Here is a 72,089-nt window from a genome sequence, read left to right as displayed (position 1 = left end):
AATCTTAGAAATGTGGGAACATTGGGCTGTGGGAACATAGGGCCTAATTTTAAGAAAAATCTTAGAAATGTGGGAACATAGGGCTGTGGGACCATTGGGCTGTGGGAACATAGGGTTGGACCCCCTTTAAATTCATGTAACAGAGGAAAGATGATTTGTTTCTCTGTTTTTAGTCGGATGTCGTCCATCAGAGCGTGTTTGAGTTGATCCACACAGACGACCGAGCTCTCTTCAGACGGCAGCTCCACTTCTCTCTCAACCCAAACACCGTCCACAAAGATGGCACCGCAGTGAGTCCCAGTAAGTCTGCTCCTCACGTACACCGCAACATATGAGTGTGTGCTACACCGGAGCAACACACTTAATCTCTTAGGTGTAAAGGCGGAGACGATGCGGAGCAACTCATCCTCCGGAAAAATGCTGTAAATACGCAACATGACTGCAGCTTTTTAGTGTTTTAGTAGAACACAAAGACTGAAAAATAAAAACAAAGAATGAAATAAGTTTACACCCAAACACGCACACACGCACTGCATCTGACATACTGACTGACGTGGAAGACAAACAAATTTTGTAGTCTGATCCTGGCATAAAAACACGCTAGGAGCTAAAACTGGGGGTGACATGCTCTCTCCATCTTGTTCTAGTTCAAATGCATCTGCAACAAGCCAGAAAGTATGACCGCAGCACAGATTATCAACATGAGATGAGACTACTGGTGGATGGTGAATGTTTTGATTATTGCTCCTGCAGGTGAGCAGAGCTCGGCGGAGATCAGCAGCAACGTGATGACCTACGACCCGCAGGCCATGCCGCCAGAGAACTCCTCCTTCCTGGAGAGAAACTTCAGCTGCCGCTTCCGCTGCCTGCTCGACAACTCCTCCGGCTTCCTGGTAAAATACTACACATCTTTAACCCTCGTGTGGTCTTCCCGTCGACCACGCAACTTTTTGTTTTTGTAAACTCAGATGGATTTTGATTGGCTGTCAGTGTCTCTCTCTCCGTCGCGTCATGTTGTGAACTCAGATAGATTTTGATTGGCTGTCAGTAGCTATGTTTCCATCCACACGTTTTTATCCGAATTAAGTGATATCGAATGAAAAATGCCTTATGGAAACAGTAAAATTCGATTGAATTTCATGAATATCGACTCAAATGAAATACGTTCCGTCTCATCGGATTTTATCTTGATCGATATATTTGGCTTATGCGATAAACGCTGATGGAAACGTTATTTGCCGAATAAATAATGAATTGCGATTAAGTTTTAGGTCATTTTATGGTTGCAACCCGCCACAAAACAAAGAAGAAGAAGTTTTAGTTCATTTCCGCCCAGTATTTCTGCTCTGTTTGCACACATGGCGGGTGTCAACAAAGACAGATGGAAGTGGACGAACAAGGAGACGCACTACCGGGAGTGCCGACACAAATGTCCCTTATGATGCAATGATCGTCTACCACAGCCTGTAGTATGATTGATGGCCAGCCCTTTCTATTGACTAAATCCCTGCAGCCTTCAGCAGGGGTCTAATCGGGACGTGAGTCCCGTCTATTGCGCAATACACCTGTGGCACAAGGTGCGCTCTGGAGTTACGCAGCGAGATATCATGCGCCTCATCCACTCCAGGTAGGTAGATATACCTTCGCATCATCCTCGTTCGTATGGCATTGCACACGGTGTAAACACACCGGTGCACGGTGGTTTTGCTGACTCCAAACGTTTCGCCTACCACTCTGTACTCTGCGCATGGAGCCAGTTTGTAAAGCGCAATGGCGATACGCTTCTCGGTTGGAACCGGAGGGCGATAGCTTGCGACATCTGGGGAAAAGGACGGGCCAAACAAATTACACAACAGGTCAAATGTTGTCTTGGTCATCCGAAAATGCTTCAACCAAAGGGTTTCCGTGAAGTGTCTCTGAACCACGATCTCCCAGAACTGTTTGGAGCGCTGTCGTTCCCACACCACAGTCCGCCTCCGTTGTCGTCGGGCATTTACGTGCATCTGCATCATCATAGCAATGTGTTGATAGCGTCGTTGTTTTCTTATTATAGCTTGATATGTCGCTATCAGCTGGCACATAAGCACTATTACAACTTGTGCAATATTGATCATTTGTTGGTAGATGGCATGATCCATTTTGTCTGGCAAAACTTTGTTCGCAAAAGTTAGCTTGAATGTTGTGCGATTCAGTGTTAAAATGAATGGAAACACCTTAAGATGTCTAAAATCAATTCGATATACCAATTTGATCGCAAAACAGCATGTGACGTCATTATGCACAGGTTTTTATTCGCTTTAAAGCCGTTGGATGGAAACACACTTTCACCAGCTTTATTCGGATGAGTTTTTTTACCGAACTTCAGATAATTCGATTGACAAGTGGATGGAAACTTAGCTAGTGTCTCTCTCTCCGCTGTGCCATGTTGTCAGATTGATTGCGATTGGCTGTCAGGGTTTCAACGTTTTTCGCACTTTTATCAACGTTTTTGTCTCTTTTTTCAGGGTTTTTTCCCCCGAGATTTTTGTCGTATTTTCCAAATAATTTTCTACAATTTTTTTCCGATATTTTTCTCGCTTTTCTCAATACATACAGACATGTCCTGGGACCTCCCTAGATAGTTGGAGATCTCAACCCCGCCCCCCAATGTTGAATCCAAAGTTACACCCTTGGTAATCGTTCCCAGTGTGGATTGGCCCTTTATCCTGCAGCTGATCATTAGAAAGTATGAGTAAAACTTAGCCGGACCAAAATGTTTCGACTGTGAGTTGTGCGTTTTTCTCTGCAGGCCCTGAACTTCCACGGCTGCCTGAAGTTCGTCCACGGTCAGCACCGCGTGTCCGAGGACGGGACGTTGATTCCCCCGCAGCTCGCCCTGTTCTCCATCGCCACGCCAATGCAGCCGCCATCCATCCTGGAGATCCGCACCAAGACGCTCCTCTTCCAGACCAAACACAAGCTGGACTTCACGCCCTTGGGCATAGACACCAGGTAGACGCACACGCACTCCGGTTGTCCACTACTCAGATCTGTGAAACTAAATCAGCTAGGCAATAATTCATTTATTTAGCCTGACAAGCCAGCCCCACATCAAGATGTTGGGTCTGTGAACTCACCATTGGCAGGGCTCAATCCGAGGGGCGGGATAAACGGTTGTCTTTCAAATTCCCTCTGCACGCAATAGGATAGCGCTACAACCAACCAGAGCAACGCAAAATGTCAACACCTAGTTTGGTATCAATATAATGTTCTGACAAGCAGACAAAAACAGAACTAAATACACATGTATATTGGTATTGGCCATCAAAAGAAAGAAGAATTATAAGTCGAACAAAACAGATTTATTTAGTATTTTATATGTCTATAACTTTAAAACACTAAGAATTCATTTATTAAACCTATTGTTATGTAATCAAGTATTCAGACAACCAGCATACGAAAAAGGCCAGACAACTAACAAAATACTTTGAAATCTTTAAAACAATTCCCATTTTTTTGCATTTGCTAAATTATATTTGAATAACCTCTTTCCTCAAAAACAAAATGACCCTAAACCCACCAAAAATCGACAAGAGTGCAGCGTCTGGAAACAGATCCCCGTGATCTTTAATTGAAATATTTTTTTTATTTGAATTTAATTTAACATTTTCTTTCTGCAGAGGGAAGGTGGTTCTGGGTTACAGCGAAGTGGAGCTGTGTATGAAAGGTTCAGGCTACCACTTCATCCACGCCGCAGACATGATGCACTGCGCCGAAAACCACGTAAGAAGTAAGTCGCCTCTTAAGTTTGATTTAAAGTCACTGACTTAGTAAACAGCAGGGGCGGAGCCAGACGTTGAAAACAGCAGGGGCTCAGCCCAAATCTAGAGAGGGAGGTGCGGGGGTCATGTTCCATTCACAGCAGCTATATACTTTAAGCCGTTTAATAACAGAATGTGTAACAATCTGATCATCATTTGGAGAAACATGAGAGTTAGATAGGAACATCCTGTTTTCTTTGTTTTTGACAGGGTTTTTTGGCAGTTTTTCAGACATTTTTGGCACTCTTTCCAACATTTTCTTCTCTCACATTTTTATATCCTGTTTTGTATCTTGTTGCTCTCCATCATGCTGAAACAAGAACGCAAGAAATGTTGAGGATGACTTATTTTCCCTCCTGCCACCTCAAGAGAGGTAGAAACTGTCCGATGTTTCTATTTTTAAGTTCCATAACATAGGTAGGGTTTAGGGATGCACCGAATCCAGATTTTTGGGGTTCGGCCGAATACCGAATCCACTGGTTAAGATTCTGCCCAATCCGGAACCGAATACCGGATCCTCCTCCCAGTTTTTAGCTGTGACTGTCCTTCCTTTGCCATACCTGAAGTTGCTGCATTTTGCCTGCTGTCTGTAGATTCCTTCATGCCCAACTCGTATTCTTTCGGATGTTTCATACCAGATGTTGTAACAGCGGTGATGTTGTGTATAGTTTAGGGTCCTCGCCACCACGAGACAAATCGGCATTGCAAATTGAACATGTAGCTGGACTTGAATGGCCTTCTTTTGACTGAAAGTACTGCCAAACTACACTTTTTCTGCTCACGAGTTCCATTTACACTTTCTCACACCTTCCCGTAATCAACGGCACCGTCATTACGTCGACCAGCGTAGCGCATAGTGCAAGTGTAGGGTTCGGTTTGGTGGAAAAATATTCTAAGGTTCAGCAGAAATCCAACCCCGTCAAAAAGCCCAATATTCGGCCGAGCTGAATCCTGGATTCGGTGCATCCCTGGTAGGGTTTCTCCATTGATTTGCCGGTCCAGTCAGAGAGACGGAGGGGAAATGACAAAAAAATGTTATAGACTGATCTTATATGCGAAGATGGATGACCTTAAAATGGTCTCTTCCACTTCCACTCTTCTAGGTCTATTACTGTATATGTTGATGTATGTTTGGATATATATATTGATAGATATATCTGACTCTTTCTGTGTTGTATCCAGTGATGAAAACCGGAGATAGCGGCTTCACCGTCTTCCGGCTTCTGAGCAAATCGAGGAAGTGGGTCTGGGTCCAGGCCAGCGCCAGGTTGGTCTTTAAAGAGGGGAAACCAGACTTTATCATGGTCCGGCAGAAAGTTTTGACGTAAGTCTCTCTGAGAACTTGGAGTATGTCTTTGTAATGTTTTACATTAGGAGCAGCAACCCACTCTTGTTTTTTCGCCACAGAAATGAAGATGGGGAAGAGCAGCTACGCCTCCGTCGGCTGCAGTTGCCGTTCAACTTTGCCACTGGAGAAGCGTTGCTTTACGACATGGCTCCCACCGTCGACATCCCCGACCCCTGCTCCGCCCCCAAGCAGAGGAAGTTAGACAACTGCACCGTCAGCCCCGACTCCATCCTCGGCTGCATGCTGAGTCAGGACCAATCCATCTACTGTGAGCACAACGACACCCTCAACTCCCTCAACGACGCCGCTTTCAAGGACACCCACGCCACAGTCAGCGTTCATGGAGATGTCTGGCAGCTCACGACACCCAAACCTGCCTCGGGAAGCCTGGTGAAGTCCGAGGACACCGTTCAGGACATGATGGAGACCCTGCAGCAGATCCTCTTGGACAACGACCTCTGCGACACCGTGGATGTGGGGCCTGAAGAGCTCAAGAGCTGGGAGAGCACCCTGTTGAAGATAAGCAACAACAGCTGCGAGATGAACGAAGACCTGGACCACATTCTCAGCAACGACATCCTGTCGTACGTAGAGGAGCAGCTCCAGAGGGAGGGCGGATTCAAGCTGCCAGATCAGCTGGATGAAATACCAGCCTGCCTTTCCACATTGGACCTCCAGAACCAGATTCCTGACCAGGCTGTGGGGCAGAACTTCGGCTGGCCTCTGGATCCCCAGAGCCAGCTGATACCAAATGGAGGGCAGTTGGTAGCCGGACAACCGACTCCAGTCGTGGGGATGATGAAACTGACTCACATGGATTTTCCTCAGTTGAGTTCTGGTTTAAACAGTCCAACCCTTCAGCAGATCGCTTCACAACAAACGCTCCCCACTTCTGTTGGTCTTCAACTGGGAACCACAGGCAACACTGGCGCTCCAGTTACCTTCAACCCCTCGGTGGCGGCTACAACACAGAACCAACTGAGAAAAAGACAGTTAAATCCCATGTTCAGCTTCCAGGGAGACCAGTGGAACTCCTCTGTCCCCAACTCAAACCAAGCCGACAGCTTTGTAGCAACCTACGCCCAAAATATTTCAAATGAGCCAGGTTTTGCTGCCGATCCTTCCTTGTCAAGCTGCCTACAGGGCCACTTTGCACTTCAGACACAAAACAATGACAACCAGAGACAGTCTTGGCTGCTGGATCAGCAGCTGATCTCAAGCGGACACCAACAAATGGGCGCCTGCCTCAGCCAAACGTCAGGATTTCAAAGGAATCCTCTTCCCGGGGTCGCCGTGGCCCAGAACGCCGCCAACAGCAGACCAATGTTCAGAACGCCAGAGACTTCAAATGTACCGTTTCCCATTCAGCAGGCCATGGAGCCGCTGCCGCCTCTTGCGCCTTCAAGCAGTTGTATGTTCAGAAATGCCCCCGCCTCCGTGCCTGTAAACAGAGTGAACCTCAGTCAGACGCCCTCCTGCCAGAGACTGAACCACGCCAGCAACCAGATTCCTTCCAAGCCCGCCTGCTTCTATCAGGGTCTCCCCGGAGGTGGATCCGTGCCGGGGGGGACGGCCGTCCCTGATCCTGATGAGGCAGCGCTGTCCTGCCAAATGACGGCTGGTCTCGACCCGAACGGCCTGCTGTTCAGTGAACAGACGCAGGTAAATCTTTCAAGTTTGAAGACCCCTCATTTTTTAAGATGAAGTGCCGATTAAATTGTTTTCGTTGTTGTAGCACATTCCCTGTAAATCCTACAATTTTCCAGGCTGTTCTCGTGAACCATTGGTACAAAACGTTAAGTAAAGTAATGCTCCGTAATTCGTAAGCACTCAACGTATTTTTTAGCTGTGTGCACCACAATCACGGCCGTTGTATAAGAACTCTGTGGGCCGCGTAGGGAGGAGGTAGGGGTGGTTAGTCGCGTCATAGTCGGGGCTTTAAATTCACTTTTTTGATCACTAGCCAACATGGCGTCTTTATAAAAATAGGTAAAGCTAACGATTGTGTCATGACAACGCGACTTGCTGTCTCATAGTAGAGGAATTACCGTATAGTACAGGAGAAGCTCGCAGGCAGTTTGGACTTCCATTAGCTGTTTAAGTTGAATTACTAATGTTAACTATCATTTTAGTGATCAATAATTAGCCTGTGTCTATGTTATCTCCTTACATATACCTACGCTCTCCGTCTCTGCTAGATTGGGAATGATTGAGATTTCTCTTGGCACAGCTACCAGAAGACTTCCAACTTTCAGACAGGTTGCTCACGTCACATCTATGTCGTCAAGCTCAGTTTGAGGCTGCGCAGTAACGCTCGCCACACGGCACACGCTACGTAGTAGCTGACGGTGCGACACGTCACGACACGGTGTTCATGGGAAATGTAGGATAAGTAAAATAAGGCAGCGTTGCTAGATAAAGATTATGTTTTGCAAGCCAAACACGCACAAAACCGCCCAAATTCATAGTCATAGCTAGTCATAGTCCATATTGACTAGCTCTAATTCTAAACTCTGGTCGATTCGAAGCTAGAACGGACAAATTACATTTATCTTAAAGTCAAATTCTCATCACACACTCGACAGCCATTTTGTTTCCAGAGCTCGCCTCCCTACGTACACACGTTCCACCAAATCAAGTTCCTTCCCAAGGCTATTTTGCAGAGGCACCGTCGCAGCGCTGTGGAGGAAGGTCTGGCAGTGCGAGACTAGCATTTCTTTTACATATTATCCGAAAGTTTTGACTCAAATTCAACTTAATTGGTTGATTGATTGGTCTCCAAATTCCCCCGGGTATTTGCGATTATAAAAAATTGGGTTTATTAACTCCAAACTCCAAACTTCAAACAACATTTATAATTCATTCTTTATGTCGTTTCATAGATCAACAGCTGTCCAGTCGACGGGAACGGCAGTTTCCCCTTCTCCTCGCTCCCCAATGGAACCGCATACTACTCAGAGAGCAAATAGGAACCAGCCGCTGCGGGATCCCCTACTGGGACTGAAACGACAGTTTAAAGGAAGCAAAAGGACTCCTGTCTCTAAACACAAAAGTGGATCAGACTGACGAACAGACATTTTCCCGAGGAAAGGACGAGGAGACTCAACAGGACGCCGCTCTCCTGTTTCTCTTTTTTTCCCTCTTATTCGGAAACAACGATGGAAGCTTGAAGTGTATGGTTCAGGAACGGCCGGTCTGTGAGGAAGAGAAGAAAAGGAAAACGTATGTTCCCATATGAAATCCCTCTTTGGAGCTGGTTGGATTGTACCAAAAAAAAAAAATTTGTTACGAGCAATCAAGATGGAGTTGGAGACATTTTTTTAACCGGTGGTAAAAGTCAGTTTTCTTCCACCACGTTGATAGATGAAAGTTTGGCTGCAGTCATCACTCATCGTCAGCCAATCAAGCGCTGCGCTGCTCTGCTCTGTTCTGTATCTTTAGCCCCAGGGTTCAACATTAAGGGTTGCCCGATGGTCTGGGGCAAGCAAAACGCCATATCGGGCAAGTAACTATAACAACCCATTTGCCCGTTCGGGCGTCATCGTATCATAAATGACGTTATCATTCTCTTTCCCCCGTTTTTTGTTTAAAAAGAAAACAAAAAAAAGAAAGGGGAGAGAGAGGGGGAATGACAGCAGGTCGGAATCGAACCTGCGGCTGCTGTGTCGAGGACCCATATATATATATATATATATATATATATATATATATATGGGCGCACGCTCTACCACTATTCCCACCCAGGCACCCTCGGAGAATGCTTGCTGAATGCGCCGTTGGCCGATCAAGAATTGAGTTGGCGCCTTGGAAGTTTTTTTGCAAACATTTTATTTTTTATTTAAATTTAATTTTTTTTTTTTTACAATTTCTTCGACATTTGGCTCTACTTTCAATGTGTGTGTGTTTTTTTTTTCCCATACTTTTTTTTCGACACTTTTCACGTTTCTATTTTTAAAACCAAGGCAAGTCGGGCAAGTCGAATTTTTTTTCACTTGCCGAGCAGACAAGTGAAAAAAACAAACAAAAAAACAACCTTAACGTTGAACCCTGCAGTCCTCATTGTTGAAGCCTTATCTCTTGTAAAACACATACTGTACAAAAAAACACTTCAGACAACGCCTAAAACTGCAACTACAGCGCTCACCAACCGTAGTTTTTAATTCATGCAGAGTTATGCGTTAAAGGAGATGTTTAGGTAAGGGCGTAACTTTTTTTTAAGCGACAAAAACCTCGGAAAAAACCCTTCGAAAAAAGCGGCAAAAGGTGACAAATGTTGGAAAAAGCGGCCAAAACTTTGGGGGAAAAAATCATAAAAAGGCGACCAAAAATTGTCTAAAAAAAAAAAAAACTTGAAAAAAGGCGACAAGATACTTGAAAAAATTGTCCCAAAAATTAGAAAAAAGGCAGCAGGGGATGTAATCATTTTGTTGTGTTACTAGCTAGATGTTAGCTAGCTTACTAACGTTAGCGGTAGCCCCGGTAGTTTGTGAACAGAGACGCTTCACAGCGTACAGCGCTCGGATGTATCACAGATAATACACATGATGAACTGCAGCCGTTATATCCATTTTTTTTTTACAGCTACGGGAACTCAGGAGAACCGCCATATTAGCGGGCAGGGCAGGGCGACACGGGCGCGGATCTGCTCGCGTTCATTATGTGTGTTCATCATGCCTGGTTAAATCATCCTGGATTCGGCTATAAGTGCATGTTAAAATGTTTAAAGCATAACGGTTTAAAGACGGACCATTTAAGCGTTTGGTAAGTTGATGTACCCCCCCAAAAAAAATGATCCGCTGGAAGATGTTTCGGTCACACTTTACTTGAAGGTATCTACATAAGAGTGACATGACACTGTCACGAACGTGTCATAAACATTATAAACAAGTCATAAACGTTTATGACATAACGCTTCTTTTAGTAATTTGGTTTTTGTCATGACAAGTTATGGTTAGGGTTAGGGTTCATGTGTCATGACTGTGTCATGATAGTGTCATGTGTTCATGACAGTATCATGTCACTCTTATGTAGATACCTTCAAGTAAAGTGTTACCGAAGTTTCTTTCGCCATGCAAAGTCTATGGGAAAATATTTTTCTGGGCCAGAAGGTTGTCAGATGTTGCAGTTCCATCGTTGGCTACTTTGTGATGCGAGTAAGTGCGTGAGTGCGTTCGACAGAAAGTGTTTCGCTCCCAGGCCCCCTCTCTCTGCCAAAGCCCCAAAAACCAGGTGAACAGGTGAAGCAAACAAATATACCCCACTGAACACGCCCACCACCTAGAGTATCAGTGTGATTAATACAAATGAGACCATAAACATGAGCATACAGGAGAAACGTGTGGCTCCAACAGATGAAGGTTAGTCTGCGTGCATGCAGAAGTTATTCGGTCTCGAAACATGAATAGCGTGAGTTGGATTTAACGAGCCTGGAGGACAGCGCATGCTTGCCGTTGCTACGGCAAAAAAAACAAAAAACGTAGGGATTCTCTCCCACGGACTGGAACGGAATCGGCGGGTATGCGGCGTATACCTGCGTATCACGTAGGCTACGCCACTGTCTCCCACACGGCGGAGGAGACCTGAATGTTTGACCCCCTGAATGAAAGTTTAAAAAAAAAAAGAAAGACCTAACTTCCCGTCAACGCTCCGCTGTCTGCAACGCACAAAAAAACCCACAATATTCTATTCTATTTTAGGCGCTTGGAAGGATAAAATATATATCTACTTGTTTTTGCTGTTTTTGTCCTTTTGAAAATTGCATCTCGCTGGCGTTCATTTTTGAACTCTTTTGCTGTCCCAGTGAGGGAGATTTGCTTTTGCAGACTGTGTACGTATATATAAAAAGAAAAAGAAAAGGAAAACGCACAACGAAATCACAGCATCGTCCCCCTAACAGGCGGCTTTTTAAGATTTAAAGATGATGCCATGAAAACAGCTGCTTGTTAGTGCCTCTTGTATGTATCTTTTTTAAAGCATTCAGTCAGAGATTCTTTTTTAAATCACTGAGCCAGTTCTATATTTGTCTTTTCTTTAATATTTCCGTCTTGTTGTTTTCCTGTTGTAGGGTGAAAGAAAGAAAGAAATATAGACCTTGGTGCCTTAAACTGACAGAAGGCTCAGTCTGTTTATACCTTAAAACATTTCCACTGGGAATATTTTCTGAAAAAAAAAAGAAATGTGCGGTGGAAATTTGATATTTGATATAAACCAAACGTGCCCTTTCCTCAACTTCTTCAGAGCCAATTTGTGAGATCATGTTTGCACTATTTCTTGAAAGTGTTTGCCAAAGCATAGTGAAGAGAAAAGAATTTTGTTACAAAAAAAGAGTTTTGATAGCAAAATTAGGATGGTTTTAGCACTCTGTATATTCTAGATTTGTCCAGTTATTGGATCATAAGCTCGCTACCGTGTCTTATTTAGATGAATTTAATAATAATCTTAGATTTTTAATAAGATTTTGCTTTTTAATAGGCCTAGACTGAGAGTCAAAGCTGAGCAGACTCACTCTCTGCCTCAACATTTTGTTTTTATTTTTTTTAGATCTGAACATGAAACTAATGCTGCGTTCCAGGCAACCCGTAACTCGTGTTTTCACAACCTTCTACCCGTGAAAGTGCCCTGGAACGGCAGTCAAACCTGTAACCTACTACTCGTGAACTGGTACCAGATCGTTGTACTCCCAGTTACAGTTTTTGATGTCACACACACACATAAACAACAACGGTGATCCCTGTTGATGCTGTACAGACGCCGGTGGTTAACGGTGAGAAATAGAAATAAATAGGCAACGTAAAATAATTCCGCACATTGTAATCCAAACAATACACATACGATTGTGTACTACTACAGGTTATGTTTATTAAATGAAGCCCAAAATATGTCGCCGACTAGAAATCGCTAGTATCAGCTAGCGTTAGCTAACGTCAATGTTAGGTAGCCGCTAGCTAACGCTAGCTTGAAGGGTTTGTGGTGACTTTTCCTGGAACGCTACCAAGTCGTGAGTCATGACTTGAAGTCGTAACTTACGGGCTAAAAATTGTGTCTGGAACGCAGCATAAAGCTGGCGATTGAAGACCAGGAATGTTAATCAGACTCGCGGTAAGATACTGAGATGCAAGAGTGGAGCCTTAAGTCACATTTCCGTCCTCTTCCTCTTTTCCTGCTTCTGTCTTTGCGGTTTCATTATTTAATCGGCATTCTTGCGCCGCACGAATCGTCCCGGCAGTGGAAAAAAACACAGAAGTAAAAAAAAAAAAAAAAAAAATTATAGGCAGCTATTGTGTATTTAAAACGAGGAAGAAAAAATGGGGGAAAGATTTCACAAGTACCTTTTAATGGACCTGTTTTTGATTGTCTGTTTATTTAAAAAAAAAAAAAAAAAAAGTAAAAAATAAAGATGATTTAGCACTTAGAGTGAAAAAAAATGACAACGCCTCAAAACTGTGCGTCGCTTCATCTATGAAATCTGATTTGGTTTTGTGTCGCCAGTTATCAGTTTTATTCAAACTAACAATTCTCCTAGTATAAGTAGGTTTCAGCTGATTTTAGAAGCTGCAAAAGTAGCAACAGACTTGACGATTTCAAGCAAAATACCAAAAAAAGATAGTCAGCTCGTAGCGTATGTTTCCATCCACTTATCTGAAGTTTCCTAAAAACGTTCTTGCCGGTGAAAGTGTGTTTCCATCCAACGGGCTTTTAAAGCGACTAAAAACCTGTGAATAACGGCGTCACGTGCTGTTTTGCGATCATGTTGGTGTATCGGATAGGTGTGAGACATTTGAAGGTGTTTCGATTCATTTTCGCACTGAACCGCACGACATTCAAGCTAACATTTTGCAAAGAAAGTCTGCTTGCCAAAATGGATCGCGCCGTCTACCCTACAAATGAGTTGTAATAGTGCTCATGTGCTAGCTGATGGCGACATATCAAACTATGATAAGACAACAACGACGGTATCAGAACCTCGCCATGGTGATGCAGACGCACGTGAATGCCAGACGACAACGGCGGTGGCCCGTGGTTTGGGAACGACAGCGTTCCAAAACAGTGAACGTGAATTAAATTTAAAAGGTCCCCTCGTTCGTCCACTTGTATCTGTCTGCGTCGACACGACACTGCATCAAAACGTGTGGCTGGAAACACGGCTAGTGAAGCAACCAAAGGGAAAAAGACAGAAACGTTCTACTTTCTGTGGAACGCTTTTTTCAAAGATTTTTGCACATAAGACGAGCAGAAAAACAGACCACAACGATTGGAGTCGTAGTTTGGTATTCACAAACGCTGCGTTCGCGTCTCAGTTCGCCAGACAAACGACCCAACGGAGCGGCCAGAGGTCTCGTTTCCCCACATTTTTTGTTAAACGTTAGCTACCTGATTGCGTCTCCAGGTAAGAGACAGCTAACGTTAACCGTTAGCTTATCTTAGGTGATTGTATCTGACTGTGTTATCAGTAACGTTATCCCAGGGTTATCAAACAGTCTGCTGTTATCCCTCTTTATTTAAAGCTATATTAAAGACTAGTATGTCTATGCATGTTAAAGAGTAACTCTCGCCAAAATGCAACCTAGGGTCTTTTTGTGAATGTACCCGAGTCAAACTTTCGTTTAAAAGCATATTCAGGACGGAATCGCCACTTTTTAAGATGTACCGTATTTTCGTTTTTGGGTCAAATGGCCTTTTGAATGGGAGTGCTAGGGGCACTTTTATGCTAGCCTCAAAATCGCTATTTTTAAAACACTAAGAAGGCTCGACACAACATGAGACTTTGCTCCAAGTCTCACCAGGGGCTCTACACATGAACGAAAGCGTTGACAACATTGTTTGTGTACCCAGAGTTTACTAAAAAGAAAGGTTTTGAGCAACTCACGTTAGCAGTCGTTGTTTACGCTATCCGCAATTTTCCTAGTCCAAAATAGGCGATCTCAGAATGCGAATAAACGGACTCCATAGGAGGAAATGTCATTCTTATATGAGGCTCCTTTTTCAACTACAAGGTCAATATTGTGTTTCACTAACGACAAAACAACGAATTATCCGTGCATTTATATGGAACTAAGCTTTTGGAGCTTTCCATCTTTACTCTCCTCCCTCGACTATTTCTGACTGGCTTGATAGACGGCGACCGGAAGAACAACAGCTACAGTGAGTCGCTCAAAACCTTTCTTTTTAGTAAACTGTGTACACAAACTATGTTCTCAACGCTTTCGTTAAGGTGTAGAGCCCCTGGTGATACTTGGAGCAAAGTCTCATGTTTTGTCGAGCCTTCTTAGTGTTTTAAAAATAGCTATTTTGAGGCTAGCATAAAAGTGCCCCTAGCACTCCCATTCAAAAGGCCATTTGACCGAAGTGACGCTTCCGTCCTAAATATGCTTTTAAACGAAAGTTTGACTCGGGTACATTCACAAAAAGACCCTAGGTTGCATTTTGGCGAGAGTTACTCTTTAAATGAATAAATTCCGTGTAACTGTCACAGTTTGGACTGTAGCAGCGACGTTAGTGGTATTAACGTTAGCCTATATTCGGCCATTGCGAGACAACAGCGGCTCCCTCTGTCTATTCGGCAGTGTTTGAAACTTAAGATCAGGGATGTTTTAACTTCTTAGAGGTGCAGAACGCCACACGGCAACTTTTCGGCATTGTACCAACCAAAAACAAAAAACAAAAAAAAACAAAAAAAAACCGGAAAAACGAGTCGAGATCAACCGCTAACAAAGTCTACGCTTTAGTAATGCCGACCAAGTCTTATTGATCAATTGAATGAATTGTTTTTTCTGGTCTTAATTATGACTTTGAAGCTTTGGCTTACTTTGGCTCAATTTTTCACAACGTGATGTGCTAAAACTCTTCATTTTAGACGCAAAATGTCATCGTAAAAACATCTACCGTGCGTCGAATTGAATCACAAAGTTTGTCTCGACGGATGTGTAAGAAGCATACGAGAGACAAAAATGGAACATCTACGCAGAAGGGAGTACTTTAGCGCAACCCCCCCCCCCCCCTTTAAAAACGTGTAGCTTGCAAGTTAACAATTGCAGTAAATCTACACTTTTGTCTGATTTAGGGACATCATTTCGTTTTTGAAGATTAGGACTCAAGTTATTCATTCTGGATCATTTGCATATTAGACGTTTGAAAATTGAGCCAAAAGCAATTATAAGAAGAAAAATCTTAAATGGTGAGAAAACATCCCTAAATCCCCAAGTTTCTCCCCATGTTGATCACTCACTGTTGATGATTCTGTGAACATAAGACTCAGCACAAAATAAATCGCTTGTTTCGAAGGTGTGTGACCTTAAAGGGTAATTTCGTCTTTTTCAACCTGGACCCTATTGACCTATGTTTTTGGGTGTATCTGACTGGAACAACAACCTCTGACATTGGTCCGGTATTTAGCGTGAACGCTGTAACCGGCAGTCACAGACCGGGCTGCAATGTAACCCTACGGGGGAAATGTGCATCGTCAATTCCGTCCACTAAAAGTGCTCGTTTTGCCGCTGACAGGCTCAGATTATTATTCTAAGTGTCTGTCAACATTATGGAAAGGATCCCTACAGAGATAGACCTTTTTAAAACCTCTTTGAGACCTTTCTGTTTAACCAGAAACAGCTCCATGGTCGCTAGCGCTAAACCTACCAGACTCCATTTAAAAAAACAATACTTAGCGTCTATAGAGCCAACATTTTTGCACATGTAAATCTGTAAACTATGTGTTTATTTGAACCAAAACTAGACTTGTGATGGTTGGAAAAGTGGAAAGACGACCCAAAGCGTCTTTTCATAGTTTTATTTTGTTTCTGTCGACTTTGAATGAAGTGTGTTTTACGATGCTAAAAATACTGTTTATTTACATGGAGTTTGGTGGGTTTAGCGAATGCAATTTTGCGGATGTTATGTTTAAAAAAAAGGATCTTACTCTTTAACAGAGAGGTCTATTTTTGTAGAATTCCTTTCCATAATGTTGTCAGACACTTAGAATATTAATCTGAGCCTGTCAGCGGCAAAACCAGCAATTTTGTGAAGGTAAATACAAGCTGGACAATTGCCCTATTAACTTACATTGTAGCTTGTTTCGCCGCTGCTGACTGCAGCGATCTCGCTTAAAACTGGACCAATGTCAAAGATTGTTGTTTTTGTGTCACACAAAAACATAGAAAAATAGGGTCCAGGTTGAAAAAAAAAAAAATGGAAGTTACCCTTTAATGCCTCTTTAAATTTGAGCGCTTTCAATCCAGTCACAAAGTATTCATATAGAAATCAACAAACAACCCTTTGTACTTATTATACTTTGCAAACACCAGGAGGCCAAGGCTCCACATTGCAGTATCTTTGTGTACCTGTATATAAATACATAAATGTTCTGTTTAAAATATGTATATGTCCTATATTGTGTATTTTAATGCCGTATTGCCTTAACCCTGACCCACGCCTTCATCATTTATTGTACATATTGCACAGCATATACAAAAAAAGTATGTTAACTTCCTGTTATGTTTTTTTTTTTGTGTGTAACTTTTCAACACGTATCTCGTTCATTTGCCTTCCAAATCTTGCCTCTAACAGTGTATCGAGTGTTAATCTTTCCATGCTTGTAACAGCGCGTTATGTAATAAAACGTCAAAATGTAATACATTTTATACTTCATTATGAAAATCTACTGAACACAAAGTATCTTTTTTTAAACTAAATTTTGAGTCACCATGTTTAAAATAGACATGACAATGTTAAAAAGATGAATAAAGACATCCATTTTGGTTAGTTATTGCATAATGCACCACACTACATTTTGGTTAAAATAAAGTGCAACCCTTCACATTTTGTAAGAACCGCCGCATTATGTAATAATTCATTACAAAGTGCAGGGAAATCTGGAGGCGGCCTTTAGCTCACTCGGTAGAGCGCGCGCCCCATTGGACTCGGTCCTTGCCAGCGTATTACACATTGGGTTTGGGGTTTTATTACATAATGTAGTGAACATGTATAACATTTTGAAATTGTATTACATAATGCGTTGTGACAATGCTCACCATATTAAAGGTGATCTGATCACACATTGCAGTGTTTTTTAATGCCTGTCTGGTCTGTCCTCTGGGCTCTAAATACATGGGTTTTATTGAAAAATTTGACAAAAACCAAGATTGGGAAATGTGAAAAAAATATATGAAGTTAAAGGTGCCGTAGGTAGGATTGTGAAGATCCAGGACTTAGCCAAAGAATTTGAACATCGACAAGTTCTCAGTCCCTCCCCCACTTTCTGCTAAAGCCCAAAATGGTCTCCTAAGCCCCTCCCCCAAAAAGGGAGAATGAATGCGTGTGCATGAGCAGTGATTGACACCCAATTAGACACCCCCCCCCCCTGGCCCTGATTGGTGCATCTGAACAGGGAGCGGTGGATTTTTGCAAATCGCACTACAGGCTGTAGGTGGTACCAGATTTTTTTCTAAATGACCTGCTTCATGTAGTTCTACTGGAACATAGGATCAGTTTCAGCAGATATGACAGAAAGTTAGTTTTAGAAGTCTTATACTGCACCTCTAAACGGTGATAAGGAAAAAGTGAGTGTTTATCTCTTTCGGGGGGAATTTCTTACTCTCTTAATGAGACTTAAGTGAAAAAATACAGGTATAAAAAATCGGGAAGCTTGACTCTAATTGGAGATCATGAGAAAACTGCACATATTTTTTGTACGTTTCATAGCCGTTATTCTGTCTATTTGAGTCAGAAATAAAGAAAATCTCATTTTGATGTTGGGGAAAACGCAATGAAAATTGACATGTTTTAAAGCAGGGGTTCTCAAACGTTTCCCCCTCTGAGTTCTGTTTTTAAGCCAAAAGCCAGTTTGGGTAGAAAACCAAAAATGTTTGTATAAAGAGGAAGAATACTGCGATGTCAGCGATAGATTTATTAAACAAGTCTTGTAACTGAAAAACATTTAAATGCTGATGAGAAAAAGGTGACAAAAACTTAAAAAAAAAACCTTCTAAAGACTGTAGAAAGAAGGAAGGAAGTAAGGCAACACTATGTCGACAAAAGTGACAAAAAGATTTTAAAAAGCGGACAAAAAACTTTGCAAAAAAGCAACAAACATGTTAAAAAAAAAGACAGTAGAAGGAAGGAAGGAAGGCAAGAATAGGCCCAAAGAAGGCAACAAAAACGTCACATTTTTGGTAGAAAAAAAAGTCTATCTAAAGAGGTACAACGGTCTGGTCCAACAGCCTTGGAACTGAAAAACATTTTGCAAAAAAACATACAAAGTACCCCTAAGGGGACACGTACCCCCCCCATTTGAGAAACTGTTTAACCCTCATGTTGTCCTCGGGTCACATTGGACCGGTTTTCAACGTTTTTATATCAGAAATATGGATTTCTTTGAACCAAAATGCCCAAAAATAACATGGACGCATGGTTGTACGTTGTATGGAACCCATACAACGATCTTTGCACGTAAAATGAATGATTACTTTTATTGAATTTTGGGTGTTTTATTCAATTTTATAAACATGTTTAAATGGTGTCAAAACAGTATCGTGACTAAACTTTGACATAAACCAGCCTGTGATCCACTCAACATCGTTTGATGTTAACTGTTAGTCAAAATAATTCATCATTTCTGCTGTTTTAACTCAAAAAGTAGGTATAATATCATCTACATTAGGCTTATTGACCCTGAATTTCAAAATACAAAAACTTTTGACCTGGATGAGCAACAACTTCATGGTCTGACGGGAAGACAACACAAGGGTTAAACCATTCAAATGGAGTTCTTTGTTCATGCATATATATTATTTATTTATTCATTCATTCATTATCATTGTAGTGTTGTTGAACGTGATGGTCTCCAGTGTCCACTAGATGGCGGTGTAACTACATGTTTTGTAACTGAAAGCATCTGTTGCCTGTTTTTGACAATCTGCTCCAAGTTAAGCCCTAAAACCATAGACTGCAATAATATATCCATGTATAAAAATATACAGTATGTTTAGGATTATTGTAACTGTATACATGTTTTAGTTGGTCAACATGGAGCCAATTTTTACTACTTTGCTGGTTAGTCTTGTCCATAAAAATTGAACAAAATAATTTTTTGTGATCAAGAAAATGTGTCTAAAGTGTCTAAAAAAATGTGTTATTTGTGTCTAAAGGGTAAACTATTTGCGTTTATTTTGCTCTGAACTGCTGTATACAAAGTTACACCAAATCTAGATGTTTATTAAAATATGAAAACAACATTAGTGATGTTTATAAAAAAAGGCCCTAATGTACTGTTGTAGTTTGTGAAAGGTATCCACCGAGAATAATGGAGAATATTTAATAATAATTATAATAATGCATTTTATTTACATAGCGCTTTTTAGAACACTTATAGATACTTTAGAGAGTTTTGGAAATTTTGAATAAATACTTTTATTACACTTTTATTAAAAAAAAATAATTAAAAAAAAATAAAAAATAAAAAAAGCTATCAAAAAATACAACATTAAAATCTTTAACCGTTGTTTTTCCTTGACGTGATGACGTGACATTTGACCCGCTGCACGCTCCCGACGTCAAATCAGTGACCGGCCGCGGGAAGCGCGCGCTAGTCCGGGGTCCGCGAGACGAGAGAGAGCAGCAGAGAGAGGTGTAGGGAGGAGAGAGAGGAGAAGAGGACGAGGAGGGACGACATTTCACTTTCTGACGGTTTAATTTCAACGTTTTTGGGGCTGAATTTCGTCCCCCAGGATGTGGAGATTAAACGGAGTTTAAGTTTTTTTTTTCTTCGGGATTTGAGCGCCATGGACGGGATAACCGGAGCAAGAGGAACGTTAGTTAGTCCGTTGGTGGTCAGCCGGTAATACTTCGACAGGCAGCTTTTAGCTAGTGACAGAGTGTATCTTTAGTTATGGCGTCTGCTGTATTTCTTCTCATATGAATTACCGCTGGTTTCTTCCGTCTGGAGTTTGTATATTACAAGTTATAAACAGAGACAATAAAGCAACAACAACATGTATGCTGGACGGAAAAGAAGAAAACCTGCGCAGAAGGGGTAATATTTTTGTTGTAGCTTTTTAGACCTTTTCAATGGAATTCTTCCATTGCTAGGCAACAGCCTGGCCCCTTGTTAACCTCCTGTCAATTTTAGCTAATGTCATTCACATAAACTGCAACAGGAAATCAACTTATGTAATGTAGAATGTTTATGTTTACTAATGCAGACACTGCATTTTGAGAAAACAGCCTTTTATAGATATGGATTATGAAATATCAGGCATTTTTGCAAGACATTTAAGGTGAAGAGGGGTACAACATTTAAACGAACAGATATCAACGTGACACTGCTACCAGCTGGTGACTTACATTAAGACATATATTTATGTTTAAATATGCAAACGAGGCATTATCTAATGCTGGCTTTTGGTGTCTTTAGGAGACATTTACAGGCGTAACATAGACAAAGTGTAGTAAAATAATAATAATCTACTGTAAATGTGTATTTTGGATAGTTTTCTTCCCAACAGACTGAAAGAAGACATGGTATAGAAGCAAAATGCCCCAAAAAGTCAAAATTGAAAAATGATGTTTAAGTGTGAGTGTGTGTGTGTGTGTGTGTGTGTGTGTGTGTGTGTGTGTGTGTGTGAGTGTGTGTGTGTGTGTGTGTCTGTGTGTGTGTGTGTGTGTGAGTGTGGTTGCCGATTCTGGTCATTCAAGACGGGTTTTATTGTTTCTACTCATAAGCAATTTACTACAGTTATTGAAGACATATCTATTAACAAACATTCATAACATATCTATATTTAAATATTGGGAAGAAAATAGCCTAATATTAACACTAAAGCTGGGCTGGGGGGGGGGTTTCAGATCTCCACTTGTCTAGCAAGAATATTTGTTTCAACATTTCCTGTATTCTGCTGGGTTTTTCTGCAACAAATTGTGCCTTTTTTTTGCATGCGGATATCTTTATTCATGTAAATATTATTATAATTAATGAATTAATCTGCTGTACTGCAGATTCAAAACATTACACATGTTTCGGGATGTTTTTTTTTTCTCCAGTTTTTTGTTCTTTTTCCCACTTTTTAAAATCAAATTCAGTGAAAGTAGTGAACTGATCATTTATTTTACGGAACCATCCGCCTTATTTTTAATTTTTTTATTTAATTTTATTTATTTTTTGACAATTTGGTTGAAAGAAACCCAAATTTTCTGATCTAGAAACTTTTTGAAAATGGGTCAAATTTGACCCCGAGGACAACAGGAGGGTTAAACTCTTTGACTTCGTCACCCCCGGCCAGTTTTTGCTTGATAATATTCTGGATGTTAAGAGCATATTTTTATTGACATCTCTCCCCCACTTTTAGCAATTCTACTTCTCAGTGATTGGAGTACTGTAAATGAAGTACACAGAGAAAATGCAAATATACAATAAGTTCACCAAACACTACACCAGACCAATGCTGCAGGCTGAGGAAAATATAATGTATTTCTCTCCATATACCCAAATCAGTCAACATGTCAACATGGAGAATCACAACAACAACATGTCCCAGTGCTCATGCCACTACAGTAGTGTGCATAACACTGTTAGCTCAGCAAACAACAGAAAAAACATTACACACTGTATCCAGTACAGGTTACAATTACAGTAAAATACAGTACAGAAAATACTAGACTTACCTGCTGCATTTTTATAGTGCTTAAAGGAACACGCCGACTTATTGGAACTTTGTCTTATTCACCGTATCCCCCAGAGTTAGATAAGTCCATACATACATACATTCTCCGTGCGTGTCATAATTCTGTCTGACGCCCCCACCGCTAGCCTAGCTTAGCACAGATCCTGGAGGTAACCGGCTCCATCTAGCCTACTGCTCCCAATAAGTGACAAAATAACACCAACATTTTCCTATTTACATGCTGTGATTTGTATAGTCACAGCGTGTACAAATAACAAGGTCACATGACACACAGCCATCTGCTAACCGTATACATACTGGGAACTATATTCTCAGAAAGGCAAAGTACTGCTACTTGGGCGGAGTGATTTGCTCGCAGCACCTGAGAAGCCCCGTGGTGAGGAGCAGAGAGTTCGCCTGGAGTTCGCTCAGAGTTGGAGTAATATCACTCCGCCCAAGTAGCAGAAGTAGCAGTGCTTCGCCTTCTGAGAATATAGTTCCCAGTATGTATACGGTTAGCAGATGGCTGTGTGTCATGTGACCTTGTTATTTGTACACGCTGTGACTCTACAAATCACAACATGGAAATAGGAACATGGAACATGTTGGCGTTATTTTGTCACTTATTGGGAGCAGTAGGCTAGATGGAGCCGGTTACCTCCAGGATCTGTGCTAAGCTAGGCTAGCAGTGGGTGCGTCAGACAGAGTTACGACACGCACGGAGATGATCAGGGTATGTATGGACTTATCTAACTCTGGGGGATACGGGGAATAAGACAAAGTCCCAATAAGTCGGCGTGTTCCTTTAAACCTGATTTGTGCGTCTACAATTAAGCAATGATGTGTTTGCGCACCTGATGGCTCTGGTTCACAGATCGGCTCATAGGTGCGGTCATTTGACAGTCAGTGCTTTGGAATTGCAAGGAAGTGACATCGTGATATACTTCTGTGTCTAATGTACATAAGTGTGTTTAGTGTTTTGCAAATCACTGTGTGTATTGTTTTGCAAAAAGTGTGAGGCTGACATTGTGCTTTTGGTCATATGTCAGTGTAACCTTATTTGTGACACTGCTGTGTCCCTTCATGTCCAGAGTCAAACCGACCCCGGCTGAAAGCGCCAAGTCCAACCCGTCCAAACGCCACCGCGACCGCCTGAACTCGGAGCTGGACCGGCTCGCCAGCCTGCTGCCCTTCCCCGAAGACGTCATCTCCAGCCTGGACAAGCTGTCCATCCTGAGGCTCAGCGTCAGCTTCCTCCGCACCAAGAACTTCTTCTCCGGTAAGGAAAACACCAGATCATAATGAGATATAAGGGAGCTGCAGAGCTCGCATACCTCAGCTTAAACAACGTGTGTTGGTCTACGAAACGGTGTGTTCTTTGGTTTTTGAAAGACTTTTGCGCGCGGTTTTGACGAAAATTTACAATAACAGAAACACCTCACAGACTGGGACACAATAACAGAAACAGTGATTCACAGACTGGGACACAATAACAGAAACAGTGATTCACAGACTGGGACACAATAACAGAAACACTGAGACACAGACTGGGACACAATAACAGAAACACTGAGACACAGACTGGGACACAATAACAGAAACACCTCACAGACTGGGACACAATAACAGAAACACTGAGACACAGACTGGGACACAATAACAGAAACACCTCACACACTGGGACACAATAACAGAAACATTGAGACACACTGGGACACAATAACAGAAACATTGAGACACACTGGGACACAATAACCGAAACACCTCACAGACTGGGACACAATAACAGAAACACTGAGATACACACTGGGACACAATAACAGAAACGCTGAGACACAGACTGGGACACAATAACAGAAACACTGGGAAACACTGGGACACAATAACAGAAACACCTCACAGACTGGGACACAATAACAGAAACACCTCACAGACTGGGACACAATAACAGAAACGCTGAGACACAGACTGGGACACAATAACAGAAACACTGAGATACACACTGGGACACAATAACAGAAACACCTCACAGACTGGGACACAATAACAGAAACATTGAGACACACTGGGACACAATAACAGAAACGCTGAGACACAGACTGGGACACAATGACAGAAACACCTCACAGACTGGGACACAATAACAGAAACACTGGGACACAATAACAGAAACACTGGGACACACTGGGACACAATAACAGAAACACCTCACAGACTGGGACACAATAACAGAAACACCTCACAGACTGGGACACAATAACAGAAACACCTCACAGACTGGGACACAATAGCAGAAACATTGAGACACACACTGGGACACAATAACAGAAACACCTCACACACTGGGACACAATAACAGAAACACCTCACAGATTGGGACACAATAACAGAAACACTGAGACACACACTGGGACACAATAACAGAAACACTGAGACACACACTGGGACTGGGAAAATGTTACGTTTTTAAACAATAAACATGTCCCCATACATTTTGTGTGTCTTTGTGGGATTTAGATGCCACCCGCTACCGCATGACACAGTGCCAATGTAGTCTCTTTGTGGGTTTCTGCGTCTCTTTGTAGTCGTGTTGTGTGTCACTCTTTGGTCATTGGTGTTTCACCTGGGGTTGTTTTGCGTCTCTGTTATTTGGCGTCTCTTTGTAATCAGTTTGTGTCTCTTTGTGGTAGTTTTGCGTCTCTTTTTTTTTTTTACATCATTTTGGACCTTTTATTATCTCCATACCTGTGTCTGGAAATGCCGGAAAAGCTAGAGCAGATAATAAACCACTAACAATCAAAAAGCTTGAAGACAAAACTTGCTAAAGAAGTCCAACTGCAGTCATCAGATCTGAGAAAAGTCTTCCAGTCACATTCGTTCGGCTTACAGTAGGTGCTACACCTAAACCTTATCAGGGCAGGGAAAACCCTGCAAAAAGTAGTAATATGACAAAAAGCTCCCAGGAAGCCGCATATTTGGGGTTCTAAACTGCTTTTGGCGGCGGTGGTTTTAAAGTGGTGACCATGATGACTTTTGAAGTTGAGACAGATAGGGAAAGAAAGCGACGCCGGTAAATGTCAGTCTCTAGTCAGTGAAAACAGATGCTTTGCCCTTTTCCTTTCCCCGCCTACTGAAATAGCTTTTCACACCTCGCACACAGGACCTGCGGACACAGAGGCAGAAAAACATGCAGAAACAGACGGCGGAGGACAATTTCAAGTAAAAAGTCAGAAGGTCAGGGAGAGTTTCTGGAAGCCATGTTGGAGCCCGTGGTGAGTAGGGCTGGATACCGAATTCCATACTTTTTAAGCACCGACTGAATTGCATCTAAAGTATCGTATGGGAAAAATGCCTCATCATTCAATACCTAGGGAGTAAATCTCATCAGCGTCAGGGAGCCAATCAGCATGCAGCATTCTTCTACCAAGCTCTAATGATGTCTGTGACATAATAGCAATGTACCAAGGTCCAAACGCGCCTGGCTTTTAAAGGGAATGGGAGATGATCTCTGATTGGTTTATTGCATGTTACTCCCAAAACACACCTCTGATTAATGAAGACACTAAGTACAACCCTTTTGAACAATGCGCCCGGCGCACGGACCCTTTGTTCCGCTGTCAAACTAGCAAAAGTGGATTCATACACGCCCCTTAACGCACCTGCGCCAAGCGCTTCCCGCCGTGCACTCAGATCGTTAAAAGAGGGCCCTGTGTGTTTGAGTTTTGGACAAGCAGGTACTGTATATCGCCGCCTTAAAGGAAATAGCTCATTCAAATGTTTTTAGGTGAGCCTTTTTTTTCATTTCCTGAAAACAACAGTTTTGGACATACAAGGTTTTCACCCCGACAGTGACGATGTATAAATATTTTGTAAGAGGTTTAGAGTTTGTGACCTTTGTGTCTGGGCTGTCTGTGAGTCAGGCTCCGTTTAAGAAGTGATTTAGTGGCTTTGTGGAGGTGCTAGCAGACTTATAGGCCTAGCAGATGGATTTTGAAGAGGTGCGTGGGCGTGTGCACGCGCGTATGTTCACAGATTTGCTGTAAGAGGCACATTGTAAGTTTGTCCAAAAAAACAACAAACAGCCTTCAAAAATCCTTGAACCTTTACTGAATGTGGGACATATCAGAATCCTACTGCTGCAATGACGGTGCAGAGACTCCGTTCACTTATATTCAGACAGACAGTATGATTACAAAAAAATAGTGTGTATTTTGAACATTAAAGCATGTAAACATGTAGTAGAAACCCCAAACACAAGTACAAGCCTGCAAAAAAGAGCAGAATTTGGGATAAAGCCCCGTTTGGTTTTCAGACTTTACCGTGATATGGAAACACTCTTCTGTTGACAAACTGCAGAAGCTCTTTGGCTGCTGACGGCCAATCACAGACACGATTAGATCTTGGTAGAAGCACGCTGCGTGCTGATTGGCTCACTGACGCTGATGCGATTTACTCTCAGGTATTGAAATTGGGTGTTGGATGACGAGGAATTTTTCGATACTTGGTACTTCAGAGGCAATTCGGTCGGCCCCTAAAAAGCAGTGATTTTGGTACCAGGCCCTACATGCTGACCCTGCAGAAACAGGCCAGCAGACCCATCTCTGTGGCAGTGCATTAAGCCTGGACGATCCCCCCCCCCACACCCCCCCTCTCATCGTAGCGTCTTAGTAAACCAACCTTCACGTATAGTAGGTCAGCTCGTCTTGCCCGTGGCCGCGAGTTGACCCGTGTCCCAAAGTCTCAGTCTCACAGTAATGTAGGTCTGAAGAGACTGCAGAGAGGAGGTGGGAGGGGGAGATGAAAGCCCCAGAGAGTAAAAACACGGCGGGGATAATCCAATCACGGACGCTTTACAGAGCTTTTGAAGAACGAAGGGGGGGGGGCCCACTTTTCAACTTTTGACCCCTACAATCTCAGAGAAACACCTGTTTTTAAATGTTCTTACAGTAGTAGTCAGGGATGCGACGATTATAGATGTCGTCGGTACGATTATAGTCTGAAGGATAATCGCGTTTTTCACGATTATCACAGTTATGATGCGTGAATCAATTTCACCACGAATGTATAAAATCACGTGACCACTCTAGATTTGAACGTGTCATCTTTTGCTGCCTTGAAACAGAAATAACAGTTTTAAATGTTGTCGTTAAAAAAAAGATTACGTGACCAATCGTCAACCTTTTTATTTCAATTCATCTGACGGGTTTAGAGCGTTCCTCCCCAAGGCTATTTTGCAGCGGCACCGCGGCTCTGTCCGGCGCTTGGCGCCACCCAAGTGATTGGTTTAAAGAAATGCTAGTGAACCAGAGCACGTTTTTCTGCTATGCCGGAATGCTGTGTGGACTCGCCAGACCCTCCTCCTCAGCGCTGTGGAGGAAGGTCTGGCCATGCAGTGCTGTCCTTAAGACGTTGGCCCTAGAAACGGCCCTGCTAGCTGTTGTTTCTAAAAGTTGGAGGAGCTTCTAGACACGATGCACCTGTCACAGGTAGGGTTGGGTACCGAAACCCAGTTCCACTATGGAACCGGTTCCTACGCAACCGGTAGGAATCGGACCGGATTAGAACGCATGTGTCGACTGAAATATTTTCCCTCTGTCGCTCCGAAACGGCCGTAAAAATATCACACTTTCTCTGTAGTCTACCGTTAGCTAGCTACCGTAAATGTGGGCTACTTTTAAAATGCCATATCTTCCCTCTGGGCTCACCAAAACGGACGTAAAAGCATATTAAACCATTCTCTGCACGTGAGCGCTAGTAAACATACTACATCTTTAATGTCATTTTTCAGTTTTTCAAGGATCGGTTTAGGAAATGGAATCGTTTTAAAAGTACCGGTTCGGCATCGGAATCGTAAAAATCCAAACGATACCCGACCCTACTCACAGGGAGATGCGCAGCATGTTGCCAGTGACGAAATGCGATGATGAGATCTCTTTGCAGCCTTATATCCCATAGGGCAGGGGTCTTTAACGTTTTTTAACAAAAGAGAGACGGAGCAGGGAGCCCCTACTACTAATAGTGTACAAAAATTGAGACCTCTGCCATAAGGGATGAAGAAGAGAAAGTAAGTAACGTTTTAAGCGGTAACGTCAGTGACACGTTTGGGCTGTTGCGCTGTAAATGCAAACGTCGGCTCCCGACTCGTTAGCTGTTAATTGCGTCGTTAACATCGCCGTCCACTGTGAACATTAAACAGGCTAACGTTAGCCAACCGGTAACGTTGACAAGCTGGCAAACACTTAACACACAATAAAGTCGTTAGCAAGCTTAGCAACTTGGGTTGAGATCCCCGTCGCAGCTCCAGCTGTCCTGATGTCAGGGCCGGGCTCTGCTCTGCGTTTTTCCTTACTTTAGTTTGCTTACTTGCAGCAGTATCCCACCACGGTCACTCGACGGTCAATACTGGCAGTGGCCGGTGTCTGCTTTCACGTGTCTAGGGCGCGTGCGCGAACGCGAGCGTTTGCGTTTGTCAAGGAGGTTTAATAAGAACGGCACGCACTGCCACAAACAACGTGCAGCCAGTTAACACTCGGTGTAGCCAAGCCTTTACGATGAATTAACCGTGAACGCGGGCAACAGTGAAATCGGTTAACCGCTGCATCCGTAGTTGTAGTCCATTGTGTATTCAACCCGTGTCTGTTCTTTGCAGAGAGCTAGTTGGTATCATGTTGGTCTCACTCTCTGTGAGTACACGGGAGACTTATGTTAGGAATGGGGGAGGTTACACACCAACAGTTGACTTTACTCCGCTGTCAAGAAGAAACTCAGTTCAGTTCTAATTGTACAAACACATTGTAAGTTGCAGATCTCTGTTGCCGTTGTCATTTGGGGGGGGCGGGAAGCTCTCCTCCTGTCAGCTCTGTGTTTTGGCCGTGGCGATAAGTAGCTGGATTAGACGGGTCATTGTTTGTGTCATCATTGTGCAGACTGTGGAAGAGACTTTAATCCGCGGCTGCTGCAGGTTGATGAGTAGAATAGATGAATACATGTTGCAGTCTCTCACGTGTTCCGTGTAAGGCTACATTTACATTGCTAGGATGTATGCGGCTTCCTATGTGCCTTTCGCTCTGTGAGCCAGATGACTGTAAAGCGTCTGTTGTGATGTTTTTATTGGCTGTTGGTGTCCTTGTCGCCCTCCGTTGTGCCAACACACTTCCCCTCCTCCTCCCGTTTGCCTCGGGGTGTTTTTTCATGCCGCCGGCCACCGTTCATGACATCAGCGCGCAAAAATACCCCCCCTCCACCCTCAATTATTGATAGTCGACATGCTTTTCCTGCTCTCTCTCTCTCTCTCTCTCTTCCACCACACTGAGTGCTGTCGCCAAACAGACAAAGCTTGGGGAGCATTCTTTTTTATACGAGGAGACATTTTTTGAGATGAACTACAACACACTTATGTCACAGGCATTAAACAATAACAACTGTGAGGGACCATTCTGGTGTTTATTCATGTTTTATGCGTTATTTACTTCCCTTTTCACCCATTTTCCTGAACATGGCATAAGTTTTAAGACTGATATGGCTCTTTCCAGGCAAAAATGTGCTTAAAAAAAGCAAATACAGTCTCTGTTTATTATATCTAATATCGGTGTTTTCCCTAGGTTTGTGGAATTTTCGGATTGTTCCACAGATTTTATTCTTCAGCTATAGGAAAGTGCATGTTAAGCGATACTTGGCTTGAAAACAAACAGAATTTAGGGCTTGGTTAAAGCCAATTAGCTTACTGCTTCTTATGCAAGAAAGCAATTCATTTTGTGACTCTGCGTTTCCTTGTACGTTTTGATTGTTGATGTCGTGATGTAGGTCTTAAAATACATTCGTAACGGATACGACGGAGCTTTATCAGACCCTGTGTGGAATTTGGGTCGCGATCAGAAGAAGCCGTTTGAGTGGCCTCTGTGTCGTCCGCAGCGCTCAGAGACTTCCCCTTCCATTAACGTCTCCGGCCGCTGCTTTAGAAAAAAGCTCTTTTGTGTTCCTCAGACTCAACCCACTCAAACACATTTCACCCCCAGGGTCAAAGGCACCGGGCCGGCCTCCGTGTTTCTGTCTCAGGGGTCAGAGGTCACAGAGGAGCCTCTGTGGGCTGTTTTGTCTGCCTTGTCAGAGACGGTTTAGAACCGAGACGACCCCAACTCAAGAGTACTTTCCTGTATCTGTGTCCCGTGAGCTCCTCCATGCCCCTTCAGGAGACTGGCGGCAGGTCCTGAGTGTATTGATTCCAATGGGAGAAGGAAACGAGGAACACAAATTATGAGCAATTATTTCTCCCCGTAGAAACCAAAGTGAATATTGGACCCATTCTTCACAAGCCACAAATATCCGGAACTTTCTGACACTAAAATTGGCCATTTTTCCGACCTGATGCGGCCCTCGGAGGCGCTGCTCTACTGTATAACATGATGACAGATTGCCGTGACAGGGTTTTTCAGAGACGTCTGCTAATCGGTTTGTGTTTGGCCAACAAAATGAAAGCTATTTGTGCTGTGTCCATCACTGACTTGTCCTCTCTGTTCCTCCCTCTGTAGTGGCGCTGAAGAACCAGCTGTCCAACGGCACGGCGAAGAGCAGCGCTCACAGTGACGGCCACCTGCCCGAGGGGGAGCTGCTGCTGCAGGTTGGGGAGGCTGCTGTCATATTTAGACTTCCATCATCAGTAAACGTGTTTTACTGATTTTCTCTTGTGTCCTTAATCAGAGCTGGCGCTGTAGTTAAAAGGGTTAGTTTGTTTTTTTAAAACTTGGAGCCTATTTTTTTATGTTTTTTGTCGAAGTGACACAATCTTCGAACACTGGTCCAGTACTAAGCGAAAACGCTGTGACCAGCAGCTGCAAACCTGTGCTGCGATGCTATCCTTTAGAGCAGGGGTCTTCAATGTTTTTCAAGCCAAGGACCCCTTAACTGAAAGAGAGATGGAGCAGGGACCCCCTACTACATATATTGTATAAAATGAAGTTGCATATTAATCTGGTCCTACTATAACTTTTAGGGCAGCATGAAGCATTTGTAGATAAATTGTTTGCATAGAATACTAAGCTATTCAAGTAGCCTAATAATTGTTGGCATGCTTTTATAAATCATGTTTTAATGTTAAACACACATGTGGAACAGTCAATCCTTTGGGATGAACTGTATCTGTAGATGGCTGCCTTACATTACCATCAGTTGGGATTTGTATTTGCTATTAATATGTTGGAACCTCTGCAGTGACTCTGAGGACCCCCTTGGTGTCCCCGACCCCCTGTTGAAGATCCCTGCTTTAGGGCAAATGTGCAATGTCAATTTCGTCCACTAAAAGTGCTGTTTTTGCCGCTGACGGGCTCAGGTTATTGTTCTAAGTGTTTGACACCATTATGGAAAGGATCCCTACAGAGATAGGCCCTTTTTTAAAGAGTAAATTCTACTTTGTTTAAGCAGAAACAGCTCCCAAATCGCTATCGCTAAACCCACCAGACTCCATTTAAAAAAGCAATACTTTTAGCGTGTGTATAGAGCCAGCATATTTTCACATGTAAATCGGTAAACTATGTGTTTATTTCAGCCAAAACTACAGTCGTGATTGTTGGAACACCAGAAAGAATAACCAAAACGGCTTTTCATAGGTTCATTTTGTGTCTGTTGACTTTGAATGAAGTGTGTTTTACGATGATAAAATTACTTTTTAAATAAATAAAATAAATGATATAAAATAATGTTTATTTACATGGAGTCTGGTGGGTTTAGCGATAGCAATTTCGCAGGCGGTTTTATGTTTGAAAAAGGGATCTTATTGTTTAACAGAAAGGTCGACCTCCTTAGAAATCCTTTCCATAATGTTGTCAGACACTTAGAATATTAATCTGAGCCCAGTGGCAAAACAAGCACTTTTTTGGACGTAAATTGAAAGTGCGCAATAGCCCAATAACTTCCACTGCGGCTCGTTTCCCTGACTGCCGACTGCAGCGATCTCTCTCAATACTGGACCAATGTCAAAGCTTGTTGTTCCCATAAGTCACCTAGACACAAAAACATAGGAAAATAGTCAGGTCAAGGTTGGAAAAACCCGAAATTACCCTTTTATTCAGAATTGTAGGTGATTTTTAAGATATGACGTTGAGAAATATCTGTGTGGAGATGGAAATGAATTAAAAACATAATTTTAGGATGATTCATTCAATAGGACAGCCCTATCAGACACACATTCCTGAAAGATACAACCCCAAAAAGTTACGCTTTAATGTGGTGTGGACTAAAAGAATGTGGCTCAACTATACAGATGTATTTACACGTTACAGACATCTGGATACAGTTTGTATTCAAAGTGTTTGATCTTTGCCATCCCATTAGAACGTCTCGGACATGTTGAAATCTGGATTAAAATGTGACTGGACTGGGCACAGTCGAATAGCTATTAACTAAACACTCCTGGCTCTGAGGATCTGAGTTCCTTGTGGCTTTTTTTTCCCGTGCATCATGCGAAGAGTCTGCACACAACAGCAACAACTGGCGGTTGTACGGTCAGTTCACATCCTTCTGATGGAGGGGAGGCTGCTCTGCACAGCAGGACAAGAGCAGAAATGGCTTGTTTTCGTGTTCTCGCTTCAGCTTTTGGAAAATAGTTAGAGAGATGAGTTTGGAGCTCACCGCAGGGATGAGTTGTTTTTCACTTCCATCTCACGCTATTATTATTTTCAAAAGCCATATAACGACATTGTATTGTGTCATATATGTGTGTGTATTAACTCTCTGAGAGAGACCCCGCCAGACACACACACACACAGACACGGAGAGACACACACACACTCACACACTCACTCACACACGCACATACACACCAGATACCAGTGAAATTTCATGACTCTTGATACCCAATTCGATACCACGGTCAAAAACTTCAACAAAACGATGAATCCCCTGTCCTTCTTTTATAAGGTGTATTTTAGGATAACACGGATAACACTTGGGGGGTGTTGGGACAGTGTAATACCATTGATAAATGTTTTGATCCCGAAATCACTAAAACCCCAAGAATATAAATGTATTGATTTTGCTTTACTATAGGCACTATCGACACAGCGGGGGCGGTATTACACTCACATTATTGCGCCGTCGTGACAAAAAGAGAGCTGAGGCAGAAGGCAAAGCTCTCGATCTACCGGTGAGTTTACGTTCCTACCCTCACCTATGGTCATGAAGGCTGGGTCACGACCAAAAGAAGGAGATCCAGGGTACAAGCGGCCCGAAATGGGTTTACTCAGGAGGGTGGCTGGCGTCTCCCTTAGAGATAGGGTGGGAAGCTCAGTCATCCGTGAGGAGCTCGGAGTAGAGCCGCTGCTCCTATGCGGCGAAAGGAGCCAGTTGAGGTGGTTCGGGCATCTGGTAAGGACGCCCCCCTGGGTAGGGATGGGGATCGTTAATTTATAATGATATTGATACCATTTTCTTGAGACTGCTTAATGATCCGAGTCTTTATCGATACCATTATCGATCCTTTTCTATTATTTGGTGGAAAGATGAGACGACAAATTCGTAATCTTAACAGAATCTTTTTTTTGCAAAAACTGTGAGTCTGTCTATTTCTCTGTTGCTGTTTTTGGTATTTTTGACAACTTATGGTCATATCTAACTCTTCTGCCCCCGGGCGATTCCTCTTCACTGTTTTCGATCTTTGTTTCAGCTGCAATGACGGACCAGCCTTCCATTGGTTGACAAGACAAGTCTTTACGTACTGTAAATAATTTTTCTGGTTTGCGCACGTATCTATTTTTAGATATCACGTTATATGAGCCACTAGTCTCGATAGCAGTATCAATAAGCTCGGACCTTAATGTAAGTCAATGGAGGCCAAACGGCGTTGATTAACACGCTAAAAAGCGAGTATGCGTCTTCATAACACGCCAATAAATGGCATACGAATTGGCGTGTCTTAAATACGCCATTTCATGAGATCAGTCTGTATATTGAGAGGCACATTGAGGGTGTATGAGAAAATCGGGAAGACATTTGACCGGTTTATAAAAGACGAAGACATAGGGGAGCTGCTAGCGTGAAATATATAATTTGCCTTTTGTTTTTTTATTGTTGTATTACGGCAGAGGTTGACAGAGAAATATTGTTGTGGGTTGGGATGGGGGGGTCAAAATTAATATAAAAGAAGTATTGATCCCAGAAGAGTAAATGGGTCACTGCAGCGGTGAAGAATCAAGGATCAGCAGCCTCCTCCTTCAGCTGCTCTGTTCCATTGCAGACGGCAGCCCATGAATTATACAGAGCCGGTGAACACATCTATTATTGAAGTCGCTGGAAACTGACTAAAAGCATTCAAAGTATTCTTAGATGTTTGACAGGATATCACCAAATCTTAAACACACCCCTCATGCATTCATATCGTCCACTTTTAGAGAGTGAGGTGTGTGCAAACTGGGTCAGTGTGCTTTTGGGAAATATTATTTTATGGTAAATACTGAGAGAGAGAGAGAGAGAGAGAGAGAGAGAGAGAGAGATTTCCTGTGTTTGCTGTCATTGGGTTATCATCTGACAGAGACAACAAACAGACGAATCTGCAGTAAATATTTATGCCACTCCACTCTGAATTCTGTCTGTGTGTGTGTGCGTGTGCGTGTGTGTGTGTGTGTGTGTGTGTGTGTGTTGGGTGTGGTCACATACTGTACTGTAGGTTGTTTTTTTTTGTTTTTTTTGCAGTTGTAAAGTTTAAATCTTAGATCCCAAACTAATCTGGTCATGAATCAATAATAGATTCTGTTTTAAGGTCCCATATTCTTTTTTTAGCTTCATACTTGTATTTTGGGTTTCTACTAGATCATGTTTACAACATATTATTTTTCTCGTACCGTCTTGTCTGAAACGCTCCGTTTTAACGCCTGTCTCTTTAAGACCCACTCCCCTTCCTGAAAAAGCCCAGTTTTGCTATGATTCCATTTCGTTATTTTGAACCTAATTACAAATTGTTTCAGAAATAATAAAAAACCTCATCAAAGTAAAACCGGCGATTGTTTTCATAGTCGATGAATCCGTCGTTGATTATTTTCTCGATAATTGGACTAGCTGTCCCACCAAGCAGAAGCACTGGCTGTTCTCCAGTCTGATCAACAGCTCTGTTATAACTGTACATATATATATATATACTAAATACAGGATATACCTGCATACATATATACTAGTACATATACTAAAATGATGGTGATGGTGAAGTCTCCCGGGTAAGTAGTGTGGTCTAATACAGTGGTTCTCAAATTGCGGGTACGTGTCCCCCTAGGGCTACTTTAGAGGACTGCAGGGAGTACGTGACATTTTTTTTGCAAAATGTTTTTTAGTTACTTCTGCTGTCTTTTTTTTTTTTCTTCAAGTTTGTTGCTTTTTTTCGAAGTTTTTCTCTCTGTTTTTGAAGTCTGTCACCTTTTTTTTTTTTTGAAGGTTTTGTCATTTGTTTTGACCTATTCTTGCCTTTCTTCCTTACTTTTTTCTACTGTCTTTTTTTTCTTCAAAGTTTTTGTCTCTTTTTTCGAAGTTTGTCGCTTTTTGGAATTTTTTGTCACTTTTGTCGCCCTAGTGTTTCCTTCCTTCTTTCTGCTGTTTTTATTGCTTTTTTGAAGTGTGTCTCTTTTTTCGAAGTTTTTATTACTATTTTCAACCTGTTCTTGCCGTACTTCCTTCTTTTTACCGTCTTTTTCCAAGTTTTTGTCTCCTTTTTCCATCAGCATTTAAATGTTTTCCAGGTACAAGGCTGTTGTTAGTAAATCTATCGCTGACATCGCTGTATTCTTCCTCTTTATATTAGGGCTGAACGATTTTTGAAAATAATCTAATTGCGATTTTTTTCAAAAATATTGCGATTGCGATTCAATATGCGATTATTTTTTAAGCTCTTTGTCTTCTGCATTATTCAACAAAGACAAGCAATAAATCATCGTGTAGTATGAACAATACAAGATTAGATAGTTTAAACTAACTATCTTTCCTGGAGGCCATGCCTGTATGTGATGATGAAATTAGGTGATGCATGAATTTATATGAATGACATCTTTTATTGAACTACTTCAGTCCCAGTAGTATATTGAGCACTGACAAAGCCTGTGGTAAACATTCATATGAAAGTCAGAAACAAATCACACAAACTAAAGGGCAGATTGCAGAAATATAAAATCAAATATGTGGCTTTACCACACTTAGTATTTACATTTAATTATCATTTACTGTAATAAACATATGTAAACATGTGGATTGCACTTTTTAAACACTGTCTTTGAACTTTACTAGACAGTTAAATAAGTAAAAATATAGTATATACAGTATATACAATGGTGTATATTTTTTTTTACAACGCACACAGAGGAGCTGCCTCCAGCCCCTCCCTCCCCTCATGAAGTTGCGTGCCGCGTGCATGACAGCGTCAACGTTGCACTCACACTCAGAGACAGAGAGGCTATCGTTACGTTAGCAGTAGCATGCTGCTGCTGGTCTTGCCGTGGGATTAACTGTACTAATAAAACCGTTGAAACAACGCAGCCACGCTGCTGTGAAAGCTCCCAGAATGTCATTTATCAGAGTCTGGTTGTTACCCCTCCCCGCTTTAGTCTCCTCCACTCCATATCTTTATAACGGAGCTAGCTAACTGGAGCTAACCGCTAATCAGAGCTAATGGTTGCTAACCGAGCCTTCAGTTCTGCGTGCCTGTATCCATTAACTGCCCGTATGGACTCGAGCCCGAATAAAACCCTACATTTTATTAAAATTGCTGTAAAAGTTTTAAACTACAACTCAGAGTTGTTTGAATGACAGAAATCAGCTCAAGGTACGGCGTAGCGTTAGCGTGCTAAGTTGATGCTTTCTCTGCGGCGTGCAGACTGATTTGCTCTCGCAAGTCACGTGACCAAATCGCAGCCTTTGCGATTAGGAAATCGCGTCTTAACATATCGCGATATTATTGCAAATGCAATTAATCGTTCAGCCCTACTTTATATAGACTTTTTTTTTTTTCTACCAAAACTTAATTGCGCTGGTTAGGGGGTACATGGCTTACAAAAAACTGTTCAAAAGGGGAACATTATTGAAAAAAGCTGGAGAACCAGTGTCTTAGAGATACAATTCATAATGCTTACAACTCTGTGTATCTCTCACTGAAAACATTGTCGCCCACTTGCTGTTGACAGCCATGCGGAGGCCGACCCAATTGTCGTCCGTGTTGTCGCTGCGTCTCTGTCAAAGCGAATGATGAAAACCATCAAGGTGAAAGTCTGCGTCCTTAGAGAGCCGCGTCTCTGTTAAACGGAACAGACTGGTTTGTCGATAATCCAAATTGTGTCTGACGACCGTGGGAAGTTCCGTAGCCATCTCACGAAGCTACGATCAAAGATGTTTTTTACTTTTTTTTTTTTTTTCATAAATGACTCATACAGATTAATGTGTTATCAAAATATATTGGGGATTAAGTTAATAGTTGATTGATCTTTGTTGATGATTGATCTTTGCAGCTCTAGGGTCCTGTCTTACACCCGGCGCAGCGCAAAGCCCGACTCAAGTGTCTTTGCTAGTTTAAGACCGACGCAGTTGTCAGTTTCCCGTCCAGCGCCCACGTCGTTTAAATAGCAGATGCACTTGCGCCCATGGGCGTGCTGTTCTTACAGGGAGGTGTGTTCAGGTGCATTCTGGGCGTGTTGCTATCTTGATGCAGCTGGAAGTGATCGCGCCATTGACCAACAAAAACCTGGTCTGAAGTCAATAACGCAGCATTTCATTGTTATTTTAACAGAGCATTAGTAAAATGCTCCTAGGCTCGTGCACAGCGAGCGCACACTATGCTTGTTACACACACAGGGACGCACAGCAGCACACACACATGCAGAAGATTACAAATACAAATATTACGGTGCAAATCCTCCATCATAATAGCAATGCTCCAAGGTCCAAACGCACCTGGCTTTTAAAGGGAATGGGAGATGATCTCTGATTGGTTTATTGCATGTTACGCCCAAAACACACCTATGAATTAATGAAGACACTAAGTACAACCCTTTAGAACCATGCGCCCGGCGCACAGACCCTTTTTTCCGTGTAAGTGGATTTGTACACGCCCTAAACGCACCTTAGATCGTTAAAATAGGGCCCCTAGGCTGCTATTGACAAGTAATGCCTGACACGGCGGATGATATAACTTGATGATAATTAAGGTATTATTCAGTCACATTTTTTTGGCCGTGCAATCTTTAAATAGAAACTTGTCAGCTCAAACAAAGACCACAACATACCGTGGGATAAGTCAAGATGAGGGTGTGTGTATTAATTTAGCTCAGAGCTGTGCGGGGAGCTTGAAATCAGTCAACCAGAATGAAGCAAGCAACCCTGGCCAATATAACAAATGTTAATAGCACACCAGAGAACAAGTAAATTAAGTTTTTTTTTAATTAAAATGAATCAGTCACACCTTGCTGTTATCGAGTAGGACCTTCCTACCTAAATGTCAATTATCCAGCAGCTAAGAGAAGCTGTCTTGTTTTAAGTCTGATGCTGATGAATTTTTGACATTACGAAATGGCTTTTGAAAGAGGTTTCGAAAGGGCCGATGTAAGGTTTTGACCCAACAGCAGCGATTCAAACCATGCGATGTGGAAATGAGGAGTGTATACTGTCTGTTGTCAGACGAAGGCTGTGTTCCTACGGAGGTCATCATCGCCCTCGTCAGGGAGGTGTAGGCGGGACCAGCGGGATGCCGTTGGGACTCTTTGCCGTGTCGGGACACGGTGTCATCACCTCCTCCCCGAGCCCCGAGGCTCGAGGAGGGAGAGGAGGAGTGATGATGAGTACTGACCTCCTTCTCTTCTTCCTCTTCCTCTCTTTCTGCCCGGGGGAGTCTCATCACTGTTTAATATTTTTTTAAATTTCTTTATGTCTCCTCTTATTCTTTCTCCGGCCCCATTTCTTCTCTTTCTTCCTTGTGCTCACTGGAATCTGATAGTAGCAAGTGAAAGCCCTGCAAAATGTAATTTTTCAAATGTAAGGTTTGTAAGGCATGTAAGGTTTCAAAACCAATACAATTTTCCGTCACGCCGTTCCTGTGGTATGAGCTGGGTTTTTTTTTTTTTTTTAGTCAAGGACAGAAAGTGCAGTTTAGAAATCCGTCTCCCTGCCAGTGTGCAGTGTGTTTAATAAATAAAATACATTGTGGTCAATGGAAAAAAAAAAATTGTTTTTTTACCCAGACATTTAAAAAAGAATACATTTTAAAGCTCTAATTGCAATGCCGCAATACAGTCAAACCGTGGTATTTTAGCTGAAGGTTATCATACCGTCAGAATCTTATACCGGCCCATGCCTAGTAGGGTTGGACATCGTTTGGATTTTTACAATTCCGATGCCGGACCGGTACTTTTGAAATGATTCCGATTCCTAAACCGATTCTTGAAAAACTGAAAAAGTGTAGTATGTTTGCAATCACGTGCAGTGAATGGTTTAATATCCTTCTACGTCCGTTTTGGTGAGCCCAGAGGGAAAATATGGCATTTTAAAAGTAGCCTACATTTACGGTAGCTAGCTAACGGTAGACTACAGAGAAAGTGTGATATTTTTACATCCGTTTCGGATCAGTCGACACATTAAGAGGAACCGAAATGAGGAACCGAAACTTGCGTTCTAATCTGGTCCGATTCCTACCGGTTGCGTAGGAACCGGTTCCATAGTGGAACTTGGTTTCGATACCCAACTTTAATGCCTAGTGAAATGTTTTTGTCGTTAGCTGACATTTGGTTTCAGCAGGTAAAACTACCTTTAGTGCATGTGCAGTAAATTTGTTTATACGTAGGGCTGGGTATCAAAAAATGTTGATACCGATACCGTGACTCGGATACCGGTTCTTAAACAATATTTTTTTTGCGATACCAATTTTATAAAACGAAAACTAATTTACAACATTACACGTTACATTTTTCCTGCGTGCCTAGACGGCCAGGAAAAATCATCAGCAGCATTATTGCATCTCAGTAGACGCATGCTGCGTGCTTATTGGCTCGCTGACGCTGATGAGATTTACTCCTTAGGGTTTGAAATTGGGCATGGAATGACGAAGCATTTTTTCAGTACTCGATACTTTAGAGGCAATTCAGTCAGTGCCTAAAAAGTATCGAATTCGGTACCTATGTTATGTATGGCTTGCTAACAATGGTCACACGTTAGCATTTTATACCCTAATCCTCAGTGACTGGTGTCCAAAAAGAGAGAAAATTAATGTAGTCCGGTCTGTGACTACAGGCTACAGATTGAAATGATATGGACTGTGGATGTTCATACTTACAAGAGGATGACATTTTAGTTCCTCTTGACCTCTTCTTTAGCGCTGCCATCATTGTATCCATTGTAGCAGAGGGAATTTTTTAATATGTATTCTTTACCCTGAACCCTATTTTCCCATGTTTTTTGTTTCTAAATGACTGATGGAAACAACAATCTTTTTAATTGGTCTAGTTCCGCTTCTTCAATGTCCGTCCATTAAGTGCTTGTTTTGCCGCTGTCAGGCTCAGATTATTATTCTAAGTGTCCGACAACATTATGATTTGAATCCATACGGAGATAGACCTTTTTGATAAAGAGTAAGATCCTTTTTGTTAAACATGAAAAGCCCTGAAATCGCCATCGCCAAACCCACCAGACTCCATGTAAATAAACATTCATTTTATCATTGTAAAACACGCTTCATTCAAAGTTAACAAAAACAAAATAAAACCATCAAAAGCCGTCTTGATTCCTCTTTCAGCTGTTCCAACAGTCACCGCTCTGGTTTGGTTGAAATAAATCCTTAATTCATCTATTATACATACATATATATTATATATACATGTGATTTATATGCTGGCTCTATACACGCCAAAAGTACTGATTATTTAAATAGAGTCTGGTGAGTTTGGCAATGGCGATTTCGGGGGCTGTTCCATGTTAAACAAAAAGGTCTATCTCTGTAAGCATCCTTTCCATAATGTTGTCAGACACTTAGAGTAATAATCTGAGCCTGTCAGCGGCAAAAACAGAACTTTTAGTGGACGGACATTGACGGTGCACATTTGCCCCATAGGGTCACATTGCAGCTTGTTTCGCCGACGCGTTACAGCGTTCTCGCTCAATACTGGACCGATTTCAAAAGATTTTTGTTCACATTAGTCACTAAGACACCAATGTGTGGGGAAAAAAAAGAGTACACTTTCAATCATTGTGAACATTATACAAACACATCTTCTCTGTGCAGGCCCTGAATGGCTTCGTCCTGGTCGTGACAGCGGAGGGAATCGTCTTCTTTTGCTCTCACACCATCCAGGATTACCTCGGCTTCCATCAGGTAAAAACCTTCCCTGTAAAACAAGTCGCTTATCCCAACCCAGCGACCTATTCTTATTCTTCTCGACTCTTTGGATTAGGCAGTGTGTCCTCCTTTAGTTTGGCTTGTTTCATCCGGGTGAGATTGATAACATCCCCCCCGAAACAGCACAGAGACTCCTGAAAACATTTCTGTTGGAAACAGAGAGGAAACACAAGGAATTATGGGTAGAGTTGCTACTCCAAGACTTATGGGATGCTCATATTTACACATTTCTTCATGTGTTCTCAACTCTCAACACCTCCATAGGCACATTTCCTTCACTTTAGTGTAAAATTGGGTAATTTTATGTTTAGTCTCACAATGCCAGGCCTACTGTATAAAGCTCCACAGCGCTGTGGAGTAAGGTCTGGCTACACCACAGACGCATTCTGGGATAGGAGAAAAAATAAATGCCCTGGGTTGTTTGAATTATTTTAAACCAATCGCAATCGTCTTGGGCGGCGCTAAGCTCCGGACGCAGCGACGGTGGCTCTGCTAAATAGTCTCGGGAAGGAACATTTGCACCCCGCAAAAGAAAACGCCACATACAATATTAAATGAAGTCAACTGTTGACACAATACAGTAACGTGAGCCATTTAAATTAGCTGGATACATGGTTAAATCTCATTGGCTCTTACCAGTGGAGGGGTAGAGTACGCGCAGCGGGGCAAGGAGGCATTTCATTGGTTCTCTTCACGGGATTACAGCAGCTACAGATGAAGGATCTGTTCCCCTCTTTTTTCCATAGCCCATTAGTTCATTATTGCTGTCCAGTAGAGGTGTGACGAGATCTCGTCGAGGTAAAAATCATCTCGCGATATCGCTCACAAGTGCAGAGCAGCCGCCAGCAGACAGAGTCTGACCTGGTTGGTCTTGTAATACATCTGGCATGGAAGATGAGTCTGGCTTGGACCTCCCAACACACACACACACACACACACACACACACACACACACACACACACACACACACACACACACACACACACACACACACACACGGATTGCAGCGTGCAGTTCAGTGTGGCGCTGATTCGCGCAGACCACTCTTTTTTTTTAAAGGAATCGGAAGCAGAAAGCAAAACCTAACTTTACTTTTAATGATATTAAACAAATCAAAATGTTCTCCCCTCGTCTTAAAATGGTTATAAATCAATACAAGAGCAGCCTCCTTCCTTGTTTACTGCCGCAATGAAACGCTTGGTTACGTTGTAACCAAGGTTCTCTGAGTAAAGACAATTTTTTTCCAGTCATAATTCTCAGTTAAAGTTTCCTTTAAAATAGTGTTAAAATCTCGTCTCGTTATCGTGAACCCGATCTCGTGTCTCGTCTCGTCACACCCCACCATTTCAAACACTATTTTAAAAAGTGTATTTTGGAAATGGTTACCAACCCTGCCTTTTAAATGAAGGTAACTGACACGATTACAGTAATGTGAGCTATTTAAATTAGCTGATACATGGCTGAACCTCATTGGCTCTTACCAGTGTATCTCCGTGTGGACTTCGTCCACAGCAATCCCACCAATCGCTCCCAAAACGTCCCAGTTAGAGAGGAAATGCAAACTAAACATATTCTTTGTAAATCTTTACAATCATATCCCTGAAAGAACCGAGCAGGCCTGCCTTGTTGCACCATCCAAATTGTCTTCAAAACTCGCCATTTTCAGCGTGTAGCTCGCTCCCTCGAAGTTTGTTGTTGTTTCCCGTAGCGAAGTGATTTTGAGAACACTAACACACACGGAGTGGAAAGTGAGGGGCAGTGTACTTCCGTTGAACCAGGCTACTTTATGTATAATTTAACTCATAATTGGTTAATGTGACTTCATTTTATTATGCGAATAACATGAAGACCCTCTCATCATATCTTACATGTTTGATAGTCTTTTCTCTTAGCTGGGTCCAACATGAAGACATATATAGTCTAACTGCCGCAGCAGGCTGAATATGTAGCGAATTATGAGGAGTTTTTTCAGGCTGCAGAGGCAGAGAAGTGGAGTTTAAAAGCACAACGAGGCTCATGACGGACCCCGAGAGCACCGAGCGCCCCGAGGATTGAAACAAACGCACATATGGAGCGAGAGCTTTAATCCAGCCACTGCCTCGAGTCTAATCCCATTTCGGTGAATGTGATTATCAAATTAGCCAAAGTCTGTCTATCTGACACACACACACACACACACACACTTACGTACACACAGGCACACCATCCAAAACACACATCTGTCCCTCTTTCACACACACACACGCACTCACGCACGCACGCACACACACACACACACAGGTGTAAACATCACGCGTTTACTACGTAAACCCAAATCCGTGGTGAAGCTGCCGTCTCTGCTCGCGTGGAGTGGTTTGGAAACAACAACAGAAAACGGTTGTCAACGGCTGTTGGAACACGCATAAAACAAGACCCAAATGAGGAGCGAGTACGGAAAGAACACCCTGCCGAAAAAAAAGGAAAGACCCAGATGATGGTTTTGCAGTTTTTCTTCACTGCTTAGAACAGGGCACGCTCATAGTCATGGCGTACAAAACAATCAAGTAACAAATGAAGTTAGTGTAGTTTATCTTCGCAAAAGAAGATAATAAGGACATAAGGACAATAAAATAAAGAAAGCATTTTCAGTGCAAAAGAGGAATGAAGCCTAAAATGCTTATACAAATTTGAAAAAAAAACCCGAAAGCTGATATAATTACTCAGCAATCATAAAACAAGCAATGCATCAAAACCATCAAAAAAGGGAAACATAACACACACACACACACACACACACACACACACACACACACACACACACATATATATATATATAATAAAGAAACATGCATTCAATATGCTAATTTTAGCTATATATCATGTGCTGAAGTATATTTCTGGAGTGTTAAAGATTAAAAGAAAAAATAACAAGAACCGTACAGAACCGAAAACCGTGACCCTAAAACCGTGATACGAACCGAACCGTGGATTTTGTGAACCGTACCACCCCTAATGGTTAGTTTGTAAGTCTATTTTACAGTGTTTTACCACGTGTGGCATTTCTAAAAGCCTAATCAGGGACAAGGACTGCAAATTAGCTCACGGCTGGAATCCCACATACATTGCATCGGTTGCACTTTAGATGTAACGATGCCTACAGTGGCTTGCGTAAGTTTACACACACTGGCATGGGGTACTTTCCATTAGATCATCTCTCAATGCAAATCAAACCAGCTATTAGGATAACTGAGATAAAACCATGCCAATCTCTAGGTATGGTGAAGGGGATGTGATGATGTGGGGCTATTTTAATTCCAAAGGCCAAGGGAACTTTATCAGGATGTATAGTATGATGGATCCATGAAATAACTGGCCTTTCAAAATAAAAATCTGCCTGCCTCTATGGGAATTTAACATAGGGGTGTGTATACTTATGCCCCCTGTATTTTAAGGAAGAACATTTATGTATTTACAATATATTATTCATTCACAACGAAAATTGGTGTCCTTAAAGGTTGGATTTTCCTCATTTTTTTAATTAAGGCATTAAGATCAATTTCCAAAAGATGGATTTTTATTCCTCTTTTTAGTCAACTTTAGCATGGGTGTGTATACTTATGCAAGCCACTGTATATGTATTGTCCCTGACAAATAAACTGATAAAAAAATTTTTTTAAAAAGATGTTAAAGCTTTAAAATAGTTTTTAAATTTAGCACAACCTTTTGCTTCACGAGCCGATAGCCAAAGCCCAAAGTCCCTTTTCTCATTTTTCTGTTTGAGAAGTATTTCACGTAACACTTCTGCCTGTCAAAATTCCTCTTTGGTGACCCAGGTTTGATCCCCCTCCCGCACTGGGAGGGTGGCTCCACTCTGGTCCTCGGCCAGGTCATGCTGGGCCTGGACCGCAGATATCGGGGTCACAGGGGCCTTTGGCTCCGGTTCAACTATTTGAATCAAATGTTCAGCGACTCTTGATTTCTTTTGGCTCCACTTCAAGGCAAACGGAATCAAGCCCCCTCAGGGTAACCTGCTAGCAGTGACATCTGCCTCAACTCGTGTAGTCTCATATTCAGTCTTAAACTTGTACTTTTGAAAAATAAGGTAAAATGTAGAGCTGTAACAATTCCAAATGTTGCTGTACAATTAACACATACAATGTGTTAATTGCAATCACACATATTTGCGATTCACAACAGAATTTTCTCTTTCAGTCAAATTTAAAAAAATATTTATTTCTTACTTTTTTAAACAAATTAAAGTTTTGAACAAGTCCCAGGGTATATCTTTTTTTTTTGGTTATACTGTATATCACTGTCATGTGACCCAGATAAAGTAATCACACAAATACACAGCCTATGACGTAAATAATGCCTCTTTATTATCATAAAACGTTTTTGCTAACTGTATCTCCCCTAAAGTGTTCCCTTTATCATTTTCTGTGTAACTTCATCTTGACTCATCATGCTGCATGTTACGTCTTCCTGTCAGACCGACGTGATGCACCAGAGTGTGTTTGAGCTGATCCACACTGAAGACCAGCAGGAGTTCAGGAGCAACCTGCACTGGGCCCTCAACCCCCCCGCGGACCCCTCAACAGGTCTGTAAACTGGAAATAATTCAGTTCATCTCCATGCTGTGTCTGTAAAGGAAGGTCTGAATACACTTCAAAAGTGCCCTTCATTGCCATGCTAGTCTGCCATTGCCAGACCTTCCTCCTCCACAGCGCTGCGGAGGAGGAAGGTCTGGCGAGTCCACACACCATTCCTGGATGGGAGGAAAACGTGCTCTGGTTTGTTGACATTTCTTTAAACCAATCGCGATCGTCTTGGGCGGTGCTAAGCGCCGGACGGAGCCACGGTGCCTCTGCTAAATAGTCTCAGGAAGGAGCTTGTTTTGGTGTGTAACGTGTACGGTCAAAAGTTTTAGTTTAGTTAGTTTAGTTTTAGTCGTGCGACAGAAAACTCAGATTGGACAGATAGTCTAGCTAGCTGTCTGGATTTACCCTGCAGAGATCTGAGGAGCAGTTAACCATAGTCCTCACAAATCCACTGGAGTTTAGAACGCCAACACAAAGAAGAGAACAGAATTTCCGGCGGCACCTGAACAATCCTGGAAGTGGAACGCTGTCCATATATAGACTATTGCCATGCTAACTGGTTAGCTAGGTGTGCTAGCTAGCTAGTCTCCCATTGCCAGCTCTAGCCACAGCACTGTGGAGTAAAATCTGGCTACACCACAGATACATTTTGGGATAGGGAGAAGAAAAATTGCATTGTTGCATTTCTTTTAACCAATCACAATTGTCCCCATGCTTATTTGCTCCTTTTCCTGAGGCCATAAGTTAATTATCGCTGCTCCAGAGAGACCATTTCAAACAATATATAAAAAAGTGTATTTTGGAAATGGTTACCAACCCTGCCTTTTTAAATGAAGTTAGCTGTTGACACAATACAGTAACGTGAGCTATTTAAATTAGCTGATACATGGTTAAACCTCATTGGCTCTTACCAGTGTATCTCCGTGTGTACTTCGTCCACAGCAATCCCACCAATCGCTCCCAAAACCTCCCAGTTAGAGAGGAAACGCCCTAAACATATTCTTCGTAAATCTTTACAATCATTCCCCGAAAGGACCAAGCAGGCCTGCCTTGTTGCACAGTCCACATTTTCTTCAAAACTCGCCATTTGCAGCGTGTAGCTCGCTCGCTCGCTCAGAGTTTGTTGTTGTTTCCCGAACAACGGACTCAGACAACGTCAACACGCAGCGAGCGGAAGGCGAGGGGCCTGGAAATGTACCTCCGTTGATCCAGACTATGGCGAGTATAATAAAGACATAAACTGCATTAGTGCTACGTTAGACTTTTGCAGTTGCTGCCTCGAGACTCTGCAACAAGTTACCCCCTGATATTCGCACTATTACAGATGGAGCTCTTTTTAGATCCAAACTCACAACCTATTTGTTTAGAATGGCTTTTAATACGTAGTAGTGGTGTGACAATTTCCCTCTCCTCCTCCTTTTTCTATGTAACCTTTTCTGATTTCACTGTTTTCTATGTTTTCATTCTTTTTATTGGATGATATGTATGTTTATTCTTGGTTCCTGACGTGAAGCACTGTGGATACCTGCTGGTTGCTGTAAAGTGCTATATAAATACATGTTTGATTGATTGATTATTATTTGATGTCCCCAGACGGCGAGTCGGTTTCGACGTCTTCCAGCCTGGTGAGCTACAACCCCGAGCAGCTTCCCCCGGAAAACTCCTCCTTCCTGGAGAGAGGCTTCGTCTGCCGCTTCCGCTGTTTGTTGGACAACTCCTCCGGCTTCCTGGTTAGGCTGACATTACATTTCAATTCAGTTGTATTTATGATATGTCAAATCATAACAGACGTCGTCTCAGGACACCGATAGTTGGTCTCGAAACCCAGCAATTCTCCCAAAGAGCAAGCATTGGTTGTGACAATACAGTCCAAACCCATACAACAAATCAACACAACGGAAGGCAGTTTGTCGAGGGCAGGGCGTTCCCCCGCCATTATAAGGTTCAGGTGCAGCACCCGAGCCGTTTTGGGCCGCACCTTAAACCGATTGAAGGTAACTAAAAGACTTCTCTCAGATCTAATGATTGTAGTTGGACTTCTTTAGCTTTAAGTTTTGTCTGTCAGCTGTTTGAGTGTTATTTATTTATTATCTGCTCTAGCCTTTCAAACGTTTTAGACACAGATATGGAGATAATGACGGTCCAAAATGATGTGACAAAAAAGAGACGCAAAACCTACCACAAAGAGACACAGCGCGACTTCAAAGAGACGCAAAATCCCACAGAGAGACACACAACATGTATGGGGGCAATTGCTTTTGTTTTATTGAAAAACGTAACATTTTCTTGAGGAAGGACCCCTATGGATGGATGGATGGACAGCCATCACAAACATTATTAGATATTGGTAGAAGCATGCTGCGTGCTTATTGGCTCTCTGACGCTGATGAGATTTACTCCTTTGTAAATTTTGTATGGAACGACGAGACATTTTTCGATACTAAGGAGGCAATTCCATCTGTGCCTAAAAAGTATTAAAATTCGGAATTCTAGATAAAAATGAATCCATGTTTGAGGCTCGTGGTGTTTTTTAATGCCCGTTGGTGCTGCTAGCAGTATGGCGTGCTACCTCAGAGTCCCTCAGGGATCAGAAGCCACTGTTTACTCCCGTAATCCGCCTTAAGAGAGCCTCGGGGTCGTGGGGAAAAGGGCTTTAATCCTCCCAGAGCAGAGGGGGAACTTGCTTAGTCAGGGTTGGTAGCTCCGGACCGGTCACTGCTTCTTCTTTCACTACGACAATTAGCCGCAGATGGAGAAAAACACTCCTGTGGTTCAGTGTCAGCAAAAACCCCTTAAACCTGCTGGGAAAACCTCCGTGAGCATGGCACTTCAGGCACCACATACCCGTCGTTCTGCACCTTTTTTCAATGCTGAAATTGAAAGGCCCTGAACACCCACACAGGTGTTTACTCTTAATGCGGCTGATTGGACCTCTTCCCAGGACTGTGTGGGTGTGGTTAGACTGATTGAGTGACATCTTCCTGAGTCCCCTGTTAGTGCTGTTGCACCCGTTAGCCAATCAGAATCAAGTATTCCCAATATGTATTTCTGATCTGTGTTGTACTTCTCTTTAGGTACCACTCCTAACTAAAACAGCCCTGGATCTGGAGAGCCCTCAAATCCCATAATTTTTTTTTTTTAATTTTGTATTTATTTTTACATGTCTTTATTGATTTTTGTTAACTTACAATAAAACTTCTATTTACAAAGCCCCCACCCCGACCCAACTCCTAACATTTGTTATACTTTAAGACCGCCCAAAAAAACTGAAATCAAATAACATGACAGTATTTATATATATATATGACGTGTGTGTGTGTGTGTGTGTGTGTGTGTGTGTGTGTGTGTGTGTGTGTGTGTGTGTGCGTGCATATATACAGTATGTATACACACAGAACAATGGTACCCAGGGCTTTAAATTAACACACGCCAATCCGTCAAATGCGGGTAAAAATTTAATTTTGCTTTGGGTAATATTGTAAAGTTACTAGCCAATATGGCCGGTGATGAATAAAGTAAATAATTCTGCATCTGTTTGTATCGGCCGGCTGCAGAAACTACGTGCCACGTCGGTCTGTTTATTGCCAAGAAAGTGGGGGCGGTATTTTGTATGTCTTTGGCTTGGAAAACGCAATCGTTATCCGGCAACGCTGCTTGTCGTACTAATCCTACATTTCTCCATGAACACTATGTGTGGTGAGGCGTCGTACAACCGTCAGCTACATGCCTAGCGTGCGGTATCGATGAAATTAAGTTGTAAAGTTATTTAAATTAGCAAACATTTGGCTAGTGGAAAATCTGATTGGCATGTTGGCTTGTGATTTACAAAAAGTTAATTTAAAGCCCTGATGGCTCCACTAGCAAAGTCATGATAAATCATAAATACCCAAAACAAATAAGAGTTGCACATTTGCTGTCACCCTCCAAGACATGTCTCAGTCCTTTCCCCTTCTGGGGTTCACCAACCGGCCTCAATCCGAGGTATCCTGCCCCGCATTTTCCCTCCGCAGAAGCTCCCCCATGTTTCCAATTTCTTTTTTGACACTTTTCCAAAATCCTTGAAGTCCCCAAAAAATTGTGAACAAACCCCTATTTTGCCACATTTCCTCCAACATAGTAAGACAGGATGATTCTGTTATATATGAAGAAATAATCAGAGGTGTATTCAAATATGGGATTTTTTTGATTTCCAGTCTGTGGCTGCAACTGACGATTGTTTTCATCGCCGATTAATCTGTCGATTACTTTCTCGATGAATCGATGAATTGTTCGGTTTCTCAAATGTCAGAAATGGGGATCGGTGTTTCCCAAAAAGCCCAAGGCGACGTCCTCAAATGTCTCGTTATGTCCACAACTCAAAGATATTCAGTTAACTGTCCCAGAGGAGAGAAGAAACTAGAAAATGTTCACATTTAACAAGTCAACATCTTTTTTTTTTTTTTTTCACAAAAAATGACTCAAAATAGTTGGCGATTTATTTAATAGTTGACAACTAATCGATTGATCGATTAATCACTGCGGCTCTATTCCAGTCAAATTATGTCCTGTTTGCAGGGGGTCGGGGACTCAGATCTTTGTCAGTAAATGAAAGTTACTTTTGTTTTTTGGGGGATTTTTTTCGCCTAAAAGCTTAACTTAGGAATTCACTGTCTTGCTCAAGGAAACTCCAGAAGTTTGGGTTTCGTGAAGGGGGTTTCGAACCTGCGTCTCTCGGGTCCTCCCTCCCAGTGCGTTTGCGTGAGCATTAAGCCAGGTTTCTGCTTCTGTCTACCGGTCGCTATGGCTTTGTTTTTTTTTGTTTTTTTGTGTAATCCCTCCCGCTATTCAGGGCTAGATTCCTGACATCACGGCTACAGGCCCTTAAGCCCACCAAGGTCAATTAACCAGAGCTAACAGGGGGGTCCTCACACGAGATGCCGCAGGGTGAGAAGGAGGCACAGCGGACAGCATAAAAGACTTTTCAGGTTTTTCTTTTAGAGGTTTTTGTAAGGAAGCCTTTGTAGGTTTCGGGGATAGTTTTTTAGCCACCGGACACATTTAGATGAGAATGACGGGAAAACGATACCAGTCCCAGTCACGTCAAGGGTATAGTAAGCAATTTAATCCAACACACTTTTTTGTGCCAAATTCATCGAATATCTCCTCCTCCTAAAAAAGCTATCACCTTAGCTTTTTTTAGGTTTTTGAAAGACTTAGGTGCACGGAATTGGAGGGGCGATTAAGGGGTCCTTCCTCAAGAAAATGTGACGTTTTTCGATAAATGAAATATGCAACTTCACATATTTTGGACCACTGTTATCTCCATATCTGTGTCTAAAACTTTGGAAAAGCTAGAGCGGATGATAAATAACTAACACTCAAAACGCTTGACCAATCGTAGAAACCCGGCTCCACGTCCATGTCACACTTCATATAAATAACTATCACTCCAAAAACTTGAAGACAAAGACTTGTTAAAGAAGTCCAACTACAATCATTAGATCTGAGAAAAGTAATTTAGTGACATTCATTTGGTTTAGGTGCTGCCCAAAACGGCTTGGGTGCTGCGCCTAAACCTTATAGTAATAGCGTATTGTATTTGATTTGGCAGTTGAGTTCAAATATCAACAATCTTTGCGCAGCATCGCTTACTTCACCTTTTAAGGAGAACTGTTATTATAGCATTTTCAGGTTCATACTTGTGTTTTGTGTTTTTACTAGAACATGTTAACATGCTTTAATGTTCACACTTTTTCTCACACTGCCCACGGCTGCTGCTCCTGTATTCACCCTCTGTCTGAGACGCTGTGTTGGAGCGCCTGTCTCTTTAAGCCCAGTCTTCTCTGATTGGTCAGCGTGTTTCCACATCTCCGAGTCTCTGCTGTTGCTGTCTTGCTGACTTGCAGTCCGTTGAGACGGACTGCAAGTTTAGTGTCACGAATTCCCCATACAATGTCCTACGTGCAGTTTAGTGTCCCAAATTCCCCATACAATGTCCTACGTGCAGTTTAGTGTCCCAAATTCCCCATACAATGTCCTTAATTAATTATGAACTTGCTAAACCACCTGTGCTACCCTAACCCTACCCCTAACCTTAACCCTAACCTTAACCTGTCTCAAATACGACCCTCATCATTTGGGACACTCATTTTTTGGAAAATAATTTGTGACACTAAACTGCACGTAAGCCCTACTTCACAACCAGACATGTTTCAGCAGTGATGTGACCCAAAACGGGGGAGAAATGACCAACATTGGCCGCCAAGATTACAGCTTTCCCTGGCGTTAGCAAGCAGCTACTTGCAGTTAGCAATGGCTTGTAATAGTATATACTGTCGTCAAAAAATTGCAGATAAAGGCTTTTGAACTAAAAACTACACAACCAGACATGTTTCAGCAGTAATGTGACCCGAAATTGGCATTAAATTAATAACATTGGCAGCCAAGGTTAAAGTTACAGCTTCCCTGACTTAAACACTGCCGTAACTGCGCTAAATAAAAAAGTTGACCAATCATAGAAACCCGGCTCCATGTCAAAAACATCACTCGCTCGTCTGCTGTGGTCTCTGAGGGAAAAGATGAAAGAGTCATGTCATAGACTGACGGCTTTCTCTTCTCATCTGATTTGTGATTCACACGCTCGTCCTCTCAGGCGCTGAACATCCAAGGTCGACTCAAGTTCCTCCATGGCCAGAGCCGTCGGCAGCGCGACAGCGAGGGGAGTACCCCGCCTCAGCTCGCCCTGTTCGCCATCGCCACGCCCCTCCAGCCTCCGGCCATCCTGGAAATCAGGACCAGGAACATGATCTTCAGGACCAAACACAAGCTCGACTTCACGCCCATGGCCTGCGACGCAAAGTATGTACCCTCCAAAAACCTCCCACTAATGACTTTAGGTTTTTATTTAAAATGTTTTGTCATTTTGTTAAAGTGCTCATATTATGCTGTTTGGCTTTTTCCTTTTCCTTTATTGTGTTATATATCTGTTTTGTGCACGTTATAGGTTTACAAGTGAAAAAGCTTGCTTCTGACTAGGCTAGTAGTCCTTACCTAGGTACTGTCAGGGCACGCCCTCATACTCTGCTTCTGACTGGCTAGTAGTCCTTACCTAGCTACTGTCAGGGCTTGCCCTCATTCTCTGCTTCTGACTGGCTAGTAGTCCTTACCTAGCTACTGTCAGGGCACGCCCTCATTCTCTGCTTCTGACTGGCTAGTAGTCCTTACCTAGGTACTGTCAGGGCACGCCCTCATATTCTACTCTGCTCTGAAAATGAGCATAATATGAGCACTTTATTGGTTGTAACCAGGGCTTAAATAGACACCCGCCAACCTGCCAAATGCAGGTTAAAATGAACTTTGGCGGGTAACAATGTAAAGTTCCTGGCCAGTTTGGCCGGCGATGAATGAAGCGAAGCGTCCGTTTGAATCGGCCGGCTGCAGAAACGATGCAACAAGTCAGCGTTGCCAGATTGGTCTGTTTTCTGCCAATACGTTTGGGCGGTTTTGTGTGTGTTTGGCTTGGACATATTATCTTTATCTCGCAACACTCGCTCGCAGTACTAATCCCACATTTCCCATGAACGCTATTTTGTCACGTGTTGTACAACCGTTGGCTAGGTGCCTAGCGTGCGTGGTATCGATTATGAGCTACGCTGAAATGGAGAAGACGAACGGAACAGCAAGTAACAAACCAGAGGAGCTGAAATTAATAATAAAGTAAAGTTAGTTAGGAAAACAAAAACAAAAAAAACATTCGGCTAGTGGAAAATCTGATTGGCTGGTAACTTTGAAAATCTACTAGCAATAAAAAGGTTCATGTAAAGTCCTGGTTGTAACACAGGACTCAGTGAAAGCTTCCAACTAGAGTTTAGATTCTCGGCCCAAGCCCGAGTCCGAGGCCGTTATTTCCGCCACTATCCTCGGGCCGGGCCGGGCCCGGGCCGGACCCTTGATCAAGCATTTTTTTTTTTTTTATCCATTACCTATTTAGCCTAATTGGGTGGGGAGAAAGCTATGCCATAATCAGAAATATTATAAATATGTATATATAAGCTATATAAAAGTAACAAATGTGTACAAAATTTAGGCTGCAGTTACAAAATGCAGCACTTCATGCGCGGAGTCTCCTCCTCTCGCACGCATCACACCGGGTCTGCTGTGCTGTATGGTGTATCTTAAGTGCAACATGGAGCTTGAAGATGTAAAGAAAAAAAGGAGGAGAATTACCTTTGAGCAAGTGTGGAGGAAAGTCGGAGGTATGGAAGCAGTTTAAACAAGTCGTGGGCAGTGACAACAATATGTTGTTCATCATTGTTTCTTTTTTTTTACGTTTCTTCATTCAGATCCATTTGCGATCCGTTCCATTCTGAATAAACAAACAGCGCAGTTTACATGCTTCGTCCTTGTTGCATTATTCTAAACAGATTTCTGCAGTTCAAACAACTCTGAATTGTAGTTGAGAACGTCAGTTATAACGGCCCGCGTATTAAAAAAATGTCGGGTTTAAATCGGGCTCGGGCTCATAATTACAGTTAATGGGTCGGGCCGGGCCGGGCTCGGACGCAACGTGCTCAGGCTCGGGTAGGTTCGGGCTTGATTTTTTGGGCCGATCTAAGCTCTACTTCCAACTCAAATCCCAATTACAGTTTTAAGCGTGTAATTCTTGTGTGTATCTTATGTGTGTTTTTTTTCTGGATTTTCAGGGGTAAAATAGTTCTGGGCTACACCGAGGCGGAGCTGAGAGTTCGAGGTTCGGGTTACCAGTTCATTCACGCCGCCGACATGCTGCACTGCGCCGAAAATCACGTCCGAAGTAAGTCCCGGTCCGTACGGTTTGCATCACACTTGAATGAATGAATGAATGACATCTTTAATTCAAACAATTAAAAGAAAAAATATATAGTATAAAATGTATAAACAAATAAAAAAATATATATAAGCCACAATTTCAACATTACATTCGATAATATGGACAATAAGTAAGTAAGTCCAATAGTGCAAGGATAAAGGATAAAGGGAGGGGTTGTGCATATGGGTTAATTTAGCCAGTGCTTTCAGTGTAAACAGTGTAAGCAGTAAACAGTGGGCCAGTGGACAGTCGGTACATAACTGTTGTTATAGGAGGTAGTGGAACTGGTGGAGAGGGAGGAGAGGCAGACAGACTATGCAGAGACGTCTGCTGAGATGCAGAGAAAAAGCATGCTGTGAGGAAGAAGGTTGACTCATCAAACATCTAAACACTGAGAAGTCTATTTTAGGCAAACAGGGAACTCGTTGGGCTGCTCACAGAAGTGTCGTGTGTTCAGGAAATAATGGACCCAAATGCAGAGAGATCAGGCAGGCAGGCAGGAGGAGATCGAGTAGGATTTATTTTAGCAAAAACAAAAAACCACAGCAACAAAAGGAGTCCTCAAGCAGTAGGCAAAAAACATCCAAGGAACAGAAAAACTAGAACAGGGACTCCGGAAGGCAAAACTGAAGACAGCACAGGACACAAACTGACAGGGAAAAGACACAAAACGATCTGACAAGAGACAAGGGAAACACAAGGGCTAAATACACTGGGTAATGAGGTAACGAGGGGCAGGTGACACAGCAGGTGAAACACATTAGGAGAGACAGGGTAATTAACAAAGGCGGGAAAACACAGAAAGTAAAACTAGACATGACAAGACAGAAAACCAGACTATCAAAATAAAACAGGAAACCAGAACAACATACAGGAAACATGAAACAACCTAAACACAGAGACTAGACACACAGAACACAATACATGAATGAACCAAAACATATACAATAAACCAGGAGATAACTGAACAGAAATCTACAGAAAACACAAACACAGGGAACATGAACAAATAAACAATAAAGACAACAGAAATGAACAAATAGGTAACAGAAAAAACCTAAAACCATAACAAGAAGGGTGTTAACTAGATCTGTCGCCTTTTTTTTAAACCGCATTTAGGCTCAGAACACACGAATGAGTACTGACCCCTGTCTCATGTTTGTAACGCATGCAACAAACACACAAACAAACAAACAAACGTGCATCTGTTGATGATGGATGAAATCTCCACGCGAGAGTCAAGTGTCCTACTTATCTCGTGTACCGGATGACCCGGTTAGTTGTAACCATGGCGCCCTCAACGCGCTGCTACCAGACACGCTCACTCACAAAGCCACGTACTGTACGCATGTAGTCATGCATACAGAAACGGAAATAAATGCATATGCATTTGGAAACATACCAACACAGAGACACATACACGCTCTAATGCACGCCCAGATGGGAAAGACAGGTTTCACAACAGGGTCCACGTGATGCTGTTTTAAAGATACATCGGGTGAGACGACTGGCACAGACATCACAATGCTGACGTTCACTCCTCATCAGTGTTGGGCACGTTACTTCCAAAATGTAATACATTATAGATTACTAGTTACTGTCATTTCAGAGTAATTAGTTATATTACAATATTACCGCCTCCTGAATTGTAATGCTTTACACTACTTTTGCGTTACTTTTGAGTTACTTTGACCAAAATAACAGCGGAAGTTGGCAGGTAGCTCGTGAATTTCACCACGGGATCAACAAAGTCTCCTCTTTATCCAGTTTAATACATCATCGATTAATCATAATATTTTGTATAGTTAATATGAATATGCAAAGTAACTGAAGCTATATAAATAGAGAAGTAAAACATACAATAGGCAAGTAGGAGAAAATGAAAATACCTTACAGTTGGATTGAAGTACGGCATAGTTACTCTCCACGGCTGATAAAATGCAATGATATTTACGTGTATTCCCGACATGTTTCTATCTGTCAGCAGCTCGGACACACCGCTGTCTGCGCTGACGGACCGTCACCTGTTGGGACACAGGTGTTGTCCGTACCGTCTCTGGTTCTGGCTCTGACCACGGGGAACAGCGACGGGACGGCTCGCTTCAACGCAGCGTAATAACTCCTGAAAATAATATCCATCTCGCAAACGTATCCGTCTCTGCAGTCGTCACAACCATCGAATACAGCAACAGGAAATAACACTCGCGGATTTTTTCTTTTTTTTTTCCTGTGAAGAAATGTCTGTGTTGGGCAATTCTTAAAAAGACAAAACCACCACTAAATGTTGCGTTAAAATGCGCTGTAACTCGCGTTACTGCGATTGTAACAGTATAATATTACCGAAATGTAATTTGTAATGCGTTATATTACTGCGTTACAGCAAAAAGGAGCGCATTACTGCAATTGCGTTACTTTTGTAACCCGTTACTCCCAACACGGCTCCTCGTTGTGAGGAAAGTAAAAACAAAATACTAGCGCTGCTCCTCATTTGCCTGTTTTTGGTTGCGCTGAGAGTGACACAGTTTGAGAAAAGCAACATTATAGCTCACAGAATCTCCTTCACGGACAAGAGTTTGTCCACAGACCTAAATATTGCAAATCCTTCTAAAAGTCATCAGCTTGTGGCTTTTAATGCTAACAATATGCAGCTAAAGACTGAAACCCCCTGCAGATCTCAGAAACTATTTGGGGCGGCAGCATGATGTTCTTGTATTTGGTGTTTTTAGTCTGGATTTTCTTTCTTAAAACTTCCCTTTGCCAGCACGACGAATGAAAGTCTTTTGGGATCCACGGCTTCTCCAGGGTACCCGCGGCGGTGTTTGGTGTTTTAAGCCCCCAACGTCGGCACTTGAATTAGACAATAGTTAGTTAGAGTTAGGTGCCTCGAAGTCGACGTTGGGGGCTTAAAACACCCGCTGCCGCAGGGCCTTTAAAGTTTTGAAAAAGTTCTAAAAATAAGGCCTTTTAAAGTATGAACTTTTGTTTACAAAGGTCTTAAATTATTTCTTGTCCTTTCGTAGAATCAAATAAATGCCGTAACGTCGAAACAAAATATTTTGTGTGGGTAACGTTTCAATGTACTTGATTTTGTATATTAAGTTTCATAGCATAAGAGATCTAAATGTGCCAAATATTGTGTTTATTTTATGCTATAATGTTATAAGAGTACAAACACACTTCACAAAAATGTATTGATTAAATTCAGGTAACGTTACATGGTAAATACTTCTTTTCTCGGGCTTAAAATCCACACAGATTTTTCCATTATGTGGCCGTGAAGTTGGCATTAAATTTCATCCTAGGCGGTTTTAAAAATGTCTAAAAAGTCTGAAATTTGACTTGAAGAATCCTGGGGGGTACCCTGTTCTTAAAGCTCAGTGGGACAAGTTTGTCTTAGTGACATTTAATGACATTAACACTTCAAATGATGAAGGCACTCGCAGTTGACACGGTAATTCCAAATGTCAACCATACTTCGTTTTACAAACATCAATGATAGACACATAATTACTGCCCCCCAAGTGTTCAACTAGGATAATCTACACAGACAAGAGGAGTCTAGGCGGGGTTCCACTGGTTCTGTGCTTCACTGTGAAGTTTGTTTAGACACGAGACGGCGCAGAAACATGACCGGCACCGCAATTACACACGCCGACAGACACAACACTGAGCCGTGAAGATGAGGGACTGGAGGTAGTAGGACGCAACGGTGCATTGGGCTGCTTTTAAGTGTGTGCAAACAGGACTTGTAACGTGTGCATGTAGCCAAAAGTGAACATCAGCATGGAGCCTCCGCCGCAGCAGCACGCCCGGCTGAGCAAATGCAGAGTGAGAGTGTGTGCAAACCACAGGGTGTACAGAGCGTAAGCAGCAGTGACACAGAGCCTCTGATGTCTTGTCTGATGTGATTCCAGTGATGAAGACGGGCGAGAGCGGCCTCACCGTCTTCAGGCTGCTTACCAAGGAGAACCGGTGGAAGTGGGTCCAGGCCAACGCCAGGCTCGTCTACAAGAGCGGCAAACCAGACTATATCATCGCCACCCAGAGGCCCTTGGTGTAAGTGGACGACAATTTTTTTTTAATTTAATTATTTTATATTTTGTTATTGCATTTCACAAGAAATCCAATTTAAATTTTTCACTCTTTCATTGCAGCCATTTGCTAAAAATCAAAAAAGTTCATTTTATTTCTCATTAATGTACACTCAGCACCCCATCTTGACAGAAAAAAACAGAAATGTAGAAATTCTTGCAAATTTATTAAAAAAGAAAAACTGAAATATCACATGGTCATAAGTATTCAGACCCTTTGCTCAGTATTGAGTAGAAGCACCCTTTTGAGCTAGTACAGCCATGAGTCTTCTTGGGAATGATGCTTTGAAGTTGTGTGAAGTTTTTCACACCTGGATTTGGGGATCCTCTGCCATTCTTCCTTGCAGATCCTCTCCAGTTCCGTCAGGTTGGATGGTGAACGTTGGTGGACAGCCTTTTTCAGGTCTCTCCAGAGATGCTCAATTGGGTTTAGGTCAGAGCTCTGGCTGGGCCAGTCAAGAATGGTCACAGAGTTGTTCCGAAGCCACTCCTTTGTTATTTTAGCTGTGTGCTTAGGGTCATTGTCTTGTTGGAAGGTGAACCTTCGGCCCAGTCTGAGGTCCTGAGCACTCTGGTTGAGGTTTTCTTCCAGGATATCTCTGTACTTGGCCGCATTCATCTTTCCTTCAATTGCAACCAGTCGTCCTGTCCCTGCAGCTGAAAAACACCCCCATAGCATGATGCTGCCACCACCATGTTTCACTGTTGGGATTGTATTGGGCAGGTGATGAGCAGTGCCTGGTTTTCTCCACACATACCGCTTAGAATTAACGCCTTCATGTGTTTTTTGGCAAACTCTATGCAGGCTTTCATATGTCTTGCACTGAGGAGAGGCTTCCGTCGGGCCACTCTGCCATAAAGCCCCGACTGGTGGAGGGCTAGTGATAGTTGACTTTGTGGAACTTTCTCCCATCTCCCTACTGCATCTCTGGAGCTCAGCCACAGTGATCTTTGGGTTCTTCTTTACCTCTCTCACCAAGGCTCTTCTCCCACGATTGCTCAGTTTGGCTGGACGGCCAGGTCTAGGAAGAGTTCTGGTCGTCCCAAACTTCTTCCATTTAAGGATTATGGAGGCCACTGTGCTCTTAGGAACCTTGAGTGCTGCAGAAATTCTTTTGTAACCTTGGCCAGATCTGTGCCTTTCCACATTTCTGTCTCTGAGCTCCTTGGGCAGTTCCTTCGACCTCATGATTCTCATTTGCTCTGACATGCACTGTGAGCTGTAAGGTCTTATATAGACAGGTGTGTGCCTTTCCTAATCAAGTCCAATCAGTTTAATTAAACACAGCAGGACTCCAATGAAGGAGTAGAACCATCTCAAGGAGGATCAGAAGAAATGGACAGCATGTGAGTTAAATATGAGTGTCACAGCAAAGGGTCTGAATACTTGTGATATTTCAGTTTTTCTTTTTTAATAAATTTGCAAAAAATTCTACATTTCTGTTTTTTTCTGTCAAGATGGGGTGCTGAGTGTACATTAATGAGAAATAAAATGAACTTTTTTGATTTTAGCAAATGGCTGCAATGAAACAAAGAGTGAAAAATGTTAAGGGGTCTGAATTAGAGCTGTAATCGGGCCTTAAAAGTTCGGCCCGACAAGGCCCGAGCCCGACAGAATTCGGCCCGAGCCCGAAAAGTACATTTTGATTGACAGATTTTTAAAAGCCCGAACCCGTTTACAGCCCGACTGTACAAAAGGCCGTCTATCAGCAGTGATTAGAGTGCATGTCGGAAAATAGCGCGGACACGTGCTTTACTCCGCGAGTGGGCACACGCACCACTCGGCGGAAAAGGGAGAGAAAGAAAAAAGAGACTGCGCCGCACGCACACAGCTCTTTTGTCTTCCGTCAAGAATGAGTAATTTATACACGTTTTAACATAATTTATTCATGACTAACGTAGGCTATAGGCCACTTGGAAGTTGGGACAAAGAAATAAAATAAGTCCTCCAAAAGCCAGCCTCTGTTTCACCTCCATTTTCACGCTAATTGAAACGCTTCACCTGACCGCTCGTTTACTGCGCAAGCCCGAGCCCGGCCCGAGCCCGTGTAACATGATAGAAATTAAGACCGAACCCGACCGAACATGTCGGGTCCCGTCGGGTCCCATCGGGTTCGGGCAAAGATCTTCAGCTCTAGTCTGAATACTTTCCGTACCCACTGTATATGTGTGTGTGTGTGTGTGTGTGTGTGTGTGTGTGTGTGTGTGTGTGTGTGTGTGTGTGTATATATATGTGTATATATATAAATATATATATATATGTGTGTGTGTGTGTATATATATATATATATATTACACACACACACACACACACACGCACATACTAGTGCATAAACATATACATACCACACACACATATACATACCTGCACATACATGTAAAAAATAAGTAAAGAAAACAAAAAAGATATTTACATATCTATAATTGACATAGTTTGATTGAAACTTTTGACAGGTCTTATCATATTGCAATGTACACTGTTGTGCCGAACGTGGCCTCGGACAATACATGCATTGAAGCCCAACATATTAGCCAGTATTCCGTGAAGCTGCCCTTCTTGCCATAAAATCTATATGTGGTTGCCACATATTAACATTACATCTTATGTTGTAATAGATGGGATGTACAGTAGCTAGAGACGTCATTTAACCAATGTCTTACTGTAGGGGGCTGATCAGATTTCCAATGAATTGTAATGCACTTCCAGTGATCCTAGCAAAATATATTTTTTCTTTTGTGAAATTCATTCCAAGAGTCCATATCGCTTATGCCAAGAAGACACAAGCGAGGCAATTTTGTCGTATGAGAAAAATTGCCTCGGCTTGATTTTGGAGCGGTAACCACAGACCGTTAAAATATTGGACGGAGCTTCCTGGTCTGAAAAGTGAAGCCAACGCTGAAGTGCCTTAAAGCTGCATGCTCTCTAACTTCCAGCAGGGGGCGACTCCACCGGCTCCAAAAAGAAGTCTGTTTCTATAGAAGTCTATGAGAAAATGAGCCTACTTCTCACTTGATCTAGTGTGTAAACATTTTCATAATGACTTTATGGTCTCAATCGCTAGTCTTCAAGTCTTCTTCAACACAGCATGATGTTCATTTAGTAAATTATGGTTCCATTTATTTAAAAAAAAGACGATAAAGCCGTGAATACTTTAAGACCTGTCAATCAGGACAGAGGCTTAGCGATGCTAACACTGTGGACATTAAAATAGACCAACCGTGTTTTCGTCTTAAACTTGAACCCTTTCACTGTCTGTATTCACTTCACCAAAGTCAACTGGAACATTTTGGTTGCCTAATAATGTCTTGTTCAGCGTTTGGCCAACTAAGCTAGCTAGCCATCCCTAGCGTTAGCTGGTGACTTTTGGCCAGTTGGCTGATTTTCTGTAGTGCCGTACATTCATTCGTTCAACCTTTATTTATACTGGGGACATCATTGAGGGGTGGCCCTCATTTACAATGATATTGAGTCAATTGCAAAGACAAAGAAAGGAAAAACCAAAACTGGAAAGAATAAACAAAACAACAACGCAGAGAAGACATACAGATGAAAAAATGAAAAATCAAGACGGCGTCTCCCCCATCTCCAAACTGGAGGCTGGAGTGATGTCCCAGATGCTACTTCCACTCTTTTCACACTCTATGGCTTTAACTAAATCTGTTGAATTCTTCTCTGTTCATATTTTCACAGGGATGAGGAAGGAGGGGAACACCTGAGGAAGCGATCGATGCACCTCCCCTTCACCTTCGCCACGGGAGAGGCAATGCTCTACCAGACCGGTTATCCACTGCACGGCTTCCCCGATTCCGTCCCCGGCAAAGCCAAAGGCAGCAAGTCCAAGAAAGGCAAGCTGGACAAGAGCTCTTCAGACGACCTGGACCCAAAGTCCCTGCTGGGAGCACTGATGAGCCAGGACGAGTCTGTGTACGTCTGCCAGCCGGACACGGCGCCTAAGATGTCTTACCACAGCAGCCTTTTCAGCGAGCAGCAAGCTGACAGTGGCGGTTTTGGTGGCTTGTTAAGTGGCGATGGCTGGCACATCGCATCTGACGGGGCGACAGGGAGATGCAATGGCAAAACACCCAGTTATGACCCACTGCTGGCCACTTTGGACTCTCTGTCCCTGGACGAAGAGGAAACGTGCTCCAACAGTGAGCTCTTTAGCGCCCTGGAGAACCTGTGCCTAAACGCCGAAGACCTGGAGCTCCTGTTGCTGGACGAGAGGATGATCCAGGTGGAGCTGGGCCCCGGCCACATCCCAACACTCGGCGACCTTCTCACCAACAACGAAATCCTCTCCTACATCCACGACTCGCTGGAAAGTGGGACAGGAGGGGAGGAACAAGGAGACAGAGGTGGATTCGGACCAGACTCGGCCCAAAGCGTCTCCCAGCAGCCGCCTGCCGTCCCTGCAGCTCATCCAATCATCCAGCTGTCGCAACAGATGCAGCAACATGTGAAAGCTCAACCGGGGCTGATTCCGTCCATCTCCCAGCCCGGAACAGTGGACGCTAAGATATTAAATGGCATTCCTAACGGTCACTGGGTGGTAACGACTGAGAACCTCCATCACCCACACGCTGTGCTCAAAGCCTCGCAGTTGAACGGCGAACATAAGCATCTTAACTCGCTCCCGGAGTCAAGTCAACAGTGGCAGCTTCAGCAGGACCAGCACTCGCTCCTCCTCCAGTCCCAGCGCCAGGGGAGCAGCCAGAGCGCCTTGTCGCCCGGCTTTCAGAATCAGCCAGGACTGACACCGAACGCGGCCTTTCCATCGAACGTGGACGTCGGCCTCACAGGTTACAACATCTTCGACACGCTGCATGCAGGCGGCACAGTGCTGAATGGCGTGACCACACCGGACGTCTGTCACGATCAAAGTTTGGTGGCCGGCGCTCGGCCCTGCCAGCTCCAGAGTCACCAGAAACACCAGCACACGTTGCAGCAGACTCAGGTCCCCCAGTGTCCCGCCCAGAGCTCCACACTGGAGTTAGAGCACTTACTGGGTCTGTCCCAGCCACAGCACAGCCTGCATCCTTTAGAGACCTACGGCATGTTCAACGCCACCGCACAAGACTCCTCTCACAGCAAGGTAAGGGACCGAGAGCAAGACAATTATGCAGTCACAGTGTGGAGTCTGTCATTTTTAATCCTGCCTAGACTGAAGTTACATTTTTTCATTTGAGCATTATGTAAATAATGCAAGAACAAAGGGATAATGGCTAAGCCTAAAAAACAGCCACGTCTCTGAATGATGAAGATCGCTGTTTCCATGGAAATGTTAACCGCGGGATTTCGTTCTTTCATACTACTCTCTTCCGTTGTCTCTCTTAATTAGGGATGCAGCGAATCCAGATTTGTGGATTGAAGGGTGATTTTTGCGTCGGTATCCGACACTGAGAGACACTGACCAAGAGTCAGTACTTTGCGATTGTTGGGAGTGAGAACAGCCGTTCAAAAAAAAAGTGGGCGGTAAATGTTAAGCTCTATTTCCAGTCATACGACATCCCCACGTAATCCTGGTCCCCCTGAAAACAGGGCTTCTGCTGCATGTCCATGAAAAAGGTGAGTCATGCTTTCGCCTCCCTTAACAGTCCCACTAAGACCCTCTGTCTTGTGTCAGCCCTGTTCCGTCTTTATTTTTCTCCTTCTCGGCATCTCAAAAAACACAACGACTCAAGCTGCCAGCTCTCGTCAGAACTGTTTGGTCTGGGAGCCGATCTCTTGATCCTAGCCCACTGACGACGCCTGAAGTCAGCGTTGCCCTCAAACATCGGCGAACATCAACAAACTGAGGGCCGCAGAGTCTACAACCCTTCAACCCTGCGCTGTTGTCTCTCACTGTCAGGAAAATGGATTCTTTTTTTGCTTTTTTTTTGCTTTCGAGTCAACACACAGAGGCCCTGGGGCTGGCATGGAGCTCAATGTAAACTGTGGTGATGCGACCAGACATGCCATGTAAATAAGACGAGGGGGGGGGAGATGGGTCAGAGCAGCACAGTCTTGAGTAGAGAGTCCACTCCAATCTATTGCAGTAGAGTCTGTATAAGTAATGGGGTTTTACTCGCTTTTTTTCAGGAGAAGTTCTGGTTTATTTGTGTGTGTGCTTTTGCACCGGGCAGTGATTTATCAGCATCAAACATGCACGAAATAACCTTTTACCTCCGCTCACAAATACGTTCATTTCTTCTTTGAATTTCCATTGTTGTTCAACCGTATTCATTCGGTCCCTTTTCATCACACACCATATTTAGTTGAGAGTACAAACGAACACAGTACAAACGAACACAGTACAAACGAACACGCCAGACAAAAGCTTCTTCTTCTGCTCATATTTTCTTTCAACTCACACAAAAAGTCGGAGTGTTTTTCGCGATGTGTCGCAGCTTTTCGCCAGTTGATATCGCAATGATGATTAAAAAAAAATACATATATAGAAATATTGTGCAGCCCTAAACTATTTCTGCCAAAATTGCTGGTTCCAGTGTCTCCATATTTCCTGTTTTTGTTTAGTCTTCTGTTTAAGTTACCTGAATGTCTTTTGGAATGTCAGCCGGAACAAAACAAGGAATTTGAATATGTCAGTATGGTCCAAATGATTAATGATATCATGATGATGATATGATGATATGATATATATATAATCAATATTGAAAATAATTGTTAGTTGCAGCCCTGATAAAATGCGAGCTAAATTAGTCGATACATAAATGAACATTTTAAGAATGTCTGCTATGTGAGCCGGGATATCTCTCTAGCATAAACTCCGATCCCAGTGACATTATTTGTGTTGGTTAATGAGACTATAATGTCACTAAAAACTTTTCCCAGTAATGACAGGGCAGCGAGGGCTGGGGAATGTCATCCTGGAAGAAAAAAAACCAAACGCTAATCAGTTAGTAGAGTACAATGACGCACGTAGCTGGAGGTCTAGAGAAATCCCCCATCGTAAAACATAACGAGGTAATGAGACCGCGCCAATTCAAACGCTGCCAAATTCAAGTTTGAAAGCAGATTTTTAAATCAGGAATGTATCCGGAGCTCGCACAAACGGCACCTCTGGTTTATTTTTTCTGGCCCTGTGGAACAAATCTTGCATTGTTAACTTAGCGGTGAGCTCTGACAAAGGCCAGTCTTGCCTCTCAGTTAACCCTCTGAGGACCGGGGAGTCCAACACTCCTGCTCAAAAAGCCAATTTTACTATTTTATAAACTACTTTTGTGAACCCAAGACTTTTGTAAACTCATTTCAAGCACCAAAACAACTCTTTCTCAAGAGATTTGAGAAATTTCAAAAAGCAAACATGAACTATTAAGCTTTAGGGGCCATTATATCTCTTTACACATTGCTCTGGAACAAATGTGAGCGTCACTCTACAGTGAGTTTGTGTTGTTTTATGTAAGTACCCTTAAAAGGTGAATTTAAAGGAACACGCCGACTTATTTGGACTTTGTCTTATTCCCCGTATCCCCCAGAGTTAGATAAGTCCAGACATACCCTTCTCATCTCCGTGCGTGTCGTAACTCTGTCTGACGCACCCACTGCTAGCCTAGCTTAGCACAGATCCTGGAGGTAACCGGCTCAGTCTAGGCTACTGCTCCCAATAAGTGACAAAATAACGCCGACTATATTCTCAGAAGGCGAAGCGCTGCTACTTCTGCTACTCGGGCGGAGTGATTAGTGCAACGCCTGAAAATCCCCGTTGTTACTCTCTGCTCCTCACCACGGGGCTTCTCAGGTGCTGCGAGCAAATCACTCCGCCCAAGTAGCAGCAGTAGCAGTGCTTGGCCTTCTGAGAATATAGTTCCCAGTATGTATAAGTCGGGCGTGTTCCTTTTTAAAAAGGAAAGGTAAAATGCCCTTAGACCTCAGAGGGTTAAACAAGCAGATTAGAAACCCGACATAATAAAGCTTATAGGTTGTATATAAGATCTGCTGTAGTTTGAATCTCACCTTTGCTTTGTTAGGAATGTAGTAACCCCCTTTTGTCGATGATGTGATATTGTTACCGTATGTGCATTAAATGGACCAAACTTGTCAGCGATTGAGCTGAAAGATAATTGTAAGGAAAATGGGCAAATGCATCACCTCCAGACTACAGAAAATCATCCCCTTTATGATGTGCACCTTCATGACGCTTTCATAAAGTCAAGATTAGGATTTGACCGATTTTCTGCATCATTCCTCCGTCTGTTTTTTTTTTTTTTTTTTTACAGTGTGAGTGTTCCACAGCGGGATAACAAAGGAGATATAATTAAATATGAGAATGGGCTGGAGGGAGGAAAGAAAAGCAAAGAGGCAGTAGTGACGAAAACGAGCGCAATAATGAATAGAATAAGGCCGACCCCGGCAGGCATCCATTCACCCCCCCGCCCCATTCAGCCTCCTCTGTTATTCTTCAGGGTCAGTGGCTGTCACTGAAAGAAAAATACTGGCAGGCTGGCCAGTCAAGCATGAGCAGCGCTGACCTACAATTTGACTGTCATCATTACCTAATGCTGTGAACTTGGGATGGAGGGGCGGGGGTGGGGGGGGGGAGCAGGCGATGCAGCCAGGCTATTCTCAGCTGGGACAGAAGCAGGGCTCCACTGTAGTCTGATTGATTAACATTAATTTATATATATATACGTTACGTCCCGATTTGTCTGTATCGATAACATAATTTATGACACGATGATGCCCGAACGGCGAAGCGCGTATTATATTCCCTCGCCCGACATGGCGTTTTACTTGCCCCGGGCCGTCGGACGACCCTCATTGCTGAACCCTGCAGGTAAAACCAAACTAGACTTTTCACGAGCAGAAATTGTCATGGAAAAGATAGCTCATTGCGCTGTCACTTTGTTTTTTGTTTTTTCAGCCGGAGAACGGTTGCCTCCTCAGTGCCGCCAACGCGGCGTACATCAGGACGTGTCTGATGCCCAATGGCAACGGAGTGGCGACCGGCGACATCCCAGACGCACTCCTCGCCCTGCAGGACCCCCAGAAATCTGGATTTTTCCTCTGAAAGGAGGATGGCAGAGTATCAGCAGAGGCTAGAAGAGAAGAGAAGGTACAGAGGGAGGGAAAAAAAAGAGGAAAAACTCCCCTTTCGACATGACCGCATTTTGTTTATTTAACAATTAGTGGGAAGAAAAAGAGGTGAAAAACTTGTCTTTTTCCAGAAAAAGGACTATATCAGGCTCTCTCTCTTTGTTTCGATGTCTCATCCCTTAGTCGGACATCGCACTCGTGATACTCAGAGAACCGACAAGACGTGACGGGGGAAAACAAGTTTTTGTATTTGTCTCGTGCGTGTTTTAATATTGCTAGTTGTGCGCTCACTGAAAGTTTAATTTCCATGTTTGTTTCCACTTTGCTAGAGCGTTTACCTGACTAGAGCCAAAAGCCATCACTGTCTGATTTGTATATACACTGTTAAAGTCGCGAAGAGAAGTCTTATGTATAGTCTTATGCTGATTACTTTCCTTCTCTTTCACTACAAACTGTTTAAGAAAGATATATTCCAGCCCAGACAATCAATATATGTTTCCGCTGTAAAGGTTGGAGCAGCATATAATATAATAGAAGGCGGTTTCAGCACAGGACTATTACAATGAACTCACTTTCATAATGTGCAGTACTTCACATAACTGCTGACCATTTCCCAAAGCATACTTTTCAACCTGTTTGTGTGTCTAAGTGACTGACTGGGAACAAGATTTTATAAATTGGTCCAGTATTATGCAAAACCTCTGCAATCGACAAGCTGCAACGTAAGTTATTGGCCAATTGCGCACCTTCAATTTTGTCCACTAAAAGTGCAGTTTTTTTTGCCACTGACAGGCTCAGAGTGTCTGACAACATTATGGAAAGGATTTCTAAGGAGGTCGACCTTTCTGTTAAAGATTAAGATCCTTTTTTTAAACATAAAAACATCTGCGAAATTGCGTTCGCTAAACCCACCAGACTCGTTCACCTTGGGTGCCTGGGTGGCCTAGTGGTAGAGGCTCAGTCCTTGACGCAGAGGCCGTGGGTTCGGTTCCGACCTGCGGCACTCTCCTGCATGTCATTCCCCCTTTCTCTCCCCTATGCCTCATGTCTAAGCTGTCACAATAAAGGTCTAAATGCCAAAACCCACCGGACTCCATTTAAAAAAAAAACTGTGGTTTCATTATAGTAAAACACACTTCATTCAAAGTCGACCGAAACAAAATAAAACTATCAAAAGCCGTTTTGGGTCGTCTTTCCACTTTTCCAACAATCACCACTCTGGTTTTGGTTGAAATAAACGCAGAGTTTACTGATTTACATGTGAAAATATGTTGGCTCTTTACACACTAAAAGTATTGTTTATTTAAATGGAGTCTGGTGATTTTGGCGATGGCGATTTCAGAGCTGTTTCGGGTCAAACGAAGAGGATTTTACTCTTTTAAAAAAAAGGCCTATGCAGTGTTTCCCACAGAATTAGATTTTGTATTTGTGGTGGTAGCTGACCCGGGGTGGGGGGTGTACGCGCAGACTTCTTATATTAATTGTACTGCAAATATCTTTACAGAAAAGTCTGCAGGTAACAATTCAAATTTTTTTTATTTAATGGTATAATGCAGTAAGGGAAGGGGGCTTTCACATCTGACTACACTTAACAACAAAGTCAGGAGCATGTTTTGCTCCTCAGTTGAAAAATGTAGCAGTGACTTACATAAGGTAACTGCTATTACTGTTGCAGCTAATTTGTACAATTATACAATAGTGTTATGAATACTAATGTCCCCAGAGCAGCATGGAAGTCTTCTGGTAGCTGTGCCAAGAGAAATCTCAAATATTGCAGAGATGGAGAGCGTAGGTATATGTAAGGAGATAACATGGACACAGGCTAATTATTGATCACTAAAATGCTAGTTAACATTAGTAATTAAACTTGAACAGCTAATGGAAGTCCAAACTGCCTGCGCGCTTCTCCTGTACTATACGGTAATTCCTCTACTATGAGACAGTAAGTCCCGTGGTTATGACACAATCGTTAGCCTATTTTTATAAAAACGTCTGCTACGGAGCCATAACGTGAGGTACAAGGTAATGGAGCCTTTTATACATTGTCGTGTTTCTTTAGAAATAAACAACGGACAAATAGAGTCTTTAAACTCTTCAGATGTAAAGTTATTCTCTGTCAAAGTGATGCCAAAATGAATGGCAGTCAATGGGATGCTAACGGCGGGTGAGTGCTTGTTAGCATCAAAATGGCGCCATAGGAGATACGCGTTGTGAGGAGAAGCTAACCCCCTTGGGAAAAAGCAACATCTTCTTCTGTGTGTTAATTAGCGGATCGCAAACCAAGTTTAAGGCTCACACCGCCACCTACATTACTGTATTGGAGAATTATCAATGGCATTAACTAATCTGCACAGAGGAGTAGGGTCTGTTGTGTGTTTGTGTGTGTGTGTGTGTGTGAGAGAGAGAGAGAGAGAGAGAAAGAAAGAAAGAGAGAGGGAGTATACAGCAGTATGTGGCGGTCAACATTGATTGTGTGCGGGCCGCCACAAATATATCAATGTATGGGAAACACTGCTATCTCTGAAGGGACCCTTTCCATAATGTTGTCAGACACTCAATCTGAGCCTGTCAACGGCAAAAACAAAACTTTTAGTGGATGGAACTTGACGGTGCACAAATGCTCCGAGTGGTTACATTGCAGCCTTGTATCCTGGCTCCCGGTTACAGCGGTTTTGCTCAATCATGGACTTATTTTACATTACATAACTTTACATCAGTCACTTAGCTGGTCTGCAGTTATCCTGCAATAAATGCTTTGCACTTAACGGGCTTTTGTTTGAGAACATTTGTGCGTTTGGAAATAACACTCACTAACTTCAACTTCCTACCAAGATACACGTTCCATTTGTCTAAGAACAAGCCGCTTTCGCTGGTGTGTCTGCCGGCAATGCGCTCGTTTTCCGCCACGCGGGAATTTTAATCGTGCGCAGACGAAGAGAGCCAGGAGATTTGGAGTGAACACGCCAACGGATTGTTGAAAACGTCAGTGTTTGTTTGTTTGTTTGTAGACGACCTGTCGTTAGGGTTAATAGATGTCGTTCGTCCTGGTGCTTTACATGTCAACAAAAACAGCATTTCATTCTTACCGTTACTATTGTTGAGATGAGATTTAAAACAGATGTTAAAAAGGATTTTATTTATTGAGTTTATCCGAATGCTGCATTTCAGCCTACTTGAGGTTTACGATGATGTTGTGCACTTACAGTATATGTTTATTACAGGCATAATCAGAGAGGATCTGATTTGTCCGTCAGTGGCACTGAAATCAAACGTATAAAAATAAAAAGCATTTTTGTTTCCTGACCGGAGACTCCCGTGAATGCCTTGTCTCGGCGGCCTCGGCCAGTCAAGACTCCCGCTTACTTTTATCCTGCAGTCGTGTCGCGTAGGAAATACTGAGTGCACTTACATGCACGCAGTAATCCATTACGGACCTCATTGTAAATAATAGATTGCAACTGAAGGCCGAAGTGGAAGTGCACGGTAAGAAATTCTCAAGTTCTTGTTTTCCTGTGATCACAAAACGATTGAGAGGATATATGCACTTAAATGTCTTTTTTTTGTGTTTCATTTTAAATGTTTAAATGTATCTGGCAATTATGCTCATGTGTGGAAACCAATTTAAAGGAAAGATCAGAAGCAAAAGTGGAAGTGCTCCTTGATCTGTAGTATTACCTGGAGACTCAAAACCAAACAGACCCAAGCTCAGATATGAAGTGGTCCAAATAGTTTTGTCCTTCCGTTTGCAGTGTTTCCTTACAGGGCTGTGAAATGCTCCAATTATTTCATTTCGTATTTACTTCCGTTAAAAGCCACTACATGTCAGGTTTGCAACATACACTGTTGTATAAAGATGGGATGATGCGTCTCCACTTCCTCCAGGTACGCGTTCCACAGGCGGTGTCATTTCCACGCGTTTTCACAGTTTCTCTGTGAGCAGCCGGGGGAATGCATTCTGGTAGCGCAGCGGCGACTTCCGTGAAGCAGGGGAGCGCCGAGTTGCCCGCTCCTCATTTGCATAAAAGTTGAATCCAGGCTACTTTACGCAAATCACGGGGGCGTCCGGCTCGACTCGCCTCTTCGAAAATCTTTTAAACTGACAGTTTAAAATAAATAAATAAATAAAGACAGATTCAGCAGCTGCAGATTATTTCTCGCGTAAAATCTTTCAGAAAACAATTTCGGTGAACTTTTTTCTTCAAAAATGAAGGGAAAGTTTCCAAACGAGCCGTCACATTGGTCTGTTTTTTAAAGTGCTCATATTATGCTCATTTTCAGGTTCATAATTGTATTTAGAGGTTACATCAGAATAGGTTTACATGGTTTCATTTTCAAAAATATTTTTTGTCGTACTGCAGCTCCTCTTTTCACCCTGTGTGTTGAGCTCTCTGTTTTAGCTACAGAGTGAGACATCTCACTT

General features: G+C 42.7%; 2 protein-coding genes and 1 long non-coding RNA gene across 4 annotated transcripts in view; 2 read left to right on the top strand and 1 right to left on the bottom strand.

Annotated features, from left to right (window-relative positions):
• ahr2 (aryl hydrocarbon receptor 2) overlaps window positions 1-8,430 on the top strand; it is an 83,671-nt gene extending 75,241 nt beyond the window's left edge. Inside the window, exons 5-11 of the mRNA XM_031304757.2 lie at window positions 174-300; window positions 754-893; window positions 2,789-2,991; window positions 3,660-3,769; window positions 4,983-5,124; window positions 5,208-6,810; window positions 8,031-8,430. Of these exons, the coding sequence (XP_031160617.1) occupies window positions 174-300; window positions 754-893; window positions 2,789-2,991; window positions 3,660-3,769; window positions 4,983-5,124; window positions 5,208-6,810; window positions 8,031-8,117 (2,412 nt within the window). The 3' untranslated portion in view covers window positions 8,118-8,430. The remainder of the gene's footprint in view (window positions 1-173; window positions 301-753; window positions 894-2,788; window positions 2,992-3,659; window positions 3,770-4,982; window positions 5,125-5,207; window positions 6,811-8,030) is intronic.
• An 8,168-nt stretch (window positions 8,431-16,598) lies between these two features.
• On the bottom strand, window positions 16,599-21,810 carry LOC116053677. The gene is made up of 3 exons (XR_004105902.2): window positions 21,799-21,810; window positions 18,578-18,580; window positions 16,599-16,798 (listed from the first exon to the last, which is right to left on the bottom strand). It is a non-coding gene; the product is annotated as an uncharacterized LOC116053677 (long non-coding RNA).
• ahr1b (aryl hydrocarbon receptor 1b) lies at window positions 19,732-68,220 on the top strand. Of its 2 annotated transcripts, none has more exons than XM_031304759.2 (11): window positions 19,732-19,975; window positions 22,889-23,076; window positions 30,326-30,414; window positions 41,026-41,115; window positions 45,609-45,717; window positions 47,311-47,447; window positions 52,349-52,554; window positions 54,399-54,508; window positions 58,459-58,600; window positions 62,327-63,728; window positions 67,497-68,220. In XM_031304759.2, the coding sequence occupies exons 1-11, from the start codon at window positions 19,920-19,922 to the stop codon at window positions 67,641-67,643; spliced, it is 2,676 nt and encodes an 891-aa protein (XP_031160619.1). In that variant the 5' UTR covers window positions 19,732-19,919; the 3' UTR covers window positions 67,644-68,220. The 2 variants fall into 2 exon arrangements, with proteins under 2 accessions (XP_031160619.1, XP_035854320.1); XM_035998427.1 differs by having other exon boundaries at window positions 19,734-20,170.
• The last annotated feature ends 3,869 nt before the right edge of the window (window positions 68,221-72,089 follow it).

Source organism: Sander lucioperca, chromosome 24 (genome assembly GCF_008315115.2).
Source record: "Sander lucioperca isolate FBNREF2018 chromosome 24, SLUC_FBN_1.2, whole genome shotgun sequence".
Lineage (NCBI taxonomy): Eukaryota > Metazoa > Chordata > Actinopteri > Perciformes > Percidae > Sander > Sander lucioperca.
Note: the sequence above shows the minus strand (reverse complement) of the source record. Positions and strands in the feature narration are given on the sequence as shown.

Bases quoted from the DNA above. Each gene is read 5' to 3' on its own strand.
- ahr1b (XM_031304759.2), top strand. From the start codon at position 19,920: ATGGACGGGATAACCGGAGCAAGAGGAACGTTAGTTAGTCCGTTGGTG. The intron at 45,718-47,310 runs GTCTGTAAACTG...TGATGTCCCCAG, and splicing joins CCCCGCGGACCCCTCAACAG to ACGGCGAGTCGGTTTCGACG. The intron at 63,729-67,496 runs GTAAGGGACCGA...TTGTTTTTTCAG, and splicing joins AAGACTCCTCTCACAGCAAG to CCGGAGAACGGTTGCCTCCT.